Raw genomic sequence first — 72089 nt, forward strand, 5'->3', positions numbered from 1 at the left:
TGCTTGTCCACATTTTACAGATGAGGAAAGGAAGGCTGAGAAGCTAAGTACCTTGTGAAGTCACATGACTAGTGAGTCAGGAGTTAAATTCAGGCAGTCTGGCTCTAAATGTCCTACTATTGTGCCAATTATTTTCATCAATCTAACTTGGGCTACAAATCTAAAAAAGCAGAATGTATCAAAATGTACAGGGAAAAAAAGAAAAAAAAATGACTAGTTTGGCCTAAATACTTGTGGAATGTCCTATATTTGTATGATCCTGGTGGACAATTCTCAATTACTACCTAATTATAGAAAAATATAACAAATTTTATTTTATCTCTAATATAAATATCATATGCCTGCTATAGTAATTGCACTAGTTTGAAAATATGTATGTATGGAAACAGAAAAATATCAGTCCTGTAAAATTATGTCCTTAATAGTAAAATTAACAATAGTAACAAGAGTAATAAAATTTTTGTTCACGTAACAAATGATAGCTCTCAGGCTATTTTGACATGATTTCGTTTGATAAAATTAGCATTTGTTTAGCAAAGTAGCAAGAATGAATCATTAACAGAGATGAAATCAAAAAGCAGTCTCATACCTGCTAGCCAAATTCCCTTTCTACTGCTAATATTATTACGCTAAACACATTTTTAACCAGAATTTTTTCATTAATTGTGATCATAATAATTGAATAACCAAAGTCAAAGAAATAATTCTGATTGTTAGGATGATTCATTCCACCAAAAAAGGATAACTTTAAAATAATTTTTACAATTGACTTTTTAAAACCATGTATATTTAGTATAGCTATATCTTACTTAATTTTCTCTATTCTTACCATTCTATATAGCAACCCCAAAACATGACTTAGGAAAGAACACTAAGTGTTAAGACAGAGGTAGCCTCAGAGAACATAATTTATAAAAGATACTTTTGAATCTGATCAACTGTTCCAGTTAAAGTTCTAATATTCTCTCACCTTGGCAGAAATTAATTTATGTTTTATTTTTAAAGAGCTAGTTGTTATTTGGAATTTGCAGATGACCTGCAACTAAAACGCAGTTTTTTTGGAGCCAGGCATGGAAGCATAATACTAACCCAAGAAAAATGATCATCACTTATTATTTCAGAAAACAGTGACATCAGGTTTGTGTTTGGTATGGCTCATATTTGCCTGTTAACCAGTCATAGCTTAGAATAAAGCAGGAAACATTGTACAAAAGAGCAAGTTAATTGAATGCGTGCAAATAAGGGAGAAGGGTATCTGCAGGCCAGTGACAGGGTGAATTTGTTGAAGTCAGAGGGACAACTGTGTGAAAAACCGACAGCAGAGGGATCCAGAGTCTAGGTCATTCTGTGCAGATGAGTCAGGGTGGGGCACACAATCCACAGCATGGAAAGCCAGAATGGGGGAAGAGACAGATATCTCGGCATTGTTAATGAACTCATTGCTGTACAGGCCTCCCTCTCCCACCCAAAATTGTAGCTGGAATCTGCCAGTCAATGTACCTTGTCCACATACAAAGAGCTTTCTGTCAGGACCCTCGTTCAGAGAGCCTAGTGATATCAGAGAAAAGCATACCAGCTATTCCAATCAAGCAGTAGAGCATTCATTTACAAATGAGTGGGCATTCCAAGGGGCATGTGAGTAAAGTCAACTACAGAAAAACAAAACAAAAATTACAAAATTAAAAATGAGAACTGCAAAAGAATCTTAATTTATATCACAGAGAAATGAGACAATATTATATTCTTTTTAGAAATAAAAAACCCAGACTGTTACTAGTTAACAATGAGAATAGAACAGTTAGAGAACAAAGAAGCCTTCATGAAAACTAAGGATTATTTCTTAAATAAAATTGCAATAGGAGGGCTGAAATAAACGTTGAGATGATATTTAGAAAGAGCAAAAACAAAACAAAAGAAACAAATATCAAAGAGTTAGAAAAAACAGAGATTCCTAGAGAACCAGGATGCAACTAATAGGTGTTCCAGAAAGAAGAAAAAAAAAGTAGTAGAGGAAATATTCAAAGACATAATAGTAGAAAATATCCCAGAATTGAAAAAAATTCTCAAAATTTGTAGAAAGAAAGGGCTTATGCACTTGCCAACAATGTGCATTTTGTTCTATAAATTCCAGTTAGATCTAAATGGTTGATGGTATGGTTAAAGTTTTCTATATTCTTACTGATTCTGTCTATTTTTCCATTAATTATTGAGATACAGGTGTTGCAATCTCCCACTATAACTGGATTTTTTTAATTCCCCTTTCAGTTTTATATTCATTTACTGTGGAGATCTGTTATAGGTGTATAAATATCTAGGATTGTAATATCCTTTTGAAGAATTGACCTCTCATAATGATGAAGTAACCCTCTGTGCCTGTTACTAATATTTGCTGTTAAATGTGCTGATATTAACATAGCCATTCCAGCATATTTTTATTATATCTGTATCCTTTCACTATTCTTTTACTTTTAAAACATCTGTGTTTTCAAATGTAAAATGGCTTTCTTATAAGCACCATACAGTTAGGTCTGTTGTTTTAACTGGTCTGACAGTCTTTGGTTTTTCAATTGAAGCACCTAAACCACTTACATTTTATGAGATTTCTGTATGGTGAATTTAAGTTCACCATTTTGATACGCATTTTTTTGTTTATCCAATTGTTCATTTTTCCTCTTGTTTGCTTATTTTTTTTATGATTCCATTTTACCTCTATATTGGCTTATATCAAAACCTCTTTGGTTTTATTAGTGGGTGCTCTAGGTTTACAATATACATCTTTAACTTATCAAGGTTTACCTTCAAATGCTATTATGCCACTTCCCATATAATGTGAGAACCTTAAAATAGTGTCATTTCATTTGACTCCCTCTGACCTTTGGGTTATATCTGCTATTTGACTTCTATACATGTTGGAGATCTACAACGCATTGTAGATTATAATTTTCTTGTTCATATTATTATTGTCCTTATTTTTTCTTTAAATAGTCAATTATCTTTAAAGAGATATTAAATAAGAAAATTCTGTTGTGTTTAACCACATATTTACCATTTCTGATTCTCTTTATTCTATTTATTATAGTTTTCCAGGGACTGAAGAACTTCCCTTAAGATTTCTTGTAGTGTGGGAATTCCTGGTGGTCCAGTGGTTAGGACTCCATGCTTTCACTGCCAAGGGCCTAAGTTTAATCCTTGGTCAGGAAATTAAGATCCCACAAGCCCCACAGTGTAGCCAAAAAAAAAAAAAAATTGTAGTTCAGATCTGCTGGCAATAAATTCTTTCAGATTATGTATGTCTCAAAACATTATTTTATCTTGCCTTTATTTTTGAAAAATATTCTTGTTGGGTGTAGAATTTTAGGATAACTTCTTTTTCCTTTTATTACTTTAAAGCTGATGTTCAATTTTCCTCTGGCTTATATTTTTTCTTATGAGACATTTTTCTTTTTTAATCTGTGATTATTTTCCCCTCTGTACTAATATGTCTTTTTTCTCTGGCTATCTTTAATATTTTCCATTTTCCAGCAATTTTCAACAATTTTATTAAGATTACAAGTACCATTTCTGTCCTTAATCTTGCTCATGGTTTTGCAACCTTGTTGGTCATATGGAACATATTGACAATATCTGTTTTAATGTCTTCAGATGTTAAATCTATCATCTGTGTCACATTGGGATCTGTCCCTTTTGATTGATTTCCTCAGATTTATGGGTCATGTTTTCCTGATTCCTTGTATGCCTAGTAATTTTTATGAGTTTCTGAATATTCTGAATGTATGCTGGCTCTTGTCATTTAAAAAATATTTTTGAACTCTGTTTTGCAATGCAGTTAAGCCACATTTACTTTATTCCTTTTGAGGCTTGCTTTTAAACTGTGCCTTTAGTAGGAGAAAATTTGATCCCACTACTGACTACGGTTCTTGAGAACTCTACCCACTGCCCAGTTTATTAGGCAGCCTTACCAAGCTAGCTACAGGAACTGAAACTCTTCCTAACCTCCTGTGAGCTGTGGAGATAGTTTTGTCTGTTTCTCTATGGTGTTTCTTTACCCACAGGTGGTAGTTCCCTGACTTTCATGCCCAGGTCAGTGTTCAGTCAAAGACTTGCAGATTTTTGCAGCTGCCTCTGAAGTGCTATCCTCTCTAGTATTTTGCCTTGCAATTCTAACTACGTTGGCCTGCCTGAAATTTGAATTCTGTCTTCTCAGTTCAGTGAATCTCTTGGGCTTTCACCTCCCTCTCTGCATCCTAGAAACACCCTTGGTAGGGGTCTGGGACATTTGTGGTCCTCATCTCATTTGTTTCTCTTCTCTCAGGGATTGCTGCCTAGGCAATTTTTCTATATCTGAGAATCATAGCTTCACATATTCTATTTAGATTTTTTGCTGTTTAACTCATGAGACATCCAGTCCTTCTGTTTCCATTAGGACCAGAAGCAGAAATTCCATTTATTTGTTTATTATTTATTTATTTTTTTTTTTGCAGTACGCGGCCTCTCACTGCTGTGGCCTCTCCTGTTGTGGAGCACAGGCTCCGGACGTGCAGGTTCAGCCGTCATGGCTCATGGGACTAGCCTCTCCGTGGGATGTGGGATCTTCCCGGGCCGGGGCACGAACTCATGTCCCCTGCATCAGCAGGTGGACTCTCAACCACTGTGCCACCAGGGAAGCTCCCCATTTATTTATTTTGAAGAATTATTTTTATGTGAAAGAAATGAATCATTCAATACTTATGTACAGTATATTTTGTTTTTTCTCATTTACCATCTTCTTTCAACCATATTTATGATGTTTTCTTATTGCTGCATTTTCTTCAGCCATGAAAATCTTTATAAGTAAAATTTATCAGTTTTATAGTATGCTACTTAAAATCATTTCCATTTAGATGGTAAAATTATGCATTCATGTTTTCTTATTGTATGTTTGTGTTTCTTTAAACATTTACATACTGATCTATCCAGAATTTATGCTGATGTTAGAATAAAGTTAGGATATCTAGTGTAATAGCTAGGTAGTTGCCTAAAAATCACTTATAGAGCTATCTTTTCCCATTTATTTGAATTACTTTCATCACCATATTTAACTGGGTCTGTGTGTGTCTTTTTATTCTGTTATTCTTTTTGGTCTTTAATTCTGTTTCATTATTCTGTGAGGAAATTCATATACTAGTACCACACTAGCTTCATATTATATTTTATGAACTGGTAGGGGAAAAAAATCTCTCATTACTCTTCATTTTCAAGATTTTTCTTTTTCTCCCAACTTCATCTTGCCTCTTATCTAAGGCTTGTTTGTTTGGGTGAACTTTAGAATGCATGTTATCCAAGGGGCAAAAATATATCTTTGAGACTTTGACTGTAATTAGATTGGAGTTTTAGACTAATCTAGGGAGTATCAACATCATTGTAATATTAAATCTTCCTTTCAAAAGAAAACTAATGTTTATTAATTTTTCATGTATTTTATACATTTATATCTTCATTTATTCATGTATCACATTGCTAATAGTTTCTGCACATAGTTAAAATTCTTTCTAGATATTTTCTTTAGTTTTGTTGTTATTTTATTTTATTTTGCATTTTTGAGTTTTTATTTATAACAAACTGGATAAAATGTGTATATTTCTCAGACAGAAAAGACATGTCGAGGTAGAAATGTACCTTTCTACTATTCATGAGTACACAAGTACACTGGGGAGATTGTAAAAGTCCAGATTCTGATTCAGTAGTTCTGGTGGGCTTGAATTCCATTTTCTTTAACAAGCTCATTTTCTTTTAATGTTTGTATTGGAGTATAATTGCTTTACAGTGGTGTGTTAGTTTCTGCTTTATAACGAAGTGAATGAGATATATATATATATATATGTATATATATATATATATATATATATATATATATATCCCCCTATCTCTTCCCTCTTGCGCCTCCCTACCTCCCACCCTCCCTATCCCACCCTTCTGGCTGGTCACAAAGCACGGAGCTGATCTCCCTGTGCTATGTGACTGCTTCCCACTAGCTATCTATTTGACATTTGGTAGTGTATGTATATCAAAATATACATTACCACTCTCTCACTTTGTCTCAGCTTACCCACCCCAACCCCGTATCCTCAAGTCCATTTTCTACTAGGTCTGCGTCTTTGTTCCTGTCTTGTCCCTAGGTTCTTCATGATCCTTTTTTTTCTTTTTTTTTAGAATCCATATATATGTGTTAGCATACGGTATTTGTTTTTCTCTTTTTGACTTACTTCACTCTGTATGATAGACTCTAGATCCATCCACCTCAACACAAATAACTCAATTTCGTTCCTTTTTATGGTTGAGTAATATTTCATTCTATATATGTGCCACATCTTCTTTTTCCATTCATCTGTAGATTGACATGTAGGTTGATTCCATGTCCTGGCTATTGTAAATAGAGATGCAATGAACATTGTGGTACATGACTCTTTTTTTTTTTTTGCGGTACGCGAGCCTCTCACTGCTGTGGCCTCTCCCATTGCAGAGCACAGGCTCTGGACACGCAGGCTCAGTGACCATGGCTCACGGGCCTAGCTGGTCCACGGCATGGGGGATCTTCCTGGACCGGGGCACGAACCTGTGTCTCCTGCATCGGCAGGCAGACTCTCAACCACTGCACCACGAGGGAAGCCCACATGACTCTTTTTGAATTATTGTTTTCTTAGGGTATATGCCCTGTAGTGGGATTCCTGGGTCTTATGGTAGTTTTATTTTTAGTTTTTTAAGGAACCTCCACACTGCTCTCCATAGTGGCTGTATCAATTTACATTCCCACCAAAAGTGTAGGAAGGTTCCCTCTTCTCCACACCTTCTCCAGCATTTATTGTTTGTAGATTTTTTGATGGTGGCCATTCTGACTGGTGTGAGATGATATAACATTGTATTTTGATTTGCATTTCTCTATTGATTAATGATGTTGAGCATTCTTTCATATGTTTGTTGGCAACCTGTATACCTTCTTTGGAGAAATGTCTATTTAGGTCTTCTGCCCATTTTTGGATTGGGTTGTTTGTGTTTTTGATATTGAGCTGCATGAGCTGCTTGTAAATTTTGGAGATTAATCCTTTGTCAGTTGCTTCATTTGAAAATACTTTCTCCCATTCTGAGGGTTGTCCTTTCTTCTTGTTAATGGTTTCCTTTGCTGTGCAAAAGCTTTTAAGTTTCATTAGGTCCCATCTGTTTATTTTTGTTTTTATTTCGATTTCTCTAGGAGGTGGGTCAAAAAGGATTTTGCTGTGATTTACATCATGGAGTGTTCTGCCTATGTTTTCCTCTAAGAGTTTGATAGTGTCTGGCCTTACATTTAAGTCTCTAATCTATTTTGAGTTTATTTTTCAGTATGGTGTTAGGGAGTGATCTAATTTCATTCTTTTCCATGTAGCTGTCCAGATTTCCCAGCACCACTTATTGAAGAGGCTGTCTTTTCTCCACTGTATACTCTTGCCTCCTTTTTCAAAGATAAGGTGACCACATGTGTGTGGCCTTATCTCTGGGCCTTCTATCCTGTTCCACTGATCTATATTTCTGCTTTTGTGCCAGTACCATACTGTCTTGATTACTGTAGCTTTTTAGTAAAGTCTGAAGTCCAGGAGCCTGATTCCTCTAGCTCCGTTTTTCTTTCTTAAGATTGCTTTGGCTATTCGGGGCCCTTTGTGTTTCCATACAATTTGTGAAACATTTTCTTCTAGTTCTGTGAAAAATGCCACTGGTAGTTTTATAGGGATTGCAATGAATCTGTAGATTGCTTTGGGTAGTATAGTCATTTTCACAATGTTGATTCTTCTTATCCAGGAACATGGTATATCTCTCCATCTCTTTGTATCATCTTTAATTTATTTCATCAGTGTCTCATAATTTTCTGCATACAGGTCTTTTGTCTCCTTAGGTAGGTTTATTCCTAGGTATTTTAGTCTTTTTGTTGCAATGGTAAATGACAGTGTTTTTTAAATTTCACTTCCAGATTTTTTGACATTAGTGTATAGGAATACAAGAGATTTCTGTGCATTAATTTTGTATCCTGCCACTTTACCAGATTCATTGATTAGCTCTAGTAGTTTTCTGGTAGCACCTTTAGGATTCTCTATGTTTAGTATCATGTCATCTGAAAACAGTGACAGCTTTACATCTTCTTCTCCAATTTGGATTTTTTAAATTTCTTTTTCTTCTCTGATGGCTGTGGATAAAACTTCCAAAATTATGTTGAAGAATAGTAGTGCAAGTGGGCAACATTGTCTTGTTCCTGATCTTAGTGGAAATGGTTTTAGTTATTCATCATTGAGGCTGATGTTGGCTGTGGGTTTGTCATATATGACCTTTATTATGTTGAGGAAAATTTCCTCTATGCCTACTTTCTGCAGGGTTTTTATTATAAATTGTTGCTGAATTTTGTTGAAAGCTTTCTCTGCATCGATTGAGATGATCATATGATTTTTCTCCTTCAATTTGTTAATATGTTAAATCACATTGATTGATTTGCATGTATTGAAGAATCCTTGCATTCCTGGGGTAAATGCCACTTGATCATCCTTTTAATGTGCTGTTGGATTCTGTTTGCTAGTATTTTGTAGAGGATTTTTCCATCTATGTTCATCAGTGATATTGGTCTTTAGTTTTCTTTTTTTGTGATATATTTGTCTGGTTATGGTATTGGGGTGATGGTGGCCTCTTCAAATAAGTTTGGGAGTGCTGCTCCCTCTGATCTATTTTGGAAGAGTTTGAGAAGGCTAGGTGCTAGCTCTTCTCTAAATGTTTGATAGAATTCGCCTGTGAAGCCATCTGGTCCTGGAATTTTGTTTTTTGGAAGATTTTTAATCACAGTTTCAATTCCAGTGCTTGTGATTGGTCTGTTCATATTTTCTGTTTCTTCCTGGTTCAGACTCAGAAGGTTGTGCATTTCTAAGAATTTGTCCATTTCTTCCAGGTTGTTCATTATATTGGCATATAGTTGCTTGTAGTAATCTCTCATGATCCTTTGTATTTCTGCAGTGTCAGTTGTTACCTCTCCTTTTTCATTTCGAATTCTATTGATTTGAGCCTTCTCCCTTTATTTCTTGATGAGTCTGGCTAATGGTTGATCAATTTTGTTTATCTTCTCAAAGAACCAGCTTTTAGTTTTATTGATCTTTGCTATTGTTTCCTTCATTTCTTTTTCATTTATTTCTGATCTGATATTTATGATTTCTTTCCTTCTGCTAAATTTGGGGTGTTTTTGTTTTTATTTCTCTTATTGCTTTAGGTGTTAGGTTAGGTTGTTTGTTTGAGATGTTTCTAGTTTCTTAAGGTAGGATTGTATTGATATAAAATTCCCTCTTAGAACTGCTTTTGCTGCATCCCATATGTTTTGTTTCGTTGTGTTTTCTAGGTCATTTGTTTCTAGATGATTTTTGATTTCCTATTTGATTTATTCAGTGATCTCTTGGTTATTAAGTAGTATATTGTTTAACCTCCATATGTTTGTATTCTTTACAGATTTTTTCCTGTAATTGATATCTAGTCTCATAGCATTGTGTTCAGAAAAGATACTTGATACATTTTCAGTTTTCTTAAATTTACAAAGGCTTGACTTGTGACCCAAAATATGATCTGTCTTGGAGAATGTTTCATGAGCACTTAGAAGAAAGTTTATTCTGTTGTTTTTGGGTGGAATGTCCTAAAAATATCAGTTAAGTCCATCTTGTTCAATGTATCATTTAAAGCTTGTGTGTCCTTATTTATTTTCAGTATGGATGATCTGTCCATTGGTGAAAGTGGGGTGTTAAAGTAACCTACCATGATTGTGGTACTGTAGATTTCCCCTTTCAAGACTGTTAGTGTTTGCCTTAGGTATTGAGGTGCTCCTATGTTGGGTGCATAAATATTTACAATTATATCTTCTTCTTGTATTGATCCCTTGATCATTATGTAGTGTCCTTCTTTGTCTCTTGTAATAGTCTTTGATTTAAAGTGTATTTTGTCTGATATGAGAATTGCTACTCCAGCTTTGGATTTCCTTTTGGATTTCCTTTTGCATGGAATATCTTTTTCCATCCCCTCACTTTTAGTCTGTATGTGTCCCTAGGTCTGAAGCGGGTCTCTTGTAGCATATATTTGGTTCTTGTTTTTGTATCCATTCAGCCAGTCTTTGTCTTTTGGTTGGAGCATTTAATCCAGTTACATTTAAGGTAATAATTGGTATGTATGTTCCTATTACCATTTTCTTAATTGTTTTGCTTTGGTATTTTTGGTCTTTTCCTTCCCTTGTGTTTCTTGACTAGAGAAGTTCCTTTAGCATTTTTTGCAAAGCTGGTTTGGTTGTGCTGAATTCTCTTAGCTTTTGCTTGTCTGTAAAGATTTTAATTCCTCCATCAAATCTGATTGAGATCCTTGTTAGATAGAATAATCTTGGTTGTAGGTTTTTCCCTTTCATCACTTTAAGTATGTTGTGCACTCCCTTCTGGCTTGAAGCGTTTCTGCTGAAAGATCAGCTGTTGGGGATTCCCTTGTATGGGGATTCCCTTGTATGTTATTTGTTATTTTTCCCTTACTGTTTTTAGTATTTTTCTTTGTATTTAATTTTTAATAGTTTGATTAATATGTGTCTTGTCGTGTTTCTCCTTGGATTTATCCTGTATGGGACTCTCTGTGCTTCCTGGATTTGATTAGCTATTTCCTTACCCATATTAGGGACGTTTTCAACTATAATCTCTTCAAAATTTTCTAAGTCCCTTTCTTTTTCTCTTCTTCTTCTGGGACCCATATAATTCGAATGTTGGTGCATTTAATATTGTCCCAGAGGTCTCTGAGACTGTTGTCAATGCTTTTCATTCTTTTTTCTAGATTCTGCTTTGCAGTAGTTATTTCCACTATTTTATCTTCCAGGTCACTTATCCGTTTTTCTGCCTCAGTTATTCTGCTGATTCCTTCTAGAGAATTTTTAATTTCATTTATTGTGTTGTTCCTGATTGTTTGTTTGCTCTTTAGTTCCTCTAGTTCCTTTTTAAATGTTTCTTGCATTTTGTCCATTCTATTTCCAAGATTTTTCATCATCTTTACTATCATTATTCTGAATTCTTTTTCAGATAGACTGCCTATTTCCTCTTCATTTGTTAGGTCTGGTGGGTTCTTACCTTGCTCTTTCATCTGCTCTGTGTTTCTTTGTCTTCTCATTTTGCTTAACTTACTGTGTTTAGGGTCCTCTTTTTGCCGGCTGCAGGTTCGTAGTTCCTGTTGTTTTTGGTGTCTGCCCCCAGTGGGTAAGGTTTGTTCAGTGAGTTGTGTAGGCTTCCTGGTGCAGGGGAGTAGTGCCTGTGTTCTGGTGGATGAGGCTGCATCTTGTCTTTCTGGTGGGCAGATCCACATCTGGAGGTGTGTTTTGTGGTGTCTGTTACCTTATTATGATTTTAGGCAGCCTCTCTGCTAATGGGTGGGTTTGTGTTCCTCTCTTGCCAGTTGTTTCACATAGGGTGTCCAGCACTGTTGCTTGCTGGTCATTGAGTGGTTCTGCATGTTGGCTTTGAGATTGAGATCTCTGGAATATTTGTGCCATTTGATGTTACTTGGAGCTGGGAGGTCTCTGGTGGACCAAAGCCCTGAACTTGGCTCTCCCACCTCAGAGGCACAGCCCTGATGCCTGGCTGGAGCACCAAGAGCCTGTTATCCACATGTTTCAGAATAAAAGGGGGATAAAAAGAATGATAGAAGGAAAGAAAAAGATAAAATTAAATAAGATAAAATTAAAAAGTTATTAAAATAAGAAACAAAAAGTATTAATTAAAAAAAAATTTTAAGTAACATTAAAAAAAGGGAAGAATGAAAGAAGAGAACAACCAAACCAAAAAACAAATCCACCAGTGATAACAAGTGCTGAAAACTATATTAACGAAAAAAAAAAGATAAAAAGAAAAAAAAAGTACAGACAGTACCGTAGGGCAAATGGTAAAAGAAAAACTATACAGACCAAGTCACACACAGAAGCATATGGAGACACACTCACAAAAAGCAAAAAAGGGGAAAAAATATATATATCATTGCTCCCAAAGTCCACCTCCTCAATTTGGGATAATTTGTTGTCTAATTAGGTATTCCACGGATGCCGTGTACATCAAGTTGACTGTGGAGATTTAATCCACTGCTCCTGTGGCTGCTGGGAGAGATTTCACTTTCTCTTTTTTTGTTCGCACAGCTCATGGGATTCAGCTTTGGATTTGGCCCTGCCTCTGCGTGTAGGTCACCTGAGGGTGTGTGTTCTTCACTCAGACAGGACGGGGTTAAAGGAGCAGCTGCTTCGGGGGCTCTGGCTCACTCAGGCCTGGGGGAGGGACGGGTATGGAGTTCAGGGAGAGCCTGCGGCGGCAGAGGCCAACATGACATTGCACCAGCCTTAGGCATGCCATGTGTTCTCCCAGGAAGGTTGTCCCTGGATCTCGGGACCCTGGTAGTGGCGGGCTGCACAGGCTCCCACCAGGAAAGGTGAAGATAGTGACCTGTGCTTGCACACAGGCTTCTCGGTGGCTGCAGCAGCAGCCTTAGCGTCTCATGCCCATCTCTGGGGTCCGTGATGATAGCCGCAGCTCGTGCCCATCTCTGGAGTTCCTTTGAGCAGCGCTCTTAATCCCCTATCCTCGTGCAGGAAACAAAGAGGCAATAAAAAGTCTCTTGCCTCTTCTACAGTTCCAGACCTTTAACCAGACTCCCTCCCAGCTACCCATGGTGCACTATCCCCCTTCAGGCTGTGTTCCGTCAGCCAACCCCAGTCTTCTCCCTGGGATCCGAACAAACCTGGAGCTTCAGTTCCCAGCCCCACCCGTCCCGGCGGGTGAGCAGACAAGCCTCGCAGGCTGGTGAGTGCTGGTCGGCACTGATCTTCTGTGCGGGAATCTCTGCTTTGCCCTCTGCACCCCTGTTACTGCCCTATCCTCCATGGCTCCGAAGCTTCCCCCCTCCACCACCTGCAGTCTCCACCCGTGAAAGGCCTTCCTAGTGTGTGGAAACCTTTCCTCCTTCACAACTCCCTCCCACTGGTGCAGGTCCTGTCCCTATTCTTTTGTGTTTGGTTTTTCCTTTTCCTTTTGCCCTACCCAGGTACGTGGGGAGTTTCTGGCTTTTGGGAGGTCTGAGGCCTTCTGCCAGCATCCAGTAGCTGTTCTGTAGGAGTTGTTCCACATGTAGATGTACTTCTGATGTATTTATGGGGAGGAAGTTGATCTCCACGTCTTACTCTTCCACCATTTTGAAGCTCCTCTTGTTGTTATTTTAAATGATTTTTGTTTTATCTTTTAACTGTGCTAGTGATATATATATATATATATATATATATATACAACTGAATTTTATGTATCAATTTTGTCACATTATAAACTAACTTCAGGTTTATAACAATCTCAGTTATTTGTCTTGAATTATTTCCCAGTTATTTCATCCTGTCATGTGCAAATAATGGCCACTTTACTATTTTGTTTCTAATATTATTCCATCTTATTTTACTGTCTTGCTAGATTTCATTGACATGTGCTTGGGAAATTCGTGGTGTAACTGGTGGCACTGGAAAAGCATTTAATGTTTAGTTAAGCATAGTACTGGCTGTTGGTTTGTTCTGATATCATTTTAAAATCATGTTACAAATGTGTTGTTCTGTTTCTATTTTAATAGGTTTGGGAAGTGTTGGGCCATAGAATTTAAGATAGTAGACTCTGAAGCCATATTTACAAGATTCAAGTCCAACCTCTGTTACTTAAACTCTGAGTCATCACAGAAATTATGTAAACTCTCTGTGCCTCATTTTTCTCATCTGTAAAATGAGGACAATGACACCTATCTCATAAGTTTTCTGTAAATTCATATTTATAAAACTCATAAATAGTCCCTGACACATAATAGGTACAAGACACATGTTTACTATTATAACTTTCTACAAAGCATTTTTTTAGAATTAGTTTAATAGCTTTTGAACTTTGGTTATTTTAAAATTCTTATTCAACTTATTTGGATATCTATGTTATCTCTCTTTTATTATGAATAGTACTTATATTCATTTAATTGTATTATTAAGTTTTCAGGAAAAGAAGTCCTGACCCTTTTTTCTGCCTGATTTTTTCTTACATATATATATATATATATATATATATATATATATATAATTTGTGAATGCATTCAAATTTTATAAAATAGGCAAAAAAAACACAAGAGAAAAATACAGAAAAATGGAAATTCCCCCTTCAACTCTCACTCTTACTCCCTGGAGGTTTTCATAGTCATGAATTTGGCTTGCATGCTTCTCTTCCATTTTTGTACATCTGCACACATAGTGATGCATTTATACCTCCATAGGTGCGTTGTACTCTAACAGATAAATTGTTCTGCAACTTACTCATTTTACTTTACAGTATGTCTTAGCAAGATATCTAGTCCAAAGCAAAGAGATACCTCTTTCTTTCAAACAGCCAGCTAAGATAAGAGGTAGTGCCCACTCTATAAGAACTTGCTTTTTGATAGAAGCAATAAATAACCATGTATATGGCTCCATAGACTCACGTGCAATTATTTTTAAGGATTAAAACTAAGCTACTTAAATTTCTGGAAATTAAGCTACTCAATCAAAAGGCAAGCCTATTTTAAAATTTGAGGCATAGAGTAAAAGACTGCTTTTCCGCCATTTACAGAATGACTGATATTTTTTGAAGACAGTGCCAGTGTCTGATCCTTGCTGTTATCATAACTCATTAATGATTTTATTTTTTGCCAATAGGATGAGTGAAGAATGTTTTCTTCTTATTTAGTTTGCATTTCCTGTGAACACCAGTGAGCCTGAGCATATGTTTTCAGACGTATTTGCATTTGGATGTTGTTTGTCTTTTGTTCCCCATTTCCAATTGAGCAGGTTGAGCTGGCAAATTTGGCTTAGAACAATTGCTCACAGTTCACAGGACTTTTACTTACTGGGTCAGTGAGTATTTTCTTCCACAGGGCTGCCTTTGGTCAGCAGCAGGTTTGTTGGCTTAGATCCAATCTTATTTCTTTTAATTTAGGAAGACACAGCAGACTTAAACACTCCTTGCTTTGTCTCTCCCCTGAGCCCCCTCATTGTCAGCCTGAGCTAAGGGGTATCCTCTAGTCAGGGCCTGATCCCTGCTCACATACTGCATCTGTGCTCCCACTGCTGTGGTGGTGGAGGTGCCTTCAGAGATTCATTAAGCTTATTCCTCTGATGCCAAATCATACTGGCATCACCAGGTTTAATCAGCTCCAAACAGTTTCTTCCAATTTGTTCCAAAATATTATTATAGCAGGAGCAATGTGCTTTGAAGTTGTCAGTATGAGGTTATAGTCATTTCCTAGTTAAACTAGAGGAAGTTGCCTTCTTCAAAATTCATTTAAGGAGATTTGTATATGGAAATTTATGCTGGTATCCTTCCTAGAAGTCTTAAGTAAATTTTTAATCATCGACAATCATGGCTATCTTTATCAGAGCCTATTTTAAGCTAATGGACTTTCCTGTAGTTTTATTACCTATCATTTCTGTGATTATTTCTTATTTTTAGTCAAAATCCAACCCTAAAACATGAAATAATTGTATATTACCTTTTTGTTAATGGAAAAATGTATAAATTTAGTTTTCTGTAGTAGCAAGATAATTCTGAGACACTCTCTAGTGACTTAAGCAATCAGATGTCTAAGTAAATCTAGTCTGGATGAGAGATCTAAGTAAATTGTATGCTTTCAGGCAAAGCTAGGGAAGGTGTAGGAGAATGGGGGAGGAGAGGGGCGGGGCCAGAAGGGGGCAATGGGGAGTGGAGTAGGTTTGTAGGTAGGGGGTTTGTTTGGAAGGTTGACGTGAAGGGGATAGAAGTAGGAGGAATTACTGGAGTGAGGAAAGGAAAGGGATACTAGGGCTGGAAGAAGGCAAAGTATCAGTGGGAAGGAAACAAAATTATCTTTAATTCATAAGGAATATATAAGCACAACCTACTTAATTAATAAAGTAACATATTAGTCAATTACTCTAAAATGTTACTAATAAGCTTAATTGTTTGGGACTCTCAGCTATCCATCAGGAAGATTGCCCCCTTGTACACAGAAAAACGTGATAATGGAGAATTGAAAATTTGCTGCAAGCCAATCCTCTTAGTTACATGTTCTCTTTCATTTTGTTGGTCATTTGAGCCACATAAAGCAGGAGGCAGCTCACAGAGAAGGGAAGAGAGAAGCCTGAAGTCCAGGTTTTCTGAATTCAGCATTTACAGATACAAGCTTTCTCAAATGGAGTTGGCAGCAAGAAGAAAGCTGAGTGGGCAATCTTTAACTCAACGTAACACCAGAGAATGTGGACTCTCCCAGGACATAAAGCACACCTTAAAACTCACCTGGAAAGTAGGTTTGTACCAAGTTGGACAAGGTAGAGGCTGCCTTGAGCCAAGTGGAGAAGAAGTTTAAGGCCAAGTCAGGGAATGTGGTCATCCATCTATTACATGTGTCACAAGTTTTATGCTATTAGTGCCAAGACAGCTACATCTTTTTTAATTTCATAAATTGTTTCCATTTAAAGTAGCTTAAGGAGAATAAAATTAAATTGAGGCTGATAAGTATGGTGGGTATAAGAAAAATTATTTAAAATTTGAACATAAGACAAATATGAGCAGGTTGTCCCTCAATACCCCTTGGAGGAAGTTTTAAGCAGCTCAGCCAAGGATTACTAGGGAAATGGGCTTTACTCACAGCTAGCTAGTGGTCCCAGACTTAATGAAGTCACAGCTAACTTGTAGATTTTTACCCAAAGAGATGTAGATAGTCTGGCAGAGAAGGTAATGTCCAAGGATACAGTTTATTGAGCAGCAGGATATTAGACAGTTTTATATATAACTTGGCATCATAGACCAACATTCCTTTATTAAATGGCCTACAATGAGCCTTCTTTTCAAATACTACTTGAACACACTTTGTAATCTTACTAGTTCCTACATTAATTATGTCAATTATGTTTTTACTTTTGAAAGTTATACCTTAACATGAACAAGGTAGCAAATTGCAGATAGTTGTGTTCCTTTGAATCTCCTTTAAAACTTCACTTAAATAGGTTTTGCAAATGCTTAAATAACTGTTCATGATTTTAGGAATTTAATTTTTCAGCTGAAGCATAATTATTGACTTAAAAAAGTTTATTTCATTGCTTCTAGGAGAAACCTGGTTGTTAACAACATGGTTATAAATGTACATCTAAAAGAAAATAAGTGGTTACTTTTTAATATAGGAGCATATAAACCTTACAAGAAATGGTGAAACAAACATCCTGTTGGTGGGATTTGTAGATAGACTAAAAAGATTTAAACATATGATTTTTTAAAAACATAATTTAAATATTCTAGTTCCAAAAAATGCATTTTTCCTACTTTTAGAGGTAAATGTGCCTTCTCCTCATGGCCACTCAAACAATATTTGGATGTTTTAACGTGTTTTTGAATCAATAGCTCTACTCTACACAATGGTTCTCAATCTCCTGCAAGGCTCTGGAATCACCTGAGGAACTAACTTTTGATGCTTGGGTTCCAGTCCCTAAAATTTTGTTTTAGTTGATTTGGTGCGTGGCCCAAAAATTGGTGTTTTTAAAAGCAGGTGAGAACCAAGGTTGAGAACCACTGCCAACCTTGACAATCATCAGGACCTTATTAAAAATAAAAATACCTCATTCCCACCACTTGGAGGTTCTGCTTCACATGATTTGAAGTAAGGACAAGTAACCCCACTTAATTCTGACGGCCAACAGGGACTGGGAACCACTGGCTAAAAGAGTTCATTTTAGTAATTTTGGTAACACAATTACACGGATCAGAAACTTCTGCCTTACAATACACAGCTCTAACTAGTCTCCCTAGCTGGCTTTGTTCATTCATGAGTTAGTAATTTAGTTTTTAACATTTAGTAGGGAAATCTTGTTTTGAGAAAAAATGAGGTTCAGTGTAATTTTGAAAGGAGTCAAGGCATTTTCACAAGGGGAAATACAAATTATTCTATGACTAATGTGTAAAAGCTATATCTTATTAAACTTCTGTAATTTTAACAGACAAATATTTGTTAATTAGGAGGCAAATTTAACCACAAGTGGGGAAAAATCCTTTCTCAGTGTTCTAAATTGAAATCTGCCCAAAATAGCAAAGCCCGATAAAACCTTGGCCCTGATACACTATCATGATGCAGAATGGAGCTGTCGTTGCAGCTCCTAACACTGGATGATTATAAATACCTCTCTGAAATACACATAAAGTTCTCAACAAAGGAACCTGCTGCTGCTCTAAATGGGGCACTAAGAAGACTCCAGCTGGTAAGATGTGAGCTCCATCTAGCTTTCTTTTCACCTGCACAACTATTGATCTCCAAGAGGATGAAGATAAAAGTTTACTTTCAGGAACAATATTACTTTTTAATGTTATATTCTCATAAAGAAATAAAAAACATTGTAAGTTGAATGTTCTAACATAGATGCTAGTAAGAAAATCAATTTTTCCACTAAGTTCAGATAAAAGGTATAGAATTTTCTGGAGGAGTCACCTCTTCCTTAGTTCTGGAACATTCTCAGATACTATTGGTTCAAATATTGCTTTCTCTCAATTGGAGCTATGTTGCACCATTTCATTCTGTCCTCCTCTATGCCTTCTAACTTGTCTTTAATTATTTATAATTTGTTGTCTCTGTGATGAATCTTGGGTAGTTTTCACAGTTCTATTTTTTATTCCACTAAGCTTTCCTTCAGGCATATGTGAGCTGCTATTTAGTGTATCAATTTACTATTTAAATTTTATTACCTATATTTTTCTGGACAGAAGTGGCCACAGGACTCAGAATTTCCCTCACTGGCCTTTCTAATGCTAGAGGACCATAGGGCTACAGGTGTCCCCATCCCAGCAGGTCCTACCTGTATGGAGGGCTGGGTAAAGTGTAAAGGAGCACCTCTGGCAGTAAGGACACTTGGACCCCAATGTGTCTTCTAGCAGCAGACAAGGCCAGTGAAAGGAAATCAAACAAAATAATATGAACAAAAAAAGTAGACCCTGGTGGCACAGTGGTTGAGAGTCCACCTGCCGATGCAGGGGACACGGGTTCATGCCCTGGTCCGGGAAGATCCCACATGCCGCGGAGCGGCTAGGCACGTGAGCCGTGGCCACTAAGCCTGTGCATCTGGAGCCTGTGCTCCACAACGGGAGAGGCCATAACAGTGAGAGGCCTGTGTGCCGAAAAAAAAAAAAAGTAGAATAAATACTTAATGAAGATAAAGGCCAAAAATAATGAAATCTGAGAGAAAATGAGGATAGTTTTATTTTAAAACACAGAGTTTACTTGCTTGAAATAATCAGTACAAAGAGGAAACCCTTGACAAGCCATTTAAAAATGAATGGAAACACATTTTATAAATAATAAAGGCCATTATTTATGGGATAACAGAATTATAAAACAAAGAGATTTTTGTATAGCTATTGGAATAAACTTCAAATCCATGTGAAATAGATGATTTCTAACAAAATGTGCTGTCAGAATTAATTCAAAGATAGAAAGAACGAATGACTTAATAACCATATAGATATGTTTTATGTAAATACAAAACAGTCAATGTGGTTAAAGTCCACAGTGTAATAAAAGAGGAAAGAAAGGTTGGACAGAGGTTCCTGTGGGGAGAGAGAGACTGGAGGTGGGGGTTGATTAAGTGGAACTTTATCAGCAGTAGTTGTGTTGTCTTTAAGAGAAAACATTGGGAGCAATATGATAGAGTCTTGGCAGTTCTTGCTTTGGGAGGGCTGACGTTATGGTTGTCTGTGTCATTGTTCCTTGTATGTTCCCCCGACCCCAACTCCATGCGGAATTTATTTTTAATGCCATGTGGCTCCTACAGAAATGTAAATACCATTTGACAAAATTCAACACCCTTTTATGACAAACACTGATCAATTGAGTGATAGAAAGAGACAGTTTAAAGAAGCATGTGGATAGCTGTAAGAGATATTCCCAGCAAAATAAGAGACAATGTGTCTAATATCACCACTTTGATTTTGGCTTTTATTTATTTCCCCAAAAGGCTCAAAACCACTCTTGGTTTGGAAGAATCTTGTTACAACTTTCCTTAAGGTGATTTTACTGAAACTGGATCAAAACCTACACAGTTCAAGAACAGTGACATTTAAAACCCATCTTGAGATGCAGGAAATAGCCCTTTGGGATGATTTCCTGGGAATTCATTAATAATTTGTATTAGTGAGTTTTGTTCTCAGAATTACAGCTTGCCCTGTGGACCATTGAGCATTAGCTGGCTGTCCAGCACACCCAGAGCTACTGGGTCTAATTTTACTGCACTCCTGGAAATTGGAGTTCTGAAGGGGAAGAATAAATAAGGAGTAGGCTTATTGATGTTATACTGACGTTTTTCAAGGCATTTTTTATATAATTTGCTATAAGATTCATCATAGCCTTTTAAGGTGAGTGGCGTTTATTGATGCAGGCTACTGTAGGGAATTGAATCACTCAAGCTTCATGGGTGGGAATGGAGACTCAGGAGAATCAGGTCATTGGCCAGCCATGCCTAGTTCATGGGGCCTCAATCCACTCTCTGCTGAAGATTACGTGGAACAGAGATCTGAGTAAGGCCAGGGAGCTGCCTGCTGCTGGTCTCCCCCTGGCCCAGATCCTCCCTACCTGTGCTCCACAGGGCTCATTTGGGCCAGTGGTTCTTTGGGTTCAATGTTACTATTACTTTTCTGACTTTATCAAGACAGTGCTGTTCTTTCCCTCCTCCTGCTTATGTTTCTTGATATTTATGGATTCCTCTGTCACACAGTGAGCTGACAGTAAAGAAGAATGGTTGTAACAAGTATGAGTTATGAATAACAACTATAACTCAAAGATAAAAATACAACTAAGAACAATGAGAGTTTCCATAATTGCAATCACGATTAAAATAGCTTTCAATTGATAGATTAGTTGTCATTGTTACGACTGCTGTAATTAAGAGTTAGGGAATAATCTTATGTTAACAAAGTGATGAATGAAAGCGGCCAGTGAATATTTGGGGAGTGCCTATCTAGAGAGTTGTCAAAGGATATGCCTTTCTTAAGGAGGATTTCCTAACAGCAACAACAACGAAAAGCAACAGTAGCAGCAGGCAATACAACTATGATTAATACAGCTGTACAGTGTGTTAGGCAGGCAGTGAGTGCAGGATTTTACTTTTAATGCTCAAAAAATATGTGAAAATTTTCTTTTATTGTTCCCATTCTACAGCTGAAGCTATTGTGGTACAGAGAGGTAAAATAACTTGTCCAAGGTCACACAGACAATACGTAGCAGATCTTGGATTCAATTCCAGGGACACACTTCCCAAGAAAGACTTGTATGGAATTGCTATCACTCAAGTTTCCTGAAACAAGCACTATTTTAACAGATGTAATGATGAGGACTCAGAATACCAGACCAGAAGACATTCATCAAAGTCAGAAGGCACAGCTTCACTTGGAAGAGGGGAGTATCTGATCTACCAAAGAAACAGAGCTCTGATTTCAAATACTGTAACACGTTACTACATGTAGGGGGGACTTTGCAAAACCCACAGTCTGTGTGTCAGGGATGCAGAAATTTTAAAGTGAGATATCATTTGAAAGACCATTTCTTTGATCTATAGCCAGTGTTATTTCTGCTTTGCCGTGAACTTGACAGAGGCCGGCTAATCCTGAATGTGACATCCTGTGGAACTAAATTGTGTACACGTGAGGAGCTGCATCTGTGCATTAGCAATGACACTTTGAGATTAGCTAGGATATAAAAGTGAAAATTCTGCGTCTGTTATATATTAGAAAAAAAATCGCTCTTCCTAGCTACAAGTTCAAAAATAGATCTTCAGGTGGTAGTTTATGCTGAGGAAGAATCGTGTAGAATTCCAAGTTGTAAAGACAAATATCATTGAGAGTATTTTTGAGACAGTGTCAGCTTGTCCCACTGCAATCAAGATGTGATGAAAAATTCTATGACATGTGTCGGGGGGGGGTCCTTACTCCCTTTCCCTCCTCCCAGATTCTAACAAGTTGAAAACTATATGCTAATGTCAAGGATTAAAATATCTCCTTCTTTGCTGATGAAGCCAAGTTTGAGGATTAATCTTGGATCCAACAAAAAATGAGTTTCTATTTCCCACCTGCACTGGACATACAGGACAAAGATGCCCTGCCAGGTGAACCAGCCACACTTAGCTATCACAGACCAAAGCCAGGGATGGAGACCCAGTGACCTCACAACAGCCCCCACCCAGGAGAAGTAAAGATCCATGGAAAGAATGGCAAGTCCTGGCTCACTTCTACTTGTGGGTGAGTATAAATTCTTATTTGAGGCAGGAAGACAGGGAGACGGAGAAAATCTTTCCTCTAGATTATGAAAGCCTTGTTTCAAACAGATTAACTGGTGGTTCAAAGTACTGAACATTATCTTTCCACTTATTTATTTGGTTGCCTCTGGTATGTGTACCCTCCTGCTACTCATCGTGGGTGATACACAGAATTAGAAAAGATGACCGTGCTTTGGGACCTTCATCTCTAAAAAAGATAGGAAAAGTCAGTGCACACACACATTCAACACTTAAATAACAACACAATAAGCCAGATCACAACACACCCAGTTGCTCTCAAAAAGCATACGGATTCCATTACATACAAATAGATGAGAAGTTGAATTCTGAGGAGAAAGAGATTACTGCTGACCGAAGAAGTTAAGGGGTCCTCATGGGGCAAGTGATTCCACAGAGAAATCCATTCTCAAAGAGCAGGCAAGTCTGTACTAAAGGGAAATAGAGTTGTCAAAGAGGAGGGAGCATGAGGAGTGTGTGTGTGTTTGTGTCTGTGTGCACGCAAGGCTGTGAAAGGCCCCTGCAAGTTAGAAAGTGAGTAGTGAGGAGCAAGTTGGGACTAGGTTTTATGGAGTGCAAAACTGAGGGGTCTTTATGGATATTTTGTGAGAACAAAACATTTTAAAGCTGTGGGCAATGCCTTAGGGAGATCTGTTAAGCTAGAGCCTCATGCATTGTGAGAGAGAGCCAACTGAGGTAAGGAGGCCAATGGAAGGGGTTGAGAGGAGGAGTGCAAGTGATCAAATCCTGAACTAAATAGGAGAAATGAATGGAATTAAAAGGGCAGAGGTAGAAGTGTCACACAGGCAGCTTCTACAAGATTCCATTTCCTTCAGAATCTGATGCAAATGAAATGACTAACACACAATATTCAGAGAGAAAAGTGCCTGAAGTACCTACTGTGAAATGTAACTGTGGGTAAAGGGAGGAACAGCCTCTCTGCCCCAGAAAGGAAGTTGCATTGGAGCCTCCAATTTCATGAGCACATTCATGCTGTCTATGTTGATTGGAATTTGGTCTGTATTCTGATGACTGAATCAGTTTGGGACAAGCTAATCTAACCTTGTCATCTGCAGTTCATTTGTCCATATAGCCCTCCAAGAAGCATAAAACTACTTCACACGTAATGGGAATTTTGCATATTTGTGGAATAATGAATGCATGTAATGGAAGGGAATGATTTTGACATCAGGGAATTCTGGGGTCAAATCTTGGCTTTAGCACTTCCTAGATAGGTCAACATAAATAGATAAATATAATTTCTGTGAGTTTGTGAAATGGTGAAAATAATACTTCTCTCACTGGCTTGTCTTGAAAAATAAATAATGCGATGCAAAGTACCGCATGATAAAGCATCACTTGATTGTTATTCAGAAAACGATTGACTTCTGAATACCTTTCCTACTTATTCAATGATTTTTGCTACTTGTGGTCACCATGACCTTGAGCATAGCATCTGTGAAATCCCATCATCTCTGGGTATTTCAGTTCATTTTTCATAATTATACTTTTAGTAAATTCTTATAATACACCAGACATAGTGCTATGTATGCAGTACATAAAGCAGAGGAAAACATGGCTTCTGCTTTCTAGGAGGTTAAAATCCAATAGTGGAGATAGACATGGAAACGGGAAGTAGAGTATTGAGGGCCATGTTGTATAGATGTATGGACCAAATTGTGCAGCAGCACAGATGTGAGGTGTTTAATCAGAGATGAGGACAAGCAATAGAATGATGGGTGCAGTTTCCCTTAGAGAGAGAGGGCAGATGCTTGAGAGAAGAGGAAGAATGGCTATACATTTTTCAGAAAAATAAAAAGGGTGGGGTGGCATCTACTGACCACCACCACGTTTACATTCTATGTCAGAGGCCCTTGAAAGATAACCTTCATAATACAAGTAAAAGTAAACACTATTAGTATTGAAGACTGGGTCAGGCAGTGTTTCAGATGTTTTATGTATATCCTTGTGTAATTTTCATTTAAAGATAAGGAAAAATGATTCAAAGAGGTAAAGTCAGTTAGCCCATGTTATAAAAATGGTAAATGATTAAATAAGTATTTTAGTTCATGCTTTATGAGTCCAAGTCTAGAATTCTTTCCACAGTATTAGATCATATTTATTTTGGTGTTCAAATGAGAAAATTTCTGTAAGAGGACCTGGAAAGCTATAATTTATCTTATTTTTGTTTGTAATACATGGATTTTATGTTAATGTATTTTAAAAATTTAAACAATTTATATACTTTTCTGTGTTATGTGATGGTCATTAAGGTGCAGCCATGAAATAAAAGGCTCAGGAAAACAATATTTATTACACCCACAGATCCTAGAGACAGGAAACATGACATGACACAGAGGGCCATATGGGGAAGCACCAGAATCAGTAAGGAGGCAGAAGAGGTAGGATTTAGGGAACAGCCCAGGCCATGGTCTTTATGGAAATTTCATGGGAAAGGCAAGACAAGGCAAGTTGAAAAGTTTAGGATTGGCTGATTTGAATAACTAGTGAGATCTAAACTATAGGTGTGGTCCCTGATTGCCAGGTACCTCAACTTGGGATAATTAAGGCAGAAGAATATTGCCTCCTTGGGATGCACAGGTCAGATGCAGGAGGTCTGGCTCTGGATTGATTGGTTTGCACATCAAAGGCATGCTCCAGGCTAGGCTTTTTGCTCTAAGAATTCACTAGCCTGGGGAGAGGCAGTCTCTCCTCAGTCAAAAGGATTTTCTTAAGATATTAATACATATATCATAATACACAGAAAATAAAAAATATATATAAACGTACCCCCAAATTAATTCATTATAAGTGTACACTCAAAGATTTTATTGCTTTGAGTTGTATAATTATCATCACAATCCAGTTTTAGACATTTCCATCACCCTAAAAACTTCCCCATGCACATTTCAGTTAACCTCTGCTCCCATCCCCAGTCCTAAGCAAACACTAATCTGCTTTCTGTGTCTATACATTTACCTTTTACAAATATTTCATACAAATGGAACTATGCAATAAGAACACTTTTGCATAGTGCTTTTTCACACTGAGGCTTGCTGAGCTTCCTGTACATGTGGATTAATGCATTCATCAAAATCATGAAGTGGTCAGTCCTGATTTCTTCAGATACCTTTCCTTCCCCTTTCTCTCTCTTCTCCCTCTAGGACTCCTATTACACTTAAGCTTGTATACTTGATGTCTCCTATAGGTCATTGAAACATGATTCATTTTTTTCAATTTTTTTTCTCTCTGATCTTTATATTGAATCATTTCTACTAATCTTACTCTGAGCTTACTCATTATTTCTTCTACCATCTGAAATCTGTTGAGTCCTTCTAGTATATTTTTCATTTCAGGTTATTTTACTTTTCAACTTCAGAATTTTCATTTGGTTCTTTCTTCTAATTTGTATATCTTTATGAGAATCTTTCTTTGTTAATTCATTGTTGTCATATTTTAATTCTTTAATTGCCTTTAGTTCTGTGAATATATTTATAATAGCTACTCTGAAGTCTTTGATTTATCCAGCAATTGGGTTCCTTCAGAGACAGATTCTGTGACTTCCCCAACCCCATTACCTTGGTTAAACATCTCAATTCCTTTCCTGTCTTGTAATTCTTTTTTCTTGAAAAGCAGACATTTTAGATAACATTTTGTAGCAAATCTGGGTTCTGATATATTTTTCCCTGAAGGTTGTTGTTTATGCTGTTTGTTTAGTAACTTGGCTGGACCAAAATAATCTGCATTTCCTGTGGTGTGCAGCCACTGAGTAATATTCCATTGTATATATATGTTCCACATCTTCTTTATCCATTCCTCTGTCAATGGACATTTAGGTTGCTTCCATGTACTGGCTATTGTAAATAGTGCTGCAATGAAAATGCAGGTGCTTGTATCTTTTCAAATTATGGTTTTCTATGGATATATGCCCAGGAGTGGGGTTGCAGGATCATATGGTAACTCTACTTTTAGTTTTTTAAGGAACCTCCATACTGTTCTTCATAGTAGCTGTACCAATTTACATTCCCACACACCAACAGTGTAGGCCATTTTCAAGTCTGCTAGGGTTTTACTTTCCTTAGGGCCTTATGGAATCTCTATGCACCTGTGTGTAGCCCCAGGGTCAGCCAGGAGTGTGTGAGTACCTTGAGCCCTCTGGTCTCTACTGCATAAACATGCAGCCTGAACCAGGAATATGTGTTTCTCAAACATGACTCAGGGTAATAGAGGCAATAGTTGGTTCTTCTCCACTCATCTACCTCTGAAAAGTTACTTTCACTCCAATGCCATTGCCTATGGACATTGCCCATTGCTCCAAACCAAGTGATTTTCCTCTGCCATGGTACAGAAGCTATTGATCCTTAAGGACAATCCTGCCCTAGCAGCACCTCTATGGTCTGAAGTTTAGGGATCAGATCATCACCGGGTCAAAATGCCACTAATTCCCACCTTCCATACTCAAACTTGAGCACTTTATCAATTTCCAGAGGACCAAAATGGTGGTTTTTGAAGAGGTTTTATTTTTTTATTATTTTCTTTTTGGGGGAGAATTTGCTGATCATCTCACTGGACCATAGCCACTCTTTTCTATTTTTCCAACTGGTCTGTAAGTCTAAAATTAATCACAATAAATTTTAATTAATTATGACATTTTTTAATGCTCTTTTGGGTGATGAAATCCTGTAACTGAGAGCAAGCTGTTTTAACACTCTATGTAAAATTATGCTCTGTAGGGGTGAATTATGTTACATACATTAATACAGTAATAATAATACTCATGTTTTATTCTCATAAAGTTCTTATTTTGGAGAGTATAAGAGAAGGGTAGGTATGAGTAGAGCTGCCAATTTCTGAAGATAAATGTCCAATTTCAGGGACACACTGGTACCTCAGAATTCAACAACGTGAAATGAGAAAATTCAAAAGTATATAAAAAATTAGTGAAATGATAAAGCATTGCTTCCTGTCTCCTAGAAGATGAAACCCTATCTAGTCTATAATAAGATGGAAATGAAGAGAGCTGATGAATAATGAAGGAACACTGAAACGAGGCAGATTCTTATGGTGGGAAAGGGACCCACAAAGATACTGGAGAAATAAGGAGTGGTTCTGATCATGGGGGTTTAGGAGAATCCTTTTACTAGCTATGTGATTATGATAGAGTTACTTAAACTCTCAGTATCAGTGTTTCCATCCTGAAAATGGGGATGAAATAGTACATTTATCATAGGGAATGATTTTTTAACAACTTTATTGGAGGATAATTGCTTTACAATATTGTGTTAGTTTCTGCTGTATAACAAAGTGAGTCAGCTATACATATACCTATATCCCCATATCCCCTCCCTTTTGCATCTCCCTCCCACCCTCCGAACCCAACCCCTCTAGGTCGTCACAAAGTATGGAGCTGATCTCCCTGTGCTATGTGGCTGCTTCCTACTAGATATCTATTTTACATATGGTAGTGTATATATGTCAATGTCACTCTCTCCCTTCGTCTCAGTTTCCTCTTCCCCCTCCCCATGTTCCCATGTCCATTCTCTACCTCTGCGTCTTTATTCCTATCCTGCCCCTAGAACAGAAAGCCCAGAGATAAACCCACGCACATATGGTCACGTTATCTTTGATAAAGGAGGTAAGAATATACAATGGAGAAAACAACCTCTTCGTTAAGTGGTGCTGGGAAAACTGGACAGCTATAGGTAAAAGAATGAAATTAGAACACTCCTTACACCATACACAAAAATAAACTCAAAATGGATTAAAGACCTAAATATAAGGCCAAACACTATCAAACTCTTAGAGGAAAACACAGGCAGAACACTCTATGACATAAATCACAGCAAGATCCTTTTTGACCCACCTCCTAGAGAAATGGAAATTAGAAAAAAATAAACAAATGGGACCTAATGAAACTTAAAAGCTTTTGTACAGCAAAGGAAACCATAAACAAGATGAAAAGACAACCCTCAGAGTGGGAGAAAATATTTTCAAATGAAGCAACTGACAAAGGATTAATCTCCAAAACATAAAAGCAGCTCATGTAGCTCAATATCAAAAAAAAAAAAACAACTCAATCCCAAAATGAGCAGAAGATCTAAATAGACATTTCTCCAAAGAAGATATATGGATTTTCAACAAACACATGAAAGGATGCTCAACATCACTAATCATTAGAGAAATGCAAATCAAAACTACAATGAGGTATCACCTCACACTGGTCAGAATGGCCATCATCAAAAAATCTACAAACAATAAATGCTGGAAAGGGTGTGGAGAAAAGGGAACCCTCTTGCACTGTTGGTGAGAATGTAAATTGATACAGCTACTATGGAGAACAGTGTGGAGGTTCCTTAAAACTCTAAAAATAGAACAACCATACAACCCAGCAATCCCATTACTGGGCATATACCCCGAGAAAACCATAATTCAGAAAGAGTCATGTACCTCAATGTTCATTGCAGCTCCATTTAAAATAACCAGGACCTGGAAGCAACCTAAGTGTCCATCAACAGATGAATGGATAAAGAAGATGTGGCACATATATACAATGGAATATTAGCCATAAAAGTAAATGAAATTGAGTTATTTGTAGTGAGGTGGATGGACCTAGAGTCTGTCATACAGAGTGAAGTAAGGCAAAAAAGAGAAAAACAAATACTGTATGGTAACACATATATATGGAATCTAAAAGAAAATAGGGAATGATTTAATACATATAATTCCCTTAGAGTCTAGCACAAAATAAATGTTCAATAATGTTGGCCATTATTATTGTGAGCCCAGCCCTGTTCTACATGGTATCCCAAAGAGCCTAGATCCTCAATCAGAGCTTGAATGCAAGTCATCAAGAGAACATACAGACACACCTATGATACAACTTAAGGTAGTGGTACGGGATGTGTCTTAGTTTCCTAAAGCTTCCATAGCAAAGTAACACAGACTTGGTGGCTTAAAGTTGTTCTGGAGTCTAGAAGTCTAAAATCCAGGCGTAGTCAGGGCCATGCTCCTTTTGAACACTATAAGGGAATATTTCCTTTCATCTTCCTGGCTTCTGGTAGTTTGCTGGAAAACTTTGGTGTTCCTTGGCTTGCTACTCCTTGACCCCAATCTCTATTTTATTGCCACATTGCTCTCTCCTGCACATCTCTGTCTCCCCATGGTCATCTTTTTTATGAGAACTCTAGTTATATTGGATTTGGGTTCCACTCTACTCCAATATAACCACATCTTAACTAATTACATATGCAACAACCTTATTTCCAAATAAAATCACATGCTCAGGAACTGGGGATGAAGACTTCAGCATATCTTTTTTTTTTTTTTTTTTTTTGGTGGATAGTAACACAATTCAATTCAAAAGATGCTGTTGAAGGGATTAACAGCCTTTACAACAGGTGCAGATAGAAATCTTACCTGAACATCTCGTATCTGAGTAGAGCAGAGCTTCCAGAGAATTCAGCTGCCATAAGCCCTTCCCTGCCAAGGGAGTCTCTAAACAGGAAGGTGACTGACTTTTACCACTGTGATATTCCAAGACAATTGCATAGGTGAGCTCCATCAGAACTTTCCATACTTCCCACAGAGCCCCTAAACCCTCTTCCAACACATTTAACCCCCACCAGTTCAGAAAGCCACTTCTTTTGTGTGCTTCCACAATTGCGTGAATAAAGTTTGTTGTTTCTCCTGTTAATCTATTATCAGATGCACGTATCAATTATGTTTTGCTGCACAACAAACCATCCCATCACTCACTTTACTTAAAGCAATACACTATTATTATTGCTTATAGGGTTCTGGGCAGCAAGGCAGAGCCTCCACTTTCCACTTGACTCACTGATATTAGCTGTGGGTCTGGTAAGTTGGGAAGATGGATGGTTCTGCTGAAATTGGCTGTACTTTCTCATGTCTGGAAGTCATCTGTCTAAGGTGGAGCCCTCGACCATCTTTCTTCTCACCTTTCAGCATCCTAGCCCAGGCTTGGTCTAAGGAGTTCTAAGAAAGGGATCCGAAGTGTGTAAGGCCTCCTGAATTATATGCTCAGAACTGGCATTCCATCACTTACATCACATTTTATGGGCCAAAACAAGCCCAAAGTCAGCCCAGATTTAAGGAGGTGGGAAACAGACTCCGCTTCTTGATGGCAGAATTACAAATTCACATTGCAAAGGGCATGAATATAGGAAAGGAATTGGAGCTATCTTTGTAATCATTTTATACAAATATTTATAGCCAGAAGTGTGCATCAGGGGTTGGCAAGTGTTTCTGTAAAAGTCCAGATAGAAAATATTTTAGATTTTGTGAGGCACATACATTTGCTGTTGCTGCTGCTTCTACTTCTGTGTTTTGTTCTTTCAATATTTTAATAACAGATTTTTTTGATCAGATGTGTCTTTTGTAAATATTTTCACCAAGGTGGTAGAGTAGCTTCTCATTGTATTGACACTTCTTTCACAGAGCAGAAGTTTTAATTTTATTGGACTCCAGTTTATCAGTTATTTCTTTCATGGATCATGCCTTTGATGTTTATCTAAAAAGTTGTCACCATATCCAAGGTCATCTAGGTTTTCTTCTAGGTTATCTTCTAGGAATTTTGTAGTTTTGCATTTTACATTTAGCTTTTTGATCCATTTTGAGTTAATTTTGTGAACGCTGTGAGGTTTGTGCCTAGATTCATTTTGTGTGTGTGGGTGTAGATGTCCAGTTGTTCCAGCAACATTTATTGAAAAGATTGTCTTTGTTCCATTGTATTGTTTTTACTCCATTGACACAGATCATTTACTATATTTATGTTTATTTCTGCACTCTCTTTTCTGTTCCAAAGATCTATTTTTTTTATTCTTTAGCCAATTGTTTTAACTACTGTAGCTTTATAGTAAGTCTTAAAGTCAGGTTGTGGTAGTCTTACAACTTTGTTTTTCTTTTTCAACATTATGTTGGCTGTTCTGGATTTTTTGCATCTCCATATAAACTTCAGAATCAGTTTTTTGATATCCATCTTCATTAGATACATAATTTTCAAATATTTTCTCCCATTCACTAGTTGCTTTCTCATTTTGTTGACTGTTTCCTTTGCTGTGTAGAAGCATTTTAGTTTGATGTCATGACACTTGTTTCCTTTTGCTTTTGTTGCAAAATACTTTTGGTGTCAAATACAAGGAATCATTGTCAAGACATGTCGAGGAGTTTACCACCTGTTTTCTTCTAAGAGTTTTATGATTTTAGGTTAGGTCTTACATACAAGTCCTTAATCCATTTTGAGTTGATTTTATGTATGGTGTAGGAAAGTAGTCCAATATCATTCTTTTTCATGTGGCTGTCCAGTTTTTCCAACACCATTTATTGAAGAGATCGTTCTTTCCCCATTGTATATTCTTGAATTCTTTGTCATAAATTAGTTGAACATATATACATGACTTTATCTCTGGGCTCTCTGTTCTGTTCCATTTGTCTGTGTGTCTGTTCTTATGGCAATAGCAATTCTGTTTTGATTACTATAGTTTTGTAATATAGTTTGAAATCAGGGAGGATGATACTTCCATCTTAGTTTTTTCTTTTTTACTTTTGTTTTCGTTTTTAAAGTTCTTTTGTAGTACCATACAAATTTTAGGACTGTTTGATCTATTTCTGTGAAAAATGGCATTGAAATTTTGATAGGGATTGCATAAATCTGTAGATTGCTTTGGGTAGTATGGACATTTTAGTAATATTAGTTCTTGCAATCCATGAACACAGAATATGTTTCCATTTATTTGTGATTCTTCAATTTGTTTTATCAATGTCTTATATTTTCATTGTACATGTGTTTCTCTTCCTTGGTTAAATTTATTCATAGGCATTTTATTCTTTTTGATGGGATTATAAATCAGATTTTAAAAAACTTTCTGATAGTTTTGACAAATTTATTATTAGTGTATATAAATGCAACAGAGTTTTTTACATTGATTTTGTATTATACAACTTTATTGAATTAACAGATTTTTGGTGGAGTCCTTAAGGTTTTCTCTATATATTATTATGTCATTTTCAAATTGTGACAACTTTAGTTTTTCCTTTCTGATTTGGATGCTTTTATTTCCTTTTGTTTTCTAATTACTCTTTTAGGATGTCCAGTACTATGTTTAATAGGAGTGGTGAGAATGGGCACTCATGTTTTATCCTCATTTTAGAGGACAAGCTTTCAGCTTTTCACCATTGAGTATGATGATAACTCATATCATCATTGATTTTCATATGTGGCCTTTATTATGTTGAGGTATGTTTCCTCTACACTCACTTTATTGAGAGTTTTTTAATCATGAATGGATGTTGAATTTTGTCATAATAGTTTTTGCATCTGTTGAGATGATCATATGATTTTTATCCTTCATTTTGTTAATGTGATGCATCACAATGATTAATTTGCAGATGTTGAACCATCCTTCCACCCCTGGAATAAATCTCACTTGGTCATTAGGTATAATCCTTTTAACGTAACATTTAATTTGGTTTGCTAATATTTTGTTGAAGATCTTTGTGTCTATGTTCATCAGAGAAGTTGACCTCTTAATTACCTTTTTTTGTGGCAGCCTTGACTGCTTTTGGTATCAGGGTAATGCTGGCCTCAGAAAATGACTTTGAAAGGGTTCCCTTCTATTTTTTTGGAAGAGTTAGAGAAGGATTGATATTAATTTTATTTTAAATGTTTGGTGATAGATACACTTTAAAATATTTTTGTTTTTCTCTCTAGTAAAATCTCTTTCCCCAGAAAAAAAGTCAGAATTATTAATATATCCTTTTGTCTATGTACTTCTGCATGCATACACACACACACACACACAAATAAGTTTACCAAGTTTCTGTACAAATTCTTATGTCTTTATGTCTTCTTGAGTGAGTGAAAAGTAAGTCAAAAACAGTTCTCATAAATTAGCATTTGTGACAGGGAGATGGTAATTCCACTATTATAAGTGGAGAGTGTAAAGAGAAGGCACAATTGAAAGGGAGATATTGAGCCTTATCTTTGAGTTTCAGGTACCTTGAAGACATGTAATTGTTAATAATCTATGTGTATATACACATATCTAAATCTGGAAATATAGGTCTGTCTGAGGAGTTACAATTTTAGAAATAAAGTAATAGTATTTATGAAAATATTTACAGTACATGAAAACACTTAGGGATAAATATATCCTAAGCCTCAGAAATGTTTATATTAGGTCCCTATAGCAAATTAAGGGTTAACATTAAGACATTAGAAATATTCTAATAAAAATGATTTAGTAAAAATGCTTCTATCTCAGTTAATGATAAACATATATATATGGGAGATGGTGGTCATGGCAATAAGACCAGAACATAAATATATGATAAGAAGATACAACACTGTCATTATTTACAGAGAATAAAATATTCAATGAAAAACACCCCAGAAAAGCAACTGAAAAAGAACTAATTCCTGAAGATATTTAGATATAGGAGAACTTTCCAACATCCCCTACTTTTCTATTACTGTTATAACTTAAGAGTGACAAATTTGAAAATTTACTATGTGACAAATGGACCAAATTTAAAACAACAACAAAAACCCTAAGATACTTAGGAAATAATTTAACCATATATTTTAAAGATGGTATGGAGAAAATTATGAACTTACTCTGAAGGAACTATAATCTATTTTAAATAGCCAGGAGATGGAAACAACCTAAGTGTCCATCATTGGATGAATTGATAAAGAAGATGTGACACATACATATAATGGAATATTACTCAGCCATAAAAAGAAACAAAATTGAGTTATTTGTAGTGAGGTGGATGGACCTAGAGTCTGTCATACAGAGTGAAGTAAGTCAGAAAGAGAAAGACAAATACTGTATGCTAACACATATATATGGAATCTAAGAAAAAAAAAATGTCATGAAGAGCCCAGGGGTAAGACAGGAATAAAGACACAGACCTACTAGAGAATGTACTTGAGGATATGGGGAGGGGGAAGGGTAAGCTGTGACAAAGTGAGAGAGTGGCATGGACATATATACACTACCAAACGTAAAATAGATTGCTAGTGGGAAGCAGCTGCATAGCACGGAGAGATCAGCTCGGTGCTTTTTGACCCCCTAGAGGGGTGGGATAAGGAGGGTGGGAGGGAGGGAGACACAAAGGGGAAGGGATATGGGAACATATGTGTGTGTGTGACTGATTCACTTTGTTATGAAGCAGAAACTAGCACACTATTGTAAAGCAATTATACTCCAATAAAGATGTAAAAAAAAAAAAGGTATTGATCTGAAATACATGTTGACATTGGAAGGATACTTTAATATTTAAACGTTGCATCCATGGAAAGGAAAGTTAAGTTTAAAAAATTTGAAACTAATTTATTTAAAGCTCTTATAGAACTTTGATAGTAAGTTTATTCCCTACTGCTTTCTATTTTATTTTTATTATACATTTAAGAAAAATTAATAATTAGTTTTGTAAACCTCCTATAAACATGCCTACATCCATTCTACTTTGCTCCTATGTAACAACCCCAAACCCTTGGGGCTCAATATGTTTTCGGACTTACAGTTCTCCAGATGGCAGAGAGGGAATATGGGGCATATAACATATATTGAATATCATCCCTGGAGAAGTCTGAGCTAGCACCAGAAATAAAACACATTGGTAATTCTGCATAAAACACACTGCATTCTAAGAGAAATAAATAAACCATAAAGAATCTCATGGACATTCAGTATGCTTTTGAACTTGTGTTATTAATTTCCATCTGTGCGATTGGAGGGAAAAAGTTTGGAAAACCATGGAGGTCAGAAGCATCTGCAACAGAGAACCCTGCAACATATTCCACACAATAAACAGAACGAGAACAGAAGAGAAACAGCATTGGTGGGGTTACTTCTGAGAAGTCAGGTTCCTACTGAGGTTTTCCATTGAATGGTCTCAGTTCATCTGAAAGCAGAAGGATCCAATTCCTAGAGGAGAAATTACTTCAGAGTAGTAATGTGTGAAAATGGTAGTAATCATGACAATATCCAATTGAAGAAACAGTTTCACTAGATCACTTTGTAAACCATTTTTTAGGGAAAAAGATATAAAAACTATCCCTAAATCAGTCCATTTAATGAGCTGCCTCAAAATACATAGAAAAATCTTTCAACCATTATTCAACTATGCCCTTTTCTTAGAACAATATAATATCACATGCAATGAAAATTTCAGATGCATCTATCATATTAAAATGGCTTCAGTGTATACACTTCAGAAATAATTCTTTTCTTTAGAAACATGTTTTGGCCCAACAACAAAAGGATTTTAACACAGGGAAAATGGAGGCTTCCACAGCAACTGGACCAGCCAGGGAAGCACTGATTATGGACTACACAGCCACTCTTATCACCTCACAGCCCCAACATCGGTATTTCACAGGGTCACATGGAGGCAGCGGCAACCTCACAACTCTCACCTACCTGGCTGCAACTGTCCCCCAAGAATCCTGGCTTCGTCTTCATCTCCACTTTACAAATCTCACACAAGTCTCTTTCAATAGCTGACTCTAACCCAGAACCATGCCAGCAAGGGGATTCTGGAAAACATAGTTTATAGATACTTACTGTCTTATTTGTGTCACCAAGAGTCAGATTTTCTCTTTTCTCTAACAAAGTTGCAAAAATCTTCATTATGTGTAAAACACAAACAGATGTCCATGAGCTCCTTCTCCTTGACACTTTTTCTTTTTTTGTAATAATAGACATGACCTTGTGGGGATAGAGTGGCCCAAGCTACTATGCTGAACTCTCCTTAGGGAAATTTACTGAGACCCTATGTCTGCAGGTGAAAGAAATGTTGTCACAGAGAGATGTCCAAACCCCTTCCCTCACCCATAGAGGTAAGGCTATCTAGTGCTCTCAAGCCTCATGCTTCATGACACAAGAAGTCTTCTAATCTCAGATTAGCCCAGTAATATTTACAGAAACTGAGTTTTCCTGCCACACTGACCATGGTACAATTAATATTCAAGAAATAGAATAATTTTTATAGTCCCAGTACTTCGTTGCTATCATGGTTATGCTTTCCAAGTCAAAATTAGTTAGCAAAATTTTAAAGCATGATATTATTTTTATAGTTTGCCTTGTCATTATGTAATTTCTGGAAATTCTATTACATGTTACTCTGTAGGCTATTACAATTCTCTGTGTGTCATTATCTTCAGATAATGTTTCCCCATTTTCAATTATATTTCTTAAACATATCTAGAAAAATATATATCTGGATAAAAGAATAAAGAGATTGGAAAAATGATTAGGTTAAAGTGATGACATTTTAGGGAAATCTTATGAATTTTTCTTTATTTTCATAATGTTTATTATATTTTTTTAAAGACTAGGAAAATTTGTACTACATTTGCATTACTCAAGAAAGTGAGGGGCTTCCCTGGTGGCACAGTAGTTAAGAGTCCGCCTGCCGATGCAGGGGACATGGGTTCGTGCCCCAGTCCAGGAAGATCCCACATGCCGTGGAGCTGCTAGGCCCGTGAGCCATGGCCGCTGAGCCTGCGCGTCCAGAGCCTGTGCTCCACAATGGGAGAGGCCACAACAGTGAGAGGCCCACGTACCGCAAAAAAAAAAAAAAAAAAAAAAGTGAAAAAAAATGCATTGGTTCAAAAACAAGACATTTTCTCCATCAGTAACCTTTCTAATCATGTGTTCTTTGTTTTACCTAGAAACACTATTGATTGGAAAAAGAATTCCCCACATACTGTTAGCCAAGCAAGAACAATCTTCCTTTAAAGAATCTGTAATATATCAGCATGTATTAGTCTCTGCACAGATGCAAGTTTTTTCCAATTTATTAACAGTCTTGGGCAGAAAACTAATGTATTGAATTGGGGGAGCAACAAATAATAATGTCCTCCCTTTCTGAGTTTGGGGCCAATTGAAATATAGAACATAAGAGAGACACCTTGAGATCAAACCATCAGTCTTATTCCTGATAAACATGCTATTAAAAGGAAAGGGTGGTTTTATATTTTCAAACAGCTGGGCTTAAACAAGTGCACTCAATACACACAGATGGAGAACTACCCGTCTTTGCTGCAGAGTGAGGAAGCAGAGGAGAGCTGGCTCTCAGAAAGGGGAGCCCAAGAGGTCTTGAAGCAAGGTAGCTCCTTCTCAACTCACCAATCAGATCAATCCAAGAGAAAGAAAGTGGAGAGAAGGTGGGTTTCCTCCTGTAGAGTGTAGTGGGAATCCCCTCTCTCTAGGAGGAACATGAGGAAAGAAAATTAGTGGCATCCTAGACAGACATAGAAGCATAAGAAGAACCTCTTCATTATCTATTTGAGATGTATGCTATACCTTAATTCTTCTCCCTTCATTCTACACATCCAGTTTGTCAGCAAATCCATCCTATTACATTTGTCTCCAACTCCATTACCACCATCCTAGTCCCAGCTGCCGTCTTCTCTCACCAGAGCTCTTAGAATAACATTTGCTTACCTGTATAATCCACAATGGAGCAGGAGAGAGTTTTAAAATAACTAAGTGGTATAACTCCTTGATCAACTTTTTTCGGTAGCTGTCAACTGTCTTCAAATAAAATCTAAAATCAATATTATTTTTCCTCTACATGAATTGGTACCTGACTTTTCTTTAACCACATTACATACCCTCACTGCTTTTTCCATGACATGTGAGAAACCTTTTCTTTCTTTAACTCCATTGAACATGCCAACCCATCCTTGCCTTAGGGCCTTTGTACTAGCTTTCATTTTTACTCTAAATGGCATCCTAGGCAAGAATATATAAAGGGGAAAAGTCTCTTCAGCAAGTGCTATTTGGAAAGTTGGATAGCTCCATGTAAATCAATGAAGTTAGAACACACCCTCTCACCATACACAAAAATAAACTCAAAATGGCTTAAAGACTTAAACATAAGACTTGACACCATGAAACTCCTAGAAGAGACAATATGCAAAACATTCTCTGACATAAATTGTACAAATGTTTTCTTAGGTAGGTCTCTCAGGGCAAAAGAAATAAAAACAAAAATAAACAAGTGGGACCTAATCAAACTTACAGGTTTTGCACAGCAATGGAAACCATGAACAAAATGAAAAGACAGCCTACAAAATTGGAGAAAATATTTGCAAACAATGTAACCGACAAGGGCTTAATCTCCAAAATAAACAAACAGCTTATACAACTCAACAACAACAATAAAACAACCCAATAGAAAAATGGGCAGAAGACCTAAATAGACATTTCTCCAAAGAAGAAATACAGATGGCCAATAGGCACAATGAAAAGATGTTCAACATCACTAATTATTAAAGAAATGCAAATCGAAACTTCAATGAGGTACCACCTCACAGCAGTCAAAAGGGCCATAATTAAAAACTCTACTAATAACAAATGCTGGGGAGGATGTGGAGAAAGGGGGACACTCCTACACTGTTGGTGGGAATGTAAATTGGTACAAACACTATGGAAAACAGTATGGAGGTTCCTCAAAACCTAAAAATAAAATTACCATTTGATCCAGCAATCCCACTCTTGGGCATATATCTAGACAAAACATTAATTCAAAAAGATACATGCGGGCTTCCCAGGTGGCGTAGTGGTTGAGAGTCTGCCTACCGATGCAGGGGATGTGGGTTCATGCCCCGGTCTGGGAGGATCCCACATGCCACAGAGCAGCTGGGCCCGTGAGCCATGGCTGCTGAGCCTGCGCGTCCGGAGCCTGTGCTCCACAACAGGAGAGGCCACAACAGTGAGAGACCTGCATACCACAAAAAAAAAAAAAAAAAAAGAAAGAAACATGCACCCCTATGGTCATAGCAGCACTTTTCACAATAGCCAAGATATGGAAACAACCTAAATGTCCATTGACAAATGAATGGGTTAAGAAGATGTGGTACATATATATACAAAGGAATACTGCTCAGTCATAAAAAAGAATGAAATAATGCCATTTGCAGTAACATGGATGCAGCTAGAGATTATCATACTAAGTAAAGTAAGTCAGAAAGAGAAAGACAAATACTACATGATATCACTAATATGTGGAACCTAAAATATGACACAAATGAACCTATCTACAAAACAGAAACAGACTCACAGACATAAGAACAGACTTGTGGTCGCCAAGGGGGAGGGGTTGGGGGAGGGATGGAGTGGGAGGTTGGGGTTAGCAGATGTAAGCTATTACATATAGAATGGATAAACAATAAGGTCCTACTGTATAGAAAGGGAACTATATTCAATATCCTATGATTAAACCGTAATGAATAAAGAATATATATTAAAAAGAATGCATATATATATATATATATATATATATATATATATGAATCACTTTCCTGTACAGCTGAAATTAACACAACATTGTAAATCAACTGTAGGTCAATAAAAAGTTAAAAATAAATAAATAAATAAACAAACAAATAGCTGACCTCCCGGGTATATTTACATTTTTGTCATTTAGCTGTCAACTTCGATCACAGTTCCTTAGAGATCCCTTTCTTGACTGTTCAATCAAAAGTAACCTTCCAGAAGATCTCCAATGCACTACCCTATTTTAACACTGTACACTTAGAGCTATCTGATACTTTTATTGTTCATTTGATTTTTGCCTTTTCTTCTTAATTAAATACAAATTCTGTAAGAGCAGGAAGCATGGCATGCCTTGTCCTTTGCTGAATTCCTGGCTAGTTGAACACTGCCAGACACAAAGCAGGTGCTTGAAATAGTTTAACAGGTTGTAAAACTGTTTATCTCTGCTTCTACCTCCACCTGCACAAACCATGTGGGAGAGAGTGGTACCATTGCTGCTTGATGAAGTTTATAACTCTAGGGAATGAGAATAATTGAAATAAAGAAAGGGATATAAGAAGTATTCTAAGCATTCCAAAAAGTTAATTGAGCTTAGAGTTTTATTAGAACCAAGAGGGTAAGGAGAAAGAAAGAAGCTAATAATGGATGAAGGTTAAAATTTGATCTTCGATAACAGAATTAGTCATGTTGTGATTTTAATATCAAGTGTATATTTTGGATGGCTTAAACCATCTCTGAATCCCATTGTTTGTGCATTTAGGTGGTATTCAGATCATAATAGTATAATTTCTTCTCCAGTACAAAGGGTAAATTTATGTTTTAAGCATGTTAATTGAGGAAATGTGATCAAAATTGGAATGGTTAGTAATATCCCATTACTCTAGCTGTGACCTTTTTGTTTTTTCTCATATTCTGATTAGTGATCAACTTTAGGAATTAGCCAATAATGATTTTTTCTATTAGTGAATATTGTGAGTTATGCCGAATTCCTTTCCATTCACAGGAAAAGTAATGATGACGTAGTTGAAAAAAAATACTTCAATTCCACCAAGATACAGTAGTCCTATTCCTCATAGGTCCTCCTCTTACAGCTATAAAATCTTGGACTTAACACAAGAACAAGCACAAGCAGACTCTGAGAGGTGGAAAGAAGAAGGTGGACAGTCTAGGAACTTCTGAACTTGAAAACTACACGACAGTGAGTTCCCTCAGCTTCCTAATTGGTTCCCATATATCCCAGACAGGGCTCTGCAGAAACCGTCAACATGGAACCTCCAAAATGCATAGACAAGAAAGCTCCAAGAAAAGCCTGTTTCTCCAAGCCAAAGGACTGAGAAAAGGATGGCCTAACAACAGAAAACTTGTTTGTAATACCTGTCCAACACCAGCCAAACACCGACAGAAAAACATAACCTCTAGCTCTGTAGTTTCATCAAGTTGATCTTTCAGGAAGTTGATCTTCTACCCCAGCCAAGTCCCATGGGAGCAAGTGATACTGATTCTTCTGCCAGGCATACAGTGGTGTCAAAGATGCAGCAGGGGGCAGATCATTCATTCTTCTTCTAACAGAGACAGGAGTTGTTCTCTTTCCCTCAGCAGGGCAGTGTTAGCAGGGTCCAGATTCCATCCCACCCACCAGCAAGGAGATTTATCAAGACATTATGAGGCAGTTCTAGTCAACACCAGAATTCATACTCCATTCCCATATCCCCACTCCCTGGTGACATCAGGGACCAGATGAGAGCTGAGCATCCTTCTTACCTGATATTAATAGGACTGAACAAGGTGGTGCAAGTTGGGGCTGGTAAATAATCCACTTTCACCCCATACTGGTGTCAGCAAGTTCCAGTGGGAACAAAATTCCATGCACACTGGGCAGGGACAAAACAGAACTAGACCATGTGCAACTGGACCAGTTTGCACTCCTGTTTCTCCCAATCTGGTGTCAGTGAGAACTGGTGAACAACTGAGCTTCCACTCCCACCCTGCACCAAGAAGGCAGAATAGGAGGTTCAAAGCAGGTGGGGTAGTTGACATTCCTCTTATGCCCTTCCCTCTTGTCACTGGAGCCCAATGACAAAAGTTGAACTTTCACCTCACTACTTGAACGAACTAGCGTGAGTCAGTGCCCCTACTTCAGTGGGGTGCTTCCTACAGAAGGCAGCAGAAAGCTGGATATGCACACCAGATAGCCTTACCGCTATACTTCAACATGTCTGCTCCTTAAAATATTGACAAAATAGAGTGTCTTAATATAATGCTCCAAATGTGAATGTATGATGGAGCAATCTCTCATTACACCAAGAACCAGGAAAATCACAACATGAGAAAAGACAATCAACAGATACAATACTAAGGTAAATCAAATGTTGAAATTATCTGACAAAAAATTTTAAACAACTATCATGCAAAATGCTTTAAGAGGCTATTATAAATTCTCTTGAAACAAGTGAAAAACTAGGAAATTTGAACAAAGAAATAGATGCTAAAAAGAACTAAATGTAACTATAGACCTGAAAAATGCAAGAACCAAAATTTAAAAATCAAACAAACACACATAAAAACAACTTATGGATGGTCTCAACAGTAGAGTGGAGAGTCGACAGAATAAAATCAGTGAACTTGAGTCCAGATTCATAGAATTGATCCAATGAACAGAGAAAAAGCAGACTGGGAAAAAAGCAATAACAAAAGAGTTAGCATTGTATTAGCAAAGGAAAACAAAGAGAGAAAAGAGAGAATGGAACTGAAAAAGTATTCCATGAAACAATGGCTAAAGTTTCCCCCAGTTTGGACAATGATAAACCTATAGATTCAAGAAGCTGAGTAAGATCCAAATGAGTTATTTCCTAGATCCAAATAGAGACATCATAATTAAAACCTTGAAAATTAAAGACAAAGAAAATCTCTGACAACAGCCAGAGAAAAATGTCACAATACCTATATGGGCATACCAATTCAAGTGTCTATAGATTTCTCATCTGAAATCATGGATGCCAGAAGGAAATGATACTTTCTCTCAGTCCTGAAGGAAAAAGATAAATATAAAATAAGTTTTTCTCCTGAATTTCTTAAATCATATTTTATGGTTGAAGAAAAATTATATTACCTGAGGTGATGCTCAATGAATGAAGGACTACTTAAGATGATTATATTTAAAATTATGAAGAATAAAGGAATCTAAATGGAAGTAAGGTGTCCATACTGGATTCAAAGTAGTAAACTTAATACCAGTGTGTGCTTGTGTGTACATATAGATATATTGTAATATTCAGAGTAACTGCTACAAAAACTATCCAAAGAGATACACAGAAAAACACTATAAATACATTAAGACAGAATCCTAAAAACATCTTTAGGTAACTCACAGAAAGGCAAGAAAAAGGAAACAGAGACAGAAATAACAAACAGGAGATAAATAATACAACAGCACACTAAAGTCATAGCCTATCAATAATTACCCTATGTGTGAATGGGATAAATATAGCAATTAAAGAAGAGATTGACTGAGTGTATAAAAATGATGCATGCAATATGCTGTTTACAGATAAACTCGCTTTAAGTACAAGGATTAAGTTAGATTGAAAATAAAAGGATAGGAAACTATATTATGGATACATTAAACAAAAAGCACATAAGAGTGGTTAACTTAATATGAAAGAATTTATATTTCAGAGCAAAGAAAAATATTAGAAATGAACAGGTTCACTACTATAGTGTATATATATATATATATATATATATATATATATATATAATCTCTCTCTATCTACTAGCATCTATCTATCTATCTCCATGAAGATCCTAAATATATAGGCACCAAACAACAAAGCCTCACAATACAAGAAAGAACCACTGATAAAACAGAGGAGAAATAAATACACTCATGATTATGTGTAGAGACTTATTCAAGCCACTCAAAGAAATTAATAGAAATGTTGAACACTAATATAGATCTGAACAACACACTCAGCCAAAAGACCTAATTGATACATATAGAACACTCACCCAATAACAGCAGTGTGTGTGTGTGTGTGTGTGTGTGTGTGTGTATTTTTTTCAAGGGTTCAACCTTCACCAAAATAGCTCACATCCTGGAAAATTAAAAAAAAAATCAAATTCAAAAGGGTTGAAATCATACTTATCATACATTGTATAGAGTGTACAATGAATAGAATTAACAATAGAAGTTAACAATAGAACAAAATACAAAACTAAGAACTTTGGAAAGCAAACACAATTTTAAATAATACATGAGTTAAAGAGGAGTTTTCAAAGGAAATTTTAAAAACAAAATTGAATGAAAATAAAAATACAACATTTCAAAATATGTGAGTGAAGCTAAAGCAGGAATGAGAGGAAAATTTATAGCACACATACTTTCACTGGAGAAGAGGAAAGATCTCCAATCAATCAGGGAAGTTTTTAATGCAGGACACTAGAATAAGAAAAGTGAAATAAATCTAAAGCATGTAGAAGGAAGGAAGTACAGGCATACCTTGGAGATATTATGAGTTTGGTTCCAGACCTCTACAATAAAGCAAATATCACAATAAGGCCAGTCACACAATTTTTTTGGTTTCTCAGTGCATATAAAAGATATGTTTACATTATACAGTAGTCTATTAAGTGTGAATAACATTATGTCTAAAAAACAAATGTGCATACCTGAATCTAAATATACTCTATTGATAAAAATGCTAACCATGATCTAAGCCTTCAGAAAGTTGTAATCTTTTTGCTAGTGAAGGGTTTGAAATATTGCAAGAATTACCAAAATGTGACACAGAGACACAAAGTGAACAAATGCTGTTGGAAAAATTGTGCCAATAGATTTGCTCAATGCAGTGTTGCCACAAACCTTCAGTTTGTAAAAAACAGAATATCTTCAAAGTGCAATAAAGCAAAGCATAATAAAACAAAGTAAACTTGTAATACAGATAAAAGTAAATATCAATGAAATTGAAAATAAGAAAAATAGAGTAAGCTAATGAAACAAAAAGCTGGTTCTTTGAAAATATCCTACCAAATCTGCAAACCTCTAATGAGACTGACAAAGAAAAAAAGAAAGAAGATACAAATGACTGATATTAGAAATGAAATAGGGGATATCAGTACAGGTAGACCTCAAAAGGATGAGGGAATACCACCAAAAACTCAACACACATAAATTTGACAAACACAGTGAAACGGGACAACTTCTCAAAAAGTACAAGCTACCACAACTCACCAAATATGAAAAAGATTATTGTGAAATCCATAAGACAATTAAATTAATAATTTAGAATCTCTCCAAGGAAAGATATTCTGCCCAAGTGGTTTCATTGGATAATTCTACTAAAAGTAAAGAAGAATAATATGATTTTTACACAATGCATCCAGAAAACAGGAGAAAAGCGAACACTTGCCAACTTATTTTACAACAGCAATATCATCATCTAAGAAAAAAAGGACAAAAAGGTACAATAGAAAACAAATAAATATGTCTCATGAATTTAGATGCAAAAACCCTCAACAAAATTGCTGAATCTAGCAATGTATATATAATATACATACATATCTATAGCTATATCTCTATATAGATATATCTCATAACCAAGTGGTATTTGTTCCAGCTATAGAAGGCTGGTTCAACATCCAAAAATCAATCAATGTATCCACCAGATCAAAAGAAAACAATCGGCCAGTGTCCTTGTCTCCACCGTGAGACACAGCCACCCCTGCCTCTGCAGGAGAACCTCCAACACTACCAGTGTGTCTTGGTGTGGTCCTCTCAGCATTGATCATGTTTGGTACACTCTATAATTCTGGGACCTGGATATCTGTTTCCTTTCCCAGTTCAAGAGGCTAAGTTGTGCCATTTCTCTTAATTCTTGTCGGATGTGAGCATCATGTTACAGACAGAAGAATAAAGTGTTCTTCCCTTTGGAACTAGAGCAAGGCCCTTTACAAGAACGGCTTGAAGATGGCGGAAGAGTAAGACGCGGAGATCGCCTTCCTCCCCACGGATACACCAGAAATACATATACACGTGGAACAACTCCTACAGAACACCTACTGAAGGCTGGCAGAAGATCTCAGACCTCCCAAAAGGCAAGAAACTCCCCACGTACCTGGGTAGGGCAAAAGAGAAAAAGAAAAAACAGGACAAAAGAATAAGGACGGCACCTGCACCAGTGGGAGGGAGCTGTGAAGGAGGAAAAGTTTCCACACACTAAGAAGCCCCTTCGCGGGCGGAGACTGCGGGAGGCGGAGGGGGGAGCTTCGGCACCGCGGAGGAGTGCACAGCGACGGGTGCGGAGGGCAAAGCGGGGAGATTCCCGCACAGAGGATCGGTGCCGACCGGCACTCACCAGCCCGAGAGGCTTGTCTGCTCACCCGCCGGGGTGGGCGGGGCTGCGAGCTGAGGCTCGGGTTTCGGTTTCGGACGGAGTGCAGGGAGAGGACTGGGGTTGGCGGCTTGAACATAGCCTGAAGGGATTAGTGCACCACGGCTAGCCGGGAGGGAGTCCGGGGAAAAGTCTGCACCTGCCGAAGAGGCAAGAGACTTTTTCTTCCCTCTTTGTTTCCTGGTGCTCGAGGAGAGGGGTTTAAGAGCACTGCTTAAAGGAACTCCAGAGATGGGCGCGAGCCGCGGCTAAAAGCGCGAACCCCAGAGACGGGCGGGAGACGCTAAGGCTGCTGCTGCCGCCACCAAGGGGCCTGTGTGCGAGCACAGGTCACTCTCCACACCCTTCTTCCGCGGAGCCTGTGCAGCCCGCCACTGCCAGGTTCCCGGGATCCAGGGAAAACTTCCCCGGGAGAACGCACAGCGGGCCTCAGGCTGGAGCAACGTCACGCCGGCCTCTGTCGCCGCAGGCCCGCCCCGCACGCAGTGCCTCTCCCTCCCCCACCCATCCCCGGCCTGAGTGAGCCGGAGCCCCTGAATCAGCGTCTCCTTTAACCCTGTCCCTTCTGAGCAAAAAACAGACGCCCTCCAGCGACCTACACGCAGAGGCAGGGCCAAATCCAAAGCTGAGCTCCTGTGAGCTGTGAGAACAAAGAAGAGAAAGGGAAATCTCTCCCAGCAGCCTCAGAAGCAGCGGATTAAAGCTCCACAATCAACTTGATATACCCTGCATCTGTGGAATACCTGAATAGACAAGGAATGATCCCAAATTGAAGAGGTGGACTTTAGGAGTGAGATCTATGATTTTTTTTCCTTTTCCTCTTTTTGTGAATGTGTACGTGTATGTTTCTGTGTGAGATCTTGTCTGTATAGCCTTGCTTCCACCATTTGTCCTAGGGCTCTATCCGTCCATGGTTTTTTTTAAAAAACTTTTTTTCTTAAAAATTAATTTTAATTGTAATAACTTTATTATACTTTACCTTCGTTCTTTCTTTCTTTCTTTCCTTCCTTCCTTCCCTCCTTTAGACAACAAATCACCCCAAGTTGAGGAGGTGGTCTCTGAGAGCAAGATTTATGATTTTTCCCCCTTTACCTCTTTTTGTGAGGGTGTATGTGTATGCTTCTGTGTAAGATTTTCTCTGTATAGCTTTGCTTCCAACATTTGTCCTAAGGTTCTATCCGTCAATTTTTTTTTCTAAATTTTTTTAATTCAATAACTATATTATACTTTATTTTATTTTTACTGTATCTTCTTTCTTTCTGTCTTTTTTCCTTCTTTCCCTCCTTCCTTCCTTCCTTCCTCCCTCCCTCCCTCCCTCCTTTCTTTCCTTCTTTGCTTCTTTCTTCCTTCCTTCCTTTCCTCCTTTCCTTCTTTCTTTCCTCATACTTCTACTAATTCTCTCTACTTTTTCTCCCTTTCATTCTGAGCCGTGTGGATCAAAGGCTCTTGGTACTCCAGCCAGGAGTCAGGGCTCTGCCTCTGAGGTAGGAGAGCCAACTTCAGGTCACTGGTCAACAAGAGACCTCCCAGTTCCACATAATATTAAACGGCGGAAATCTCCCAGAGACCTCCATCTTAACACCAGCACCCAGCTTCACTCAACGACCAGCAAGCCACAGTGCTGGACAACCTATGCCAAACAACTAGCAAAACAGGAACACAACCCCACCCATTAGCAGAGAGGCGGCCTAAAATCATAATAAGGTGACAGACACCCCAAAACACACCACCAGACGTGAACCTGCCCACTAGAGAGACAAGATCCAGCCTCATCCACCACAACACAGGCACTAGTCCCCTCCACCAGGAAGCCTACACAACCCACTGAAACAACCTTAGCCACTGGAGACAGACATCAAAAACAATGGGAACTACGAACCGGCAGCCTGCAAAAAGGAGACCCCAAACACAGTAAGATAAGCAAAATGAGAAGACAGAAAAACACACAGCAGATGAAGGAGCAAGATAAAAATGGACCAGACCTAAAAAATGAAGAGGAAATAGGCAGTCTACCTGAAAAAGAATTCAGAATAATTATAGTAAGGATGATCCAAAATCTTGGAAATAGAATGGACAAAATGCAAGAAACAGTTAACAAAGACCTAGAAGAAATAAAGATGAAACAAGCAACGATGAACAATGCAATAAATGAAATTAAAAATACTCTAGAAGGGATCAATAGCAGAATAACTGAGGCAGAAGAACGGATAAGTGACCTGGAAGATAAAGTAGTGGAAATAACTACTGCAGAGCAGAATAAAGAAAAAAGAATGAAAAGAACCGAGGACAGTCTCAGAGACCTCTGGGACAACATTAAATGCACCAACATTCGAATTATAGCGGTTCCAGAAGAAGAAGAGAAAAAGAAAGGGACTGAGAAAATATTTGAAGAGATTATAGTTGAAAACTTCCCTAATATGGGAAAGGAAATAGTTAATCAAGTCCAGGAAGCACAGAGAGTCCCATACAGGATAAATACAAGGAGAAATACGCCAAGACACATATTAATCAAACTGTCAAAAATTAAATACAAAGAAAGCATATTAAAAGCAGCAAGGGAAAAACAACACATAACACACAAGGGAATCCCCATAAGGTTAACAGCTGATCTCTCAGCAGAAACCCTACAAGCCAGAAGGGAGTGGCAGGACATACTGAAAGTGATGAAGGAGAAAAACCTGCAACCAAGACTACTCTACCCAGCAAGGATCTCATTCAGATTTGATGGAGAAATTAAAACCTTTACAGACAAGCAAAAGCTGAGAGAGTTCAGCACCACCAAACCAGCTTTACAACAAATGCTAAAGGAACTTCTCTAGACAAGAAACACAAGAGAAGGAAAAGACCTATATTAACGAACCCAAAACAATTTAGAAAATGAGAAAAGGAACATACATATTGATAATTACCTTAAATGTAAATGGACTAAATGCTCCCACCAAAAGACACAGATTGGCTGAATGGATACAAAAACAAGACCCTTATATATGCTGTCTACAAGAGACCCACTTCAGACCTAGAGACACATACAGACTGAAAGTAAGGGGATGGAAAAAGAGATTCCATGCAAATGGAAACCAAAAGGAAGCTGGAGTAGCAATTCTCATATCAGACAAAATAGACTTTAAAATAAGGACTATTAAAACAGACAAAGAAGGACACTACATAATGATCAAGGGATCGATCCAAGAAGAAGATATAACAATTGTAAATATTTATGCACCCAACATAGGAGCACCTCAATACATAAGGCAAATACTAACAGCCATAAAAGGGGAGATCGACAGTAACACATTCATAGTAGGGGACTTTAACACCCCACTTTCACCCATGGACAGAGCACCCAAAATGAAAATAAATAAGGAAACACAAGCTTTAAATGATACATTAAACAAGATGGACTTAATTGATATTTATAGGACACTCCATCCAAAAACAACAGAATACACATTTTTCTCAAGTGCTCATGGAACATTCTCCAGGATAGATCATATCTTGGGTCACAAATCAAGCCTTGGTAAATTTAAGAAAATTGAAATTGTATCAAGTATCTTTTCCGATCACAACGCCATGAGACTAGATATCAATTACAGGAAAAGATCTGTAAAAAATACAAACACATGGAGGCTAAACAATACACTACTTAATAATGAAGTGATCACTGAAGAAATCAAAGAGGAAATAAAAAAATACCTAGAAACAAATGACAGTGGAGACACAACGACCCAAAACCTATGGGATGCAGCAAAAGCAGTTCTAAGGGGGAAGTTTATAGCAATACCAGCCCACCTTAAGAAGCAGGAAACATCTCGAATAAACAACCTAACCTTGCACCTCAAGCAATTAGAGAAAGAAGAACAAAAACACCCCAAAGCTAGCAGAAGGAAAGAAATCATAAAAATCAGATTAGAAATTGAAAAAGAAATGAAGGAAATGATAGCAAAGATCAATAAAACTAAAAGCTGGTTCTCTGAGAAGATAAACAAAATAGATAAACCACTAGCCAGACTCATCAAGAAAAAAAGGGAGAAGACTCAAATCAATAGAATTAGAAATGAAAAAGGAGAAGTAACAACTGACACTGCAGAAATAAAAAAAATCATGAGAGATTACTACAAGCAACCCTATGCCAATAAAATGGACAATCTGGAAGAAATGGACAAATTCTTAGAAATGCACAACCTGCCAAGACTGAATCAGGAAGAAATAGAAAATATGAACAGACCAATCACAAGCACTGAAATTGAAACTGTGATTAAAAATCTTCCAACAAACAAAAGCCCAGGACCAGATGGCTTCACAGGTGAATTCTATCAAACGTTTAGAGAAGAGCTAACACCTGTCCTTCTCAAACTCTTCCAAAATATAGCAGAGGGAGGAACACTCCCAAATTCCTTCTACGAGGCCAGCATCACCTTGATACCAAAACCAGACAAGGATGTCACAAAGAAAGAAAACTACAGGCCAATATCACTGATGAACATAGATGCAAAATCCTCAATAAAATACTAGCAAACAGAATCCAACAGCATATTAAAAGGATCATACACCATGATCAAGTGGGGTTTATTCCAGGAATGCAAGGATTCTTCAATATACGCAAATCTATCAATGTGATAAACCACATTAACAAATTGAAGGAGAAAAACCATATGATCATCTCAATAGATGCAGAGAAAGCTTTCGACAAAATTCAACACCCATTTATGATAAAAACCCTGCAGGAAGTAGGCATAGCAGGAACTTTCCTCAACATAACAAAGGCCATATATGACAAGCCCACAGCAAACATCATCCTCAATGGTGAAAAACTGAAAGCATTTCCACTAAGATCAGGAACAAGACAAGGTTGCCCACTCTCACCACTCTTATTCAACATAGTTTTGGAAGTTTTAGCCACAGCAATCAGAGAAGAAAAGGAAATAAAAGGAATCCAAATCGGAAAAGAAGAAGTAAAGCTGTCACTGTTTGCAGATGACATGATACTATACATAGAGAATCCTAAAGATGCTACCAGAAAACTACTAGAGCTAATCAATGAATTTGGTAAAGTAGCAGGATACAAAATTAATGCACAGAAATCTCTGGTATTCCTATATACTAATGATGAAAAATCTGAAAGTGAAATCAAGAAAGCACTCCCATTTACCATTGCAACAAAAAGAATAAAATATCTAGGAATAAACCTACCTAAGGAGACAAAAGACCTGTATGCAGAAAATTATAAGACACTGATGAAAGAAATTAAAGATGATACAAATAGATGGAGAGATATACCATGTTCTTGGATGGGAAGGATCAACATTGTGAAAATGACTGTACTACCCAAAGCAATCTACAGATTCAATGCAATCCCTATCAAACTACCAGTGGCATTTTTCACAGAACTAGAACAAAAAATTTCGCAATTTGTATGAAAACACAAAAGACCCCAAATAGCCAAAGCAATCTTGAGAACGAAAGAAGGAGCTGGAGGAATCAGGCTTTCTGACTTCAGACTATACTACAAAGCTACAGTAATCAAGACAGTATGGTACTGGCACAAAAACAGAAAGATAGATCAATGGAACAGGATAGAAAGCCCAGAGATAAACCCACGCACATATGGACACCTTATCTTTGATAAAGGTGGCAGGAATGTACAGTGGAGAAAGGACAGCCTCTTCAATAAATGGTGCTGGGAAAACTGGACAGGTACATGTAAAAGTATGAGATTAGATCACTCCCTAACACCATACACAAAAATAAGCTCAAAATGGATTAAAGACCTAAATGTAGGGCCAGACACTATCAAACTCTTAGAGGAAAACATAGGCAGAACACTCTATGACATAAATCACAGCAAGATCCTTTCTGACCCACCTCCTAGAGTAATGGAAATAAAAACAAAAATAAACAAATGGGACCTAATGAAACTTCAAAGCTTTTGCACAGCAAAGGAAACCATAAACAAGACCAAAAGACAACCCTCAGAATGGGAGAAAATATTTGCAAATGAAGCAACTGACAAAGGATTAATCTCCAAAATTTACAAGCAGCTCAAGCAGCTCAAAAACAAACAACCCAATCCAAAAATGGGCAGAAGACCTAAATAGACATTTCTCCAAAGAAGATATACAGAATGCCAACAAACACATGAAAGAATGCTCAACATCATTAATCATTAGAGAAATGCAAATCAAAACTACAATGAGATATCATCTCACACCAGTCAGAATGGCCATCATCAAAAAATCTAGAAACAATAAATGCTAGAGAGGGTGTGGAGAAAAGGGAACACTCTTGCACTGCTGGTGGTAATGTGAATTGGTTCAGCCACTATGGAGAACAGTATGGAGGTTCCTTAAAAAACTACAAATAGAATTACCATATGACCCAGCAATCCCACTTCTGGGCATATACCCTGAGAAAACCAAAATTCAAAAAGAGTCATGTACCAAAATGTTCATTGCAGCTCTATTTACAATAGCCCGGAGATGGAAACAACCTAAGTGTCCATCATCGGATGAATGGATAAAGAAGATGTGGCACATATATACAATGGAATATTACTCAGCCTTAAGAAGAAACGAAATTGAGCTATTTGTAATGAGATGGATAGACCTAGAGTCTGTCATACAGAGTGAAGTAAGTCAGAAAGAAAAAGACAAATACCGTATGCTAACACATATATATGGAATTTAAGAAAAAAAAATGTCATGAAGAACCTAGGGGTAAGACAGGAATAAAGATGCAGAGCTACTGGAGAACGGACTTGAGGATATGGGGATGGGGAAGGGTGAGCTTTGACAGGGCGAGAGAGAGTCATGGACATATACACACTAACAAACGTAGTAAGGTAGATAGCTAGTAGGAAGCAGCCGCATGGCACAGAGATATTAGCTCGGTGTTTTGTGACAGCCTGGAGGGGTGGGATAGGGAGAGTGGGAGGGAGGGAGATGCAAGAGGGAAGACATATGGGAACATATGTATATGTATAACTGATTCACTTTGTTATAAAGTAGAAACTAAAACACCATTGTAAAGCAATTATACCCCAATAAAGATGTTAAGAAAAAAAAAGAAAACAATCAATGTAATCCAGCAGACTACAGAAGAGCAATTATAAGATCATATCAACTGACACAGAAAAATTTTGACAAAATGCAATATTCATTAATGATAAAAAAAACTCTCATCAACTTAGAAACAAAGGTAGATGATCTCAAATTGATAATGAGCATCTATAAATATCCCTACAGTAACATCATTAATAATGGTAAAAGGCTGACTCTTACCCCTGAGATCAGAAACAAAGAAGAATTTTCATTCTCACCTCTCTTATTATACATAGTACTAGAAATTATAGAAAGAACAATAAGGAAAGAAAAGAAGTAAAAGGAATACAGATTGGAAGAGAAGAAATAAAACTTTCCCTCTTTGCAGGTGATATGATTGTCTATGTACAAAATCCAAGGAATCTACGAAAACAAAAACAAAAAACCTCTTAGAACTAACAAGTGAATTCAAGTATTCTCACTGGATACAAGATGAACACACAAAAACCATTTGAATTCTATTGATGAAGTAAAATTTATATTTTACAGCTGGACAAGGAAAACAGAATTCTCTCTGTGTGTTTGTTTGGGTCTCCTCCCTCCCTCCCCACTGTGCAGTGTGCACCTGCATTACACATTAACCAGAGCTCCTCAAAGATGGGAGTGCCTGCTTGACTGTAAAGATCAATTTTTTTTTCTTCTGACACTAGCACTGTAACTTCTTTAAAAAAATAGTGTTATTTCCCAATTCTGTAGGAGGTCATGATGACTTGCTTCTCCCTTTGTACATGTTTACCTGGACTATGTATTCTTGGTGAACTTTATGTAAAATATCAGTATGTCTTTTTTTTTTTTTTTTTTTTTTTTCAGTACGTGGGCCTCTCACTCTTGTGGCCTCTACCGTTGCAGAGCACAGGCTCCGGATGCGCAGGCTCAGCGGCCATGGCTCACGGGCCCAGCCGCTCCGTGGCATGTGGGATCTTCCCGGACCGGGGCACGAACCCGTGTCCCCTGCATCAGCAGGCGGACTCTCAACCACTGCGCCACCAGGGAAGCCCCAGTATGTCATTTTGATGTATGATCCTTTGTCTTGAAAATGTATATGACTGTGCCTTTGACTTCTAACAGGCGGAACAGTTCTCAGAATTTTCTGAGAATCTGCTTCCTGGGTTATAAACCTGTTTGGTTCAAATAAAATTCCCCTTTTCTTCTTAACTTGACAGTTAACTGAATTTTTGCTGACACTATAGACTAACAATAAACATGTAAAAACTGAAATTGAGGACAACACCATTTCAATTACTCCAAAATTAATGAATTACTTAGGGATACATGTAACAAAACAAGTGCAGATCTGTATGCTGATTATGACAAAATGATAATGAAAGAAATCAAATACCTAAATAAATGGAGAAACATGTTATGTCAACGGATTGGAGGACTCAACGTAGTAAAAATTTCAATTTTCTCCAAATCAACCTAATTTTTAACAGTCTTATTGAAATCCCAGCAAGGATTTTTGTAGACATAGATAATCTGATTATAAAATTTATATTGAAAAGCACAGGTTCTGGAATAGCTAAAACAATCTTGAAAGTGAAGAATGAAGTAGGAGTATATCCTCCAAAGAGGATACACAGATGGCAAATAGCATATAACAAGATGTTCAACATTATTAGCCATCAGGGAAATGCAAATTGAAACTACAATGAGATATCACTATACATCTATAAGAATGGCTAACATAAAAAAAATAGTGATAATGCCAATTTCTGGCAAAGATGCAAAGAAACTGGGCCACTCACATTGCTGGTGGGAATGTAAAACCATATAGTCACTCTAGAAAATAGCTTGACATTTTCTTACAAAAATAAATATGTGATTACCATATAACCTTGTAATTGCACTCTTGGGCATTTATATTAGAAAAATAAAGACTTATGCTCACTCAAAAATCTGTGCACAAATATTTATAGTAGTTTTATGGATAATACTCAGAAACTGGAAACAGCCCAAATGCCATTCGGTGGGTGAATGGTTAAACAATTGTCATAGATCTATACCAGGAAACACTCTTCAGGATTAAAAATGAATGAATTATTGATATATGTAATCATTTAGATGAACCTCTAGGGAAATATGGTGAGTGAAAAAGCCATTTCAAAAAGGTTATACAATGTATGATTCTACTGATATAAAAATTTTGAAATAATATTTAGAAGTGGAGTACAGATTAGTGGTTGCCAGGGTCAAGGACTTGGGTGTGGTTGGCTATAAAAGGGCAACACAATAGAGCCTTCTGGTGATGCAAATTTTCTGTACCTTGACTGTATAAATGCTAATATCTTGGTTGTGATATTGTGCTATAATTTTGCAAGATGTTATCATTTGAGTAAACTGGATAAAGAGTACCCAGGACCTCTCTGTAATAATTTTTACAAATCCATGCAAATCTATGTTTACCTAAAAATAAAAATTTAATAAAAAGGAAACAAACTAAACAAACACCAAAATTTTTCATGGGGATTTTGCTTCTGTCAATTAGCAGGAATGCTTTCCCCAGAATCCTCTTTTAATTCCAGTGGCCTGAGCAAGCTTATTCTTGCATTTTTCCCAGGCTATTCAAGAAAATTTGGTCTCAGCTGGCACAGGTGATGGTACCACATTGATGGATGATAGCCATGTAGATGTGACAACTACAGCATGGATACAAAGAATTCTTGTGGTGGGAACATTTTCACATTCACAATGAACATTGAATATTGGATTTAAAACATTATATAATGTGGAATTGGAGAAAGACCTCAGAGATAATTTGGCCTTCTGCTTTAATATGACAGATAAGGAAACTGAGGCACAAAAATCAATTAACTTGTCCAGGATCGAAGCACAAGGTACTGGCAAACTCAGAACTAGAACCCAGGTTCAGGAATCTTAAATCTATGTTCCTATCTCTAAACTATATATAATCCATCTTAATTTCTTCTCTTTTCCCCTTTTCCACATTCTTGTATTGATAAGAGATCTAAAGATCTGGAAAACTACCCCCTCATCTCTACAGCTTACCCATGTTTAAAATTCTGTGCAAATGCCAAATCTTATTCTCCCTGAAACTTTACTTCATCAACTTACTAGGAAATACCACTTCTTCTTCCCACTCTTTCTTTAGTCAGTTATGAGGATCTATCATGTTGTCTTTTCCATCTATATTTTTACAGGTGATTCAAGACTGTAATTTTGAAATTACATACCACATTATGTGGTAAATTGTTTAGAGATACGTAGAATAAATATTTGTTGAATGATTGAATTATCTTTAAAAGACCATCTATTCTACTCCACTTCCATTTTTTTTTTTTTGCTGTGTTTCTGGCTGCTTCTCTAATTTTTCAAGTTAAATAAATTTTAATATTTCTTATGCTGCTAGTTATCACCAACTTTGGAGTCACCCAGGAGCCAACTGAATCTATTTTCTATTCCATGATCTGGGTCATTAGTGAGAAGGAATATGAGTTGATCTGTCAGTAGACTGCCATGTATTCCTGCAGATCGCTGGGATGCTATCTCATCATCTAGCATGCACTATTTTCAGCCTAGAAGTTTCCTTCTATGAGCATTTTTTAAAGGAAAGAGAAGGAATACTTCCTGGTTATATAGGGAGGTGAGTTAAGGGTATGAAAATGTGTTTAGTAATGCCCGCTTGGATACAAGTTCTGACTCTGATATGCCACAAAAATGGGATCATAGGGTACTAAAATAATTATATCTCTGGTGTAATATTTTAACACCTCCATAAAGTAAAAATACAAGCAGATTTACTTTTTTACTTTAAAAATAATTTAAAAGAGATTCTGGGATTTGGCCTAACAAAAACAGTTACAAATGAGGAATAAAGATATATGTATATTTTTTAAACTTAGTCCAGCAGATGGAGTGAAGAAGGATGGGATTTCTCATTTTCTCACTTATCTCCTTCCCCTTCACTCCTCCTTCTGTTCCTACTTGTAATACATAGACATTCATAGACATTTAGCAGAAAACAAACACACATTCAAGGCTTTCTTCCTAATTCAAGTAATGTCATCTGTACAATATATACAGAGGTATAGGTATATTCAAAATAAATTTATTCTTACTTTCGTAAGCCAGGGAAACATAGCTCTATGTGGTTGCTTAATACAACAAAACTTATTTTGTTGAAAGCAAAGACTTTATGGACACGTGAGTTTAAATAGGCAAACTTTTCTTGTGCACATTTTAATCAACCCCTTCCCCTGCCTCCAGTCCCTTCCAACAACTGCTCTGAATTCTATTCTATAGCTTTGCCTTTTTTGAATATCATATAAATGGAATCCTACAGGATGTAGCCTTAGTATAAAGAATTCGAGATTCATCTATGACTTTGTGTATATCAGTAGTTTGCTCTTTTTAATGCTGAGCGGTATTACTTTGAATGAGTTTACAGTGGATTATTCACTAGTTAAAAGATATTTCCAATGCTTCCAGCTTTTGGCAAGGTGAATACAATCACTATAAACATTTGCATATAGGTTTTACATAAACTAAGATTTTACTTTTCTTGGGAAAATACTTAGAAGAGGTATAGCTAGGTCATATAGTGTGTGCTTAACTTTATAAGAAATTGGCAAACTGTTTTCCAAAGTGGCTGCACCATTTTGCATTCACACCAGCAATGAATGAGGGTTCCCGTTGCTCCACCTACTCTTTGTCATCACGTGCAACCCTTGGGGTCAGGATTGTTGCCATTCTCAAAAGTGTGTAATGGTATTTTATTTTATTTTAGTATTCATCTTGTGTACTTTTTGACATCCATATATCTCATTTTATGAAGTGTGTATTCAGATCTTTGGTACTATTTATAGTTGGATTGTTTGTTTTCATATTATTAAATATGAGTTAATTGTTTATGCATTCTGGATATGTCCTTTATTAGACATCTGTGTTTAGCAAATTTTTGCTCAGTCTGTGACTTTTTTATATTCTTAGCAATGTCTTTCAAAGAAAACAGTTTTAAATTTTGGCTAAGTGCCGTTAATTTTTCTTATTATTTAAGAGAATGGATTTGATAGCCAGTCTGTAATGCATGTAAAAGAATGTTAAAAGCACATGTAATAAAGATGTATATAACAGTGCTATGTGCATATTACATTGAAAACAGTGTTCCCCAGGCAAGGGACCTGGTGAGGGACCTGCCTGTAATGCAGTTCCCCAAGATGTCTAGATGGCTTTCTTCCCATGTCCTTCAACATTGTACAAATGGAACCTAAAGGGAGTGGTGGAAAGTAATATTTGTTTCAACACAGAGAAAGATGATATCCAAAGCCATTAAAATGAGAGTAACTATAGAGCCATTTTTCTCATATTTAATTGCCTTACATGGTTGGAGGGAGAAGAGATTGAGTCAATTTGGTTACAACTTAAACTGAGTTAGATGTGTTCTTGCTATTGTTTCCAGTTGCCCTAGTGTTAGTTTGGCTTTTAGGGTGGAGCCTGTTTACCACTTTCAGCCTAGGACTTCCCTGTGTACTTGACCCTGAAAGGGAATCTCTCTCCACAACTGCACCTGCAGCCCCTGTGGTGGACTGCCATAACCCAGTCTAGAATGCATTCAGCTGGTCCTTCATTCCTGGGATATAGGGGTGGAGCTTTGTCAGTAATCCTGCACCTCTGCCAGTAATAGGTAATCTAATTGCCAGGGGCCTAGGATGGTTTTCTACCTCTCCCACAGGAGCAGAGGATTTAATTTTTTCTCCCTCTATTTGCAAAAAATCTTCACCTATACCTTGAAGGTAACAAGTTTCCCCACCTATTGACCAGTGGCTTGTTTTGGAGGAGATACAAATATAAGTGATACTTTTGTTGTTGTTGTTAATTACCTGGAGTTTTCTTGTTATGGTAGGAATGACATACATTCTTTCCATCTTCCTACATCCCATTTTCTATGGGATTTTTATTTATTTATGGTCTAATCTTTATTAGATTTATTTTATTTATTTCTGATCTAATCTTTATTATTTTCTTCTTTCTACTAACTTTGGGCTTAGTTTTTTTTTTTTTCTAGTTCTTTTAGATGTAAAATTAGGTTGTTTATTTGAGATCTTTCTATTTTTTTGGTATATTTGTTTATAGCAATAAACTTTACACTCAGAACTGCTTTTGTTGTATTCCATAAATTCTGGTATGTTATGTTTCCTTTTTTTTTGGTTTGTTTTTTTGTTTTGTTTTTTGGAATGAAAGATTCTTTAAATTCTATAATGCTTTATATTTTTCAAAAGTTTCACACACATGATTTCACAGAATCCCATAATGGCTTTTTTTATTTTCCCCTACCCCTATATTGCCCTTCCCCCCTTTCCCTCTCCCCATTGGTAACCACTAGTTTGTTCACTATATCTGTGAGTTTGCTTCTTTTTTGTTATATTTACTAGTTTGTTTTATGTTTTAGATTCTACATTAAGTGATATTAATGCATTTTTCTCTCTCTGCCATATTTTATTTAGCATAATACCCTCCAAGTCCATCCATGTTGTAGCAAATATCAAAATTTCATTTTTTATGGCTGAGTAGTATTCCATTGTATGTATATACCACATCATCTTTATCCATTCTTCTGTTGATGGAAGCTTAGGTGGCTTTCATATCTTGGCAATTGTAAATAATACTGTTGTGAGCATTGTGGTGCATGTATCTTTTCAAATTAGTGTTTTCTTTCTTTCTTTTTTTTTTTTGGATATATATCCAGGATTAGAATTGCTGGGTCATATAGTAGTTCTATTTTTAGTTTTTTGAGGAGCCCCCCATGCTGCTTTCCCACAGTGGCTGCACCAATTTACATTCACACCAACAGTGTACGTGGGTTCCCTTTTCTCCACATCTTCACCATTATTATTATTATTTTTTTGATGATAGCCATTCTGACAGGTGTGAGATGATATCTCATTATGATTTTTATTTGCATTTCCCTAATGATTAGTGATGTTGAGCATCTTTTCCTGTGCCTGTTGTCCATTTGCCTTTCCTCTTTGGAAAAATGTCTATTGAATTCTTCTGCACATTTTTTTAAATTAGGTTGTTTTTTTCTGATGCTGAATTGTATGAGCTGTTTATATATGTTGGATATTGACCTCTTATCACATATGTAATTTGCAAATATTTTATTCCATGCAGTAGGTTATCTTTTTGTTTTGTCGATAGCTTCCTTTGCTGTGCAAATGTTTCCTTTTTTATTTTTTTTGTCTCAAGCTACTTTTAATATTTTCCCTTTAATTCCCTCTTTGATTCATTGATTGTTCAAGAGAATGCTGTTTAATTTCCATTTATTCATGAATTTTCCAGTTTTCCTTTTACTATTGATTTCTAGTTTACATTGTTTGGTCAGAAAAAAATACTTGGTATGATTTCAATCATCTTAAATTTGCTAAGACTTTTTGTGGCCTCATGTATGATCTATCCTAGAAAATATTCTATGTGCCTTGATAAGAATGTGTACTCTACTGTTGTTGTATGGAATGTTCTGTTTATGTCTGTTATGTCTATTTGGTATAGAGTGTTGTTCAAATCCCTAGTTTGTCTTCTTTAAATGTGATTGTTAATTATCAATAGTACCAGTCATTTTCTTTATATATTTATAGAAAAGTTCCTATCTCATTATGCCCATCTGAATTCAGGGAAACAAATAAATTATAAGAACAGTTTGTAAAATGCAATACATGTCTTTCTAGGCATTGCCTCCAGGGACAGGAGTTGGAAGCCTCTCTGCCTTTTCCCCAATCTTATTCTCACCTTTGCCAAGGGATTAAAAATTCTTGAGCATGCCAGCCATTGTCACTCTCTTCTCTCTCTTTTACTCAGCTTGAGTGGAGCACTGACATAGGTCAAGATCCTTGGAGCATATCTATCAGGAGACAGGATAGGACCTGCTTTCCTTGTAGTGACTTGTCAACTAAGGCCAAGGCTGGAGGGCCAAGAAGTTCTCTTTTCTTCTGAGTTAAAGGTCCATGTTGATGACAGAAGACCAATGAATTCAGCCATTTCTTCTATATTTATTGAGAGATCTGAGACTCATGATCAGTAAATTGGGAGATTGGGATTGACATACATGCACTAATATGTATAAAATGGATAACTAATAAGAACCTGCTATATAAAAAATAAATTAAATAAAATTCAAAAATTCAACAACAAAAAAATGAAACAAATTAGAATTCACTGGCTTAGAGAAAATGTCTGCTCCTCAGTCCAGATTACTGGAGTTCCAAACTAGAGTTGAGTCCGATTTCTAGTTACTGGAGCTTAATTTGACTTCCCTTTGTCCTTTGTACAGTGTTCTTTAGTATGGGGTATAGGGTGGGATGAGGACAGGGTCCAGTAGTGTGCTTAGTTGGGAACAGGGTGCAGGACATTCTGGGGTGCCCAGTAATGAGATTACCTCATCACATTCCAGTGTCCCCATTATTTTGGTGTGTGTCCTCAATATATATATGTTGTGCTGCATTACAATTTCTCAATTTCAATGGAGATCATAGAGGATTCCTAAAAATGTAATCTCTTGGACATTGCTGGGTCTATCAGTTCTTTCTGAGTGCAATACCAGTTCCTTCTGAGTGCAATACCAGAAGATATTCTTCTTGCACTGCAGTTATAAATTCCATTTACTTTCCCTTTTTTCACCCCATCTAAAAGATAATGAATCAGACCATGATGTACTTCAGAAGAAGGGGATAATTTTGTTATACTTGGTAAGGGAGACCCACTAAGGGGATTGTTTTTATTAATTTAAGCTTTAAAAACTTGCCTTTAAATTTGGAATTTCAAGTTATCTCTACTGGATAATAAACTTAGATTTCCTGGCTCCTCAGTAGACTGACACTTTTTCTCTTTTATTTATGCAAGTTCCCTGTAGGGTTTACAGGAGGAAGAACAGATGACAGAGCCTCCAGACACTTGGGATTGAGGAGCAGCATTTTGGAACCTCTCATTCTAGCTGTAGAAATAACTTGCAAGAACGCCTGCAAAAAAGCAAATTAAGAAGTGAAGTAAATGTCACATCTGTTTTTATGATATTTCCCTTCATAGAAAATCTTTCCTATAATATTTGTTTCAAATATTCATATGAAAAAGTATAGGAATTATATAACTAGAAACTTGGAAACAATCTGAATGGGCTCTGTAGCCATTAGAAATACTCTGGATATGTATTTACTGGAGTGGAAAAATAATCACATGAGGTTAAATGAATGAAGGAAGTTTCTGGACATCAAAAAATGAATGAATAAGTTAGAGGAATGAATGAATGCTGAGTAAAGACCTGTATTGCCTCCTTGAAAAGAAGGGTATGTTTGAGATTGAAAAAAAATAATAAATAAGCTTTCACCTGTCAAAATCTTGCAGCTGATATTTCAGATTTAAACTTTGAATATTAAAACTAATCATTTTAGAATGATATTTAACTTTCCAAAATGATATAATTAGTATGTTCTTAATTTCTTATAACTATTTCAAAATGAGGCATGTCAATTGCATTAGAGGTCCTGATGAAGTTTTGACTACATCTTTATTTCAAAATATAACACAGACTCTGGAGCCAGACTGCCTGGCTTCAAATATTGGTTCCTCCACTTGCTAACTTTGTGCACTTCGGCATTTTATTAATTTATAAAAGAACAATAGTAACAGTTGCATCAGATGCTCTTGGTGCCATGACTGTAATTCCTTGGCCTCCCCAAATATTCCCTATACACATTTCACATACCCACCTTCCCACATTGCTCTGCCACAAGATATTCTCTGGCCATGGCACTGTGCTTGCCTCCTCTCTGGAAAGGTTGGAAATGCAGGAAACACTTTCAGAAAATAATGGTGGATGTTAGCAGGTAGATACCTGGCTGTCCCCTGACCCCATAGGGCAGTCCTGAGGTGTGCTTCAGACAGTCTTGCAGAGGGTCCTCGAGGATTTGGGCCTTCATTGTCTATAACAGTAATAAGCTCATTATTGCACCCTTCCCTTCTTTTCCTTGTCCCACTTCCCAACACACTCACAATTCTTCTTGTGATCACCTTTTATACCCAAAGCTCTTCTCTGAGAGGAATCCAATCTAAGGTAATCATATTTAACTTCTGAAGTTGTAAAAATTAAATGAAATTATGCAAGTAAAGTTTTTGCCTTATGTATTTTGATGTTCTGTTGTTAGGTCATACATGCTTAGAATTGGAATGTGTTTTTGGAAAATCAATCCTTGTGTAATACTTATCTCTATCTCTGATAATTTTTCTTGTTCTGAAGTCTTCTTTGTCTCATATTGATATAGCTAATCCAGGTTCCTTTTGATTAGTTTTACTATGGTAAATTTTTCTCTGCCACTTCACTTTGAACTTATTTGAGATTTTATGTATAAAGCAAGTTTCTTATAGACAGCAGCTTTATTTTTTACCCACCCTGACAATTTATTTTTAATTTGCGTATCATTAATATGATTGGAATATTTTCTATCATTTTTGTAGCCATTTTATATACATTTGTTCTTTGTTTATTTTCTTCTCTTTTTCTGCCTTCTCTGGTTTTAATCAAATATTATATAATTCCATTTTATCTTCTCTTTTATCATATCAATTGTGTTTCTTTAAAAATATTAATGGTTTCCCTAGAGCTGCAATATACATGTTTAACTAATATAAGTCCACCTTAAATGAACACTATCCAGCTTCAAATGTAGTCTAGTCACCTTGTAATAATTTTCACAATTGCTTTCTCCCATCCCTTATGCCACTGCTTTTAGTCATCCAATATAGGCATACTTTGTTTTATTGTGCTTTACTTTATTGTGCTTCACAGGTACTGTATTTTTACAAATCAAAGGTTTCTGGTGACACTGTGCCAAGCAAGTCTATCAGTGCCATTTTCCAGCAGCATTTTCTCACTTCATGTTTCTGTGTCACATTTTGGGAATTCTCAAAATGTTTCAAACTAATTCATTATTTTTTTTATTTGTTATGGTGAGCTATGATCAGTGATCTTAGATGTTACTACTGCAAAAAGATTACAATTCCCTGAAGGCTCAGGTGATGGCTAGCATGTTTTAGCAATAAAGTGTTTTTAAATTAAGGTATATACATTGTTTTTTAGACATGAAGCTATTGCACATTTAATAGACTATAATACTGTATAGTGTAAACATAACTTTTATATGCACTGGGAAGCCAAAAAAGTGTGTGTCTCACTTTATTGCAATATTTGCTTTACTGGGGTGGTCGGGAACCAAACCCACAATGTTTCTGAGATATGCCTGTACACTGATGCTATTATTACTTTAAACAAGCAGTTATCTATTAGATTTATATGAATAAAAATTATAAAATATTTATTTTCTCTTAATTATTTCTCTGATGCTTTTCCTTTCTTTATATAGATCAAAATTACTGAATAAAATAATTTTTCTTTTTCCTGAAGAACTTCTATCAAGACATCTTGTAGCAATTGTCTATTGGAAATGAATTCCCAGATAAAAAATGAGCTTTTATCTGAAAAATTCTTTGTTTCTCTTTCAGTTTTGAAAGATAATTTCTCTAGGTATAGAAGTCTAGGTTGGTGATATTTTTCTTCCAACATTTTAAATATGTACCTCACTCTCTTCCTGCTTGCATGGTTTCTGATGGGAAGTCTGCTGAAACACTTATCATGCCCCTCTATAGGTTTTATGCTAGGCTTCTTTCAAGATTTTCTTTGTCTTTTGTTTTCTGAAGGTTGACTATAATATATCTAGGTGTAAATTTTTTGGTATTCCTTCTGTTCAGTGTTTTCTGAGTGTTCTTGAGCTACATTTTGATGTCTGTCCTTACTTTTTAAAAAATTCACAGCAATTATTATTTCAAATATTTCCCCTGCTCTGTTCTCCCTTTCTTCTCCTTCTGGTATTCCAGTTATGTCTATTTTATGTCTTTTTAAATTGTCCAACTATTCTTGGAACTTTGGATCTTTTTTAAAAAATACATTTTTTTCTCTTTTTATTTCAGTTTGGGGATTTTCTATTGATCTATCTTCAAGACCACTGATTATTTTCTTAGCTGTATCCAGTAAGCTAATGAGTCTACCAAAGGCATTCTTTATTTCTATTACAGTGATTTTTATTTGTAGCATTTCCTTTTGATTTTTAAAATATTTTCCTTCTTTCTATTTACATTATCCATCTTTCCCTGCATGTTGTCTACTTTTTCCATTAGTCTTTAACTTATTAATCATAGTTATTTCAAATTCCCTGTGTAATAGTTCTAATGCCTTTATTGTATCTAAGTCTCTCTGCTGTTTGCTTTTTCTCTTTAGACTGTGTTTTCTCTTGCCTCTTATCATGTCTTAGCATTTTTTAACTGAAATCTGGACATGATATGCTGGGTAATAGGAACTGAGGTAAGCAGGCCTAAGTGTGAAGTTTTATGTTAATCTGACTTGGAGTTGGGCTGTATTTAATACTTGTTGTAGCTGTAGGTGACAGGCCCTTCAAATTCCTTCACTGTCCTTGCCAATGTCTCTCTTGTTATTGAGCTAACTTAAGTTCTCCTCCTTAGAGAAGCTTATTTCATGCAGCTCTTTCTGTTAGAACCCACTGTTGGTGAGGTGGTATATGGTGTGTGTGGGGAAAACAGTCTATAATCTTTTGATTAAGTTTTATTATTTTAGTGGACCTGTTTCCCTGGTCTATCACTTTACAAATATGTTTCTTAACATATTTTCCTCCCTCAGGTGAGACAGCATGGCTGGTGGGGTCTAGAATCAGATAAAAGACTTTCCCTTAGATGGGGTAATCCTCTGGTTGTCTTTTCTTATAGAGAGTAGATCTTTGTTATGGGGAAAGCTCTGGGCATATTTCACGTGGTTACTCTTCTCCTCCCCCTGCCAGAGTCTAGAGAGGATCTTTCTTTGCTCTTCTCCATGTTTGGGGATTTTTGTTCTACATTTTATGCAGTATTGTGAGGTGTTTTGTAGAAAGAGGTCTTCAGATTATCTAGTCCATAATTGTACTAGAAGTGGAGTCACTCAATTCATTATTCAACAGTATGTATTGAGCATATACTATGTGCCAGCCATTGTGTTAAGTCACAGAAATAAACTAGTAACTAATTTAGATGTAGACCTTGATTTTCCAAAATTTAGTCTTGTGGATGAGAATATTATTGCAAAAGGAATTATAATAATATGATTGTGGTATATATGAAGCAAAGGAAAAAAAATGAGTGTTTACTGAAGTACCTATCTGCTGCCTTCTCTTAACAGGCTCTCCATTCTTTGATGGAGTTCTCTACTTAGAGTACTTGATTTCTTTATATATCTCAGGTCATTCTCACTCTGCCCTGAGCTCATAAATTTCTATGTTTCCTTCCTTCCAGTTCTCAACCTTTTGACTGACATCCTCCATTTTCCATAGTCTACCTCCTATGCATCATAGCCTTAGTTCCTTCCTATAAATTTTAAAGAATTTTTGATTAATTAAAAACAAACATTATGGGAAAACTGGATATCCACATGCAAAGGAATGAAGTTGGACTCATCTTATACAATATATAAAAATTAACTTAAAATGGATTAAAGACCTAAACATAAGATCTGAAACTATAAAACTCCTAGGAGAAAACATAGTGGAAAAACTTCATGACATTGGATTTGGCAATGACTTCTTTGATAAGACACCTAGAGCACAGGCAACAATACCAAAAATAGACAAATGGGACTATACCAAATTTTAAGACTTCCTCATAGTAAAAGAACCAACAGAGTGAAAAAGAAAGGGGAATGTATGGAATGGGGAAAAATACTCACAAATCATATATCTGATAAGGAGTTAATCTTCAAAATATATAAAGAATACCTACAGCAACACCAACAACAAATAACACAATTTTAAAATGGGCAAAGGACATGAACAGACATTTCTTCAAAGATATACAAATGGCCAACAAGCATATAAAAAGATGGTCAACATCACTAATAATCAGGAAAATGCAAATCAAAACCGCAATGTGATATCATCTCATGTCTGTTAAAATGACCACTATAAAAATAACAGAACATAACAAGTGTTGATGAGAATGTTGAAAAATTGGAACCCTTGTACACTGTTGGTAACATTGTATAATGGTACAGCCAATATGATAAACAGTGTTTTCTCAGAAAGATCGCAAATAAAATTACCTATGAACCAGCAATCCCGACAGATTTGAAAGCAGTATCTCAAAGAGATACTTTCACATACATATTTGTAGCAGAACTATTCACAATAACTAAGAGGTAGAAACAACCCAAGTGTCCATCAACAAATGAATAAACAAATATCATATATACATACAACAGAATATTATTCAGTCTTTATAAAGAGGTAAAATTTGTCAGTGCCACAGTATGCCTGAGCCTTGAAGGTCATTATGCTAAGTGAAATACATAAATCACAAAATGATAAAGACTGTATGATTCTACTTATATGAAGTGTCTAAAGTATTTAAATTCTTAGAAACAAAAAGTAGAATGTTGGTTGTAAGGGGCTGGGTTGGAGAGGGAAAAAGAAGTTGTTCAATCAGTATAGAGTTTCTGTTTTGAAAGATGAAAAAGTTCTAGAGATCTATGCACAAGGTGCATTTAGTTAACAATGCTATACTGTGCACTTAAAAATGGTTAAGATGGTAAAAAATACCCTTTATAAGACTTTACTTAAATTTTTAGCTATGAATTTATGACTTTCTATTTTTTTGAATTTTCACAGACACACATATTTGTCTCCACTATAATGTAAGTTTAAGAATTAAGTGCATACTCTTGTATAAATAATAATCTCTCCACTGATTAAAAAAATATAAAATTTTATACCACAACTATATTCCAAAATACATTTTTTTGCAACTAGTGCAGTAAATCTCCTGACAACCTGAGCTAATTTACACATCAAAGAGATTTTATTTTTACAATAAGTTCAGATATCCCACACAAAGAAAATTAAGAATTAAGAACATGTCTCTTTTATCCAGAAAATTACTCTACTTTTCAGCCTCCCTTTAATTATAGGAAATTATACTCTTTCTATTTTCTGAATTTTACTAAATTAAGTGTGCATAGTGCTAAAAAGAAGCCAGCTAAAAGCTTTGGTTCCAGTTCATCAAATTTTTTTTTTAAATTATGAGCAGTTAATCAAAATAAGGCCCTGGAGGAAAGGCTTAAACAGTGAGGATTAGATAGGAAAATAGAAGGCTCTGGATGGTGTGCAGAGGGTGATGATGAGAAATACTACAGAGCCTATGAGGAGAAGAAATGGAGCTGGGTTGGAGGATCAGGAATTTTAAGTTAGATTTAGAAATGGTGTCTTTGGGGTTCTTACTGAATTATAAAAATGAATGTATTGGTCATGAATTTATTTGAATTTGTTATTATTCATCTTCATGAGAACTCTGTAAGGTGAGTGTTTTTATCTCATAGAGGCCAGGAGAAGCTGAGGAACTTTCTTGAGATCACACAGCTACTCCATAACTGGGCCAGGAATTTTGACCAGATTGCTAGATTCCAAGGCCTAAGGTTAATGCTTTTCACCAACCTTCTCATCCCCATATTCTGCCCAAAGGCCAGAGAATGGACTAGTGGCCTTTCTCAATGAGCCAGACTGTGTTCATTGATGTGGGTCCATCATAACCAACCCAGGAACCACAACATAGTTCACATGGTCCTGGAGAGTTGACAAATGGGGGACAGCACACATGCCCTCCACTTTCATCCTAACCCTATTCATACCATTCAGGAAAAGACTGTGTGATGTTCTCATCCTCTCATTCTCATCCCTCAGAATGAGAGGATAAAAAGAGTGAAAGTCCTAATACTTCATAAAGTTTCAGACTCCATAATGCAGAGTGATCAGTTTCCAACATAATGGTTAATAAGTGAAAATACCATTAAAATATAACACCCATTATCAGATGTTAGGGGTAAAATTATGGTCAACTGATTAATAGATGTAAATTTAAAAAAACCTATACACATCATATTTTATCTGCTATTGTATACTTATATACATACATGTATTTATGCCTATACTTATATAAATAATGTGCTTAAATTAAATGCTACAGCAACTTCAAAAATAATTATTTTACTGTAAATCAAAATCATTAGCAAACTCTTGCTCCATAATTCTTGTGAATACAAGTTTTCAATCCCCAAATAGTATTTCAACTGATGGTTTATGTTTTGACTTTTCCTAATGGAACTTGGTCTCATACTGTCAAGGGCTATGAACATAGCTTTCATGTCTTTGTAAAATCTCAACTCAATTTTTGTTTATTGAGCAATTATTAACATTGGATTCTGAAAGCTGAAGAAATACATAATTTGTTTACAATAATATAATTAGGTTTTGCTAAGTTTTCACTAAGTGTTATATGAAAAATAAAGATATACATTGGTGGGAAAATATACGGTGAGTTACAAAGAATTTAAAAACAGCCTGATTGGCTAAAAGGCTGCCTCCTGTAGGGGGTGTTGTGCAGCACAGCTCAGAGCCTCCTTCAGGACTGAGAGATTCATTTCCCAGCTCCTGGCAATCTTCTTCGGAAATAACTCCATTAGAGAAAATCTACATGCTCCTGGTCATATTCCCCTTTCCAGGCCCTTGTGGGCACATCAAGGCCCAGTGCCCTGCCCCACCTTGGGACAACTCTGAGAAGCCATCTCCAAGTGGCCAGCTGAGGTCTCTGTTGAGACAGATCACAGCTACCCTGACCCTTTGCCCAATTCTGTTTTTTTCTTTCTCAAGATCATCTCTCAAGGAACTTTCAACACTCAGACCCCCATCTTAGGGATTTCTTTCTAGCAACCAATCTGCAACAGTTCCACACCTCTTGGCCCTTCTCCCTTAGGCCCAAATAATCAACCTCACTTTGTTGTTGCCCATGTGAGGAATTGTCTCAAACACTTGGCAAACCTTTGTTGAAGGTGTCCTAAGTCTCAGGCACTGTGCTTCCAAAGAGGAATACAGAGGAGAATGAGACATAATTGTTGCTAGGGATGAGTGAAAGCTGTGGGTGAAAACACATATACCAATGTTCACAGCTCGTTATCATTCTCATCCATCTGGTACCCCACAATGTATTTTTCTTTTGCTACTGACAATTAAGGTTATTACATTTTTATATGGGCACACAAATATCTTGTAACTCCCTACTTCCATCTTTCTCCTGATTGTAGCCCAGTAGCCAATAAACATTTTCTTTCTTCTTTCATTTCCTATGTAATTCTCACAAACATTCATAAGATGAAGGAAAAAGAAAGCTGTGAGAATCTATATCATCAATCTTGGAAGCCCACTGAGGGGTCCCTTCTGGATTTCTACCAATAATGTTCTTCTCTTATAATTTCTATGTACATTTCTTTAAGCAAGAATAGAGAAAAATAATATTTTTATTATTTATTCATGAATTGTGTTTTGTTTTTGTCTTTTATCTTTAATACAAAACACAATATTTCACCATCATTATGTAATGAATTGATGATGGACTAGTCTGAACTTCCCAGACCTTGGAATATGTAATATCAGGTATATATGTATATGTGTGTGTGTATGTGTTTAAATAGACCAAATAATTTAATTTAAAGTAAATAATAGTAAAATGCATTAAGCTTTTAAGCAAATTAATCCTTATCCAGCCTTAGTGTGACCACCCCAGCTCTATAAAGGAGAATCAAAGTGTTGGGTATTGTGAGTTTGGGTTTAACTGTACTGAGTTTGAATCCATATTGTGCATTGATCAGCTGTGGGACGTCAGGCAAGATCTAGCCATGTGACTCTGGGAGCGGTTATTTGGTTGTTTCTTTATTTTAACATCTTTATTGGAGTGTAATTGCTTTACAGTGATGTGTTAGTTTCTCTTTTATAACAAAGTGCATCAGCTATACATATACATATAACCTCATATCTCCTTCCTTTTCCATCTCCCTCCCACCCTCCCTATCCCACCCCTCTAGGTGGTCACAAAGCACCGAGCTGACCTCCCTGTGCTATGTGGCTGCTTCCCACTAGCTATCTATTTTACATTTGGTAGCGTATATATGTCCATGCCACTCTCTCACTTCGTCCCAGCTTACCCTTCCCCCTCCCTGTGTCCTCATGTCCATTCTCTACGTCTGCATCTTTATTGCTGTCCTGCCTCTAGGTTCTTCAGAACCTTTTTTTTTTTTTTTAGATTTCATATATATGTGTTAGCATCCAGTATTTGTTTTTCTCTTTCTGACTTACTTCACTCTGTATGACAGACTCTAGGTCCATCCATCACTACAAATAACTCAATTTCATTTCTTTTTATGGCTGAGTAATATTCCATTGTATATATGTGCCACATCTTCCTTATCCATTCATTTGTCGATGGACACTTAGGTTGCTTCCATGTCCTGGCTATTGTAAATAGTGCTGCAATGAACATTGAAGTACATGACTCTTTCTGAATTATGGTTTGCTCAGGGCATATGCCCAGTAGTGGGATTGCTGGGTCATATGGTAGTTCTATTTTTAGCTTTTGAAGGAAACTCCATACTGTTCTCTATAGAGGCTGTATCAATTTACATTCCTACCAACAGTGCAAGGGGGTTCCCTTTTCTCCACACCCTTTCCAGCATTTATTGTTTGTAGATTTTTTGATGATGGCCATTACGACAGGTGTGAGGTGATACCTCATTGTAGTTTTGATTTGCATTTCTCTAATGATTAGTGATGTCATGCATCCTTTCATGTGTTTGTTGGCAATCTGTATATCTTCTTTGGAGAAATGTCTGTTTAGGTCTTCTGCCCAGTTTTGGATTGAGTTGTTTGGTTTTTTGATATTGAGCTGCATGAGCTGCTTGCAAATTTTGGAGGTTAATCCTTTTTCAGTTGCTTCATTTGCAAATATTTTCTCCCATTCTGAGGGTTGTCTTTTCGTCCTGTTTATGGTTTCCTTTGTTGTGCAAAAGCTT

This window comes from Delphinapterus leucas, chromosome 6 (assembly GCF_059928025.1).
Source record: "Delphinapterus leucas isolate spDelLeu-1000000601 "Yukka" chromosome 6, BTC_Dleu_Yukka2, whole genome shotgun sequence".
In the NCBI taxonomy this organism is placed as follows: Eukaryota; Metazoa; Chordata; class Mammalia; order Artiodactyla; family Monodontidae; genus Delphinapterus; species Delphinapterus leucas.